The 72089-nt window shown below is 44.1% G+C and overlaps 1 protein-coding gene and 1 pseudogene across 1 annotated transcript; both read right to left on the minus strand.

The window, feature by feature from the left end:
* Positions 1-8488: 8488 nt before the first annotated feature.
* B3GNT2 (UDP-GlcNAc:betaGal beta-1,3-N-acetylglucosaminyltransferase 2) lies at positions 8489-38711 on the minus strand. The gene is made up of 2 exons (XM_029231893.1): positions 38439-38711; positions 8489-10981 (listed from the first exon to the last, which is right to left on the minus strand). Exon 2 carries the CDS (start codon positions 10970-10972, stop codon positions 9779-9781), a length of 1194 nt encoding a protein of 397 aa, XP_029087726.1. The 5' UTR covers positions 10973-10981; positions 38439-38711; the 3' UTR covers positions 8489-9778.
* Positions 38712-60231: 21520 nt separating this feature from the next.
* LOC114901027 lies at positions 60232-60916 on the minus strand (annotated as a pseudogene).
* Between the last annotated feature and the right edge of the window lie 11173 nt (positions 60917-72089).

Consider the following 72089-nt stretch of genomic DNA (forward strand, 5'->3'; position numbering starts at 1 on the left):
AGAACCCCAGGCTCTGCACAGTGGGGAACCAGGGTGGGGCTGGGGTCAGACTCTCGGAAGACAAAACCTGAGTTAGGTGGCCCATGGAGGGAAATATATCTCTGGACAGTGGGGTCAGAGGCCAAAGGGCAAATACAAGCTCAGGGCCGGGGACCTGGGCAGAGATGCCACAGCGCTAGTGGCATTTCCTGGGACAGTGATGGCCTTGCATGTCCTCTTCTGGCAGGCCCAGGGAGACAGTCCCACAGCGAGGTAAAGCCCTTACACTTTGGAGTCAGACGCCCCAAGTATAAGTTCTGGGTCTTGACTTGCTGGTTGTGTGAACTTGAGTTGACATAACTTCTTAAGCCTCGCCTGCCTCATCTGTGAACTGAAGGAGGAAACCGGGACTGGGCTCAATGGATCACATCTCACAGATGCACTGAACTCCCCTCCCAGCAGCCAGAGCACTTTGCACCCAGCGGCAACGCAGTCACACCCTCCAACAGGCCCAGAGGTCTCGCCTCCCCACGCCTGCCAACACCAAGCACACTTTCAGGAATGGTCACATCGATTATGAAAGCAGGGGATGGTTCCAACCTCCGCAGCTGTATGCTGTCCAGCCCCAGCTTGCTCAGGCCCCGGAGAGTCCTGTGCAGCTTGGAGCACAGAACCTTCTAATGAGCACCCACCCACCTTCCCCTCACAGCTGGTACCAGCTGCTCGTTACCCCACTGCAGCTGCCAGGGTCTCCCTCATCTGACTGTGAGGCCCCTTGGGGGTACCCTCACCCCCCACACTGGCTGTAGACGCAGCTAAGCACCTCCCCCTCCCCAATCTTCTCCCAGCCCACCAGCATCTTCTTCTCCCAAGGAACTGGATTTTACACACACACACACACACTCACGTGAGCGCACACACGCCTCTTCCTTTTCTTTTTTTGGCTCTTCACATGTCAACCAGAGCTAACACTTATAAACTGAGCCTATAAACTTGACCCTGAAAGAGAAGCTGTAAACTCTCTCATCCGGGGATCTCCAGACCGGCGCTGAACACATGCTGGGAGAAGGGAGATTACTTCCTACTCCCTGCTGCCTGCTTCCTAGATCTTTCCACCCAGATTCTTTGGCCTAAGACAAGTACATCAACTCCCACCCCCAGCTGCCTCCTGGGAGAAATCGACCTGAAATTGGGTGCCTTGGTGTAGGAATCTGGAGGCATCCACAGCTGGGCTCAACCTAGAACTCAGGGAAGGAACTAGGCTTCTTGGCGTCAGCCAGGACCAAGAAACCCAACCCCGGCGAGCTTGAGAGGAAAGGAACGCATTGACTCACATAGCTGGTAAGGGCAGACGGTGGACGTGGACCCAGGGCTCAAACGCTACCATGTGTCACCATCGCCCTTTTCACCCCCACTTCCTGCTTCCACACGAGTCGCCCTTGTTTGTTTCCTCTGCCGATGGGAAGCTTCATGAAGAGAGTCAGGGAGCTGGCCGGGCAATTCCATCAGCCCCGAAGAAGAGCACCCCTCTCCCAGCGCTGGGAGGACTCCCGTGGGTCCTGATTGGTCACATGCCCAACCCTCCAGTCCCGGGGCTCAGTCTGTTTCCAGAAGGAGGATGGAGAAAAGTGTGCTGCAGGCAAAAACAGTAGCTACAACAGTCCTCTGCATGGCAGCTATTTTCAAACATGCAAAACTTCATCTCTGTGTCAAAATAGAGCCCAAGTGCTCTAAAGTACGGGAAGAGTCTGGGAGGCTGAGAAGGCTGCCAAGAAAAGCCATTCTGCAAACAAAACTGTGTGTGCTAGAAGGACAAGGAACCTCCTGGTAAGCAGTTTGTAGCAGGCTTCCTTGAGAGCACTGGCATCTCCTGACCTTGGCTGAGGAGCCCCTGCTCTCATCTAGGTGGAGCCAGCGTTGCTTTACTTGGGCATTGTGCAGGAAGGGAGGGCTCAGGGCTCCCTCGACCCCTGACCCTCCCCCTTAGAATGACCCCTGAAGGTGGCTCAGAGCAGCAACCCACCACCTCGCTGGAGAAAACTCTACCACCTTCTATAGAAGGAGGTCTGCCTCTGGCTCATTCCTGCTTCAAGGCCTCAGCCAGGTGGGCTCTCCTTCATCCTGTCCCTGCAGGTCCACAAGGAGTGTGACTGTGGGTCCTCGGGTTCTGGTCCAGACTTCCACCGTGAATGATATGGGACAGCCGGCCTCCCCAGCCAAGGCCCCCTCTAAAGTAAGCACATCCCACAGAGACATGAGCACTCCTCCTGTTAGCAGGCTTCCCCCTCACCCTGGAGTAACAATAGGCTCTTGCCCCGCCCCGACCCCCATGTGCCGAGACGCCTCCAGCTCTTCTGTGCCCTTCCTGAGGCCACAGACAGGAATGAATGTCTTTTGAATGAGAAAGCCAACCCCAATGTGAGGAAGTGACCAGTGCAGGTTGGATCAGCAGGGTATGCAGAGGATAATGAAGGGAACAGTAAAGGTAGCCAACACCAGAGGAAAACCAGGGACAGAACTGGGATGGTGGCAGCAATAAAAGTGATGACGAAAAAAACAACAGCTATATTCCTTGAGCACTTACTACACGCCAGGCCTTAAGTGCTTTAGATGCATTAACTCAGTCATTTGTTAGCTTTAAATGTACAAATGCCCTCCAAGATATTTCTTAACTACAAAGAGAAAGTACCTTACAGAGGAGAAACCAGGTTAAACAAAGGTTAAAATTGCCAGGAATGGGACATATTGACACCAGGAGCCCCCAACAGGATGCACTGAGGACAAAACACCACCTCTGTGGTATTCTTGCCAAAAATACAAAACCTCATGCAAATCGTGAGAAAACATCAGACAAGCCCAAGTTGAAGGACATCATACAAATAACGAGTACACTTCAAAAAGATTAAAGTCAGGAAAGGCAAGGAAAGGTTTAGAAACTAATAGATTGCAGAAGGCCAAGGAAAAATAACTACATGTAATGTGGGACCTTGAACAGGAGCCTAATGGACATTAGTGGAAAAAACTAGTAAAATCCCCATAAGGTCTGTAGTGTAGGTAATAGAATTAAAGCAGTACTGATTTCCTGTTGTTGGTTGGTTGATATTCATTTTGATCGTGATGTGGTTATGTAAGACGTTAACGTTAGGGAAAGTTGGGTGGACATATATGGATACTCTCTGCTCTACAACTTTTCTGGAAACAAAAAATTAATTCAAAATTAAAATTTTAAAATTATTTTTGAATTTCAAGTTTTCTAAGTGCAAGATTCCCCAAACAAATCAATCCCATCTCAGAAGAATAACTTACAGGGTTGGTCTACCAGCAATGAAAAGTGCCCAGACTTTGAGTAAAGCAGAAAATATTTTGTTTGCCATATTATTAAAACTCTGCCACAGCCGAGTTTTTAAAATTGTTATAATAGCTCCTATTTGTTGAGCAGGTACTCAGTTGCAGGGACCGTGCCAGCTCATTCCAATAAGCACCTCTGCGATTTCTGGAAGTGTGACCAGCAAGACAGGCCATGAAACGCCCCTCCCCCGCCTCATGGTCCAGCGGGCTCTCCATGGGGTTGTGCTGCGTCTTCTGTTCATCTTGTTCTCCAATCCAGCAGGACGCCATGAGTGAGAAGTTTCTCTAGCTTTTCTGACCATGCATCACAGCCCCTCCCCTCTTCTTCATTCCTTCCACAGTGACTCACTCTGGGAGGCTTTCGAAATCAAATAAATAAAGGCATTTCCCACCAACTCTAAGCCCGACAACTTTAGCCCTCAATACTCATTTCTTACATCCCACAAGAGGAAAAATACATGTGAGATTACTGCTATTTAAGAGGTTCGGGATTGCCCAGGTCTGATCGTTTTCTTGGTTCTTTTCTCCTTGTGCCTCTCTGGGGTTCTCCCATCTCACCAGCCAGGAGGATAAGAGCAGACCAGAGGCCACACAATTTGCAATTCTGGCTCCTGACTGACTGTCGCTCCGGTGTGCTGGGCCTCAAGGTTCTGACGGGCAGAACAGACAGGACTTGAGCCTTGTTGCCATTCTGGACCGTGGTACCTGTTGTCTGACCCTGGGTCTCTGCACAGGGAGGTTTCCTGCTAGGCCCCTCCAAGCCTGCCCCTTGGCTAACTTTGCGACGTGCCAACAAAATTCTGTTTCCATCCTCTTCTCTACCCACAGACTGGAAATAAATCATCAAATGATTGGTTAACATGTCATGACTGTATCCCACTTTGCAATGAGGTGGGGCAAGTGGGAAAAGGCATTCTGAGCCCAGTGCCTTGAACCCTTGAACGAGAGGAGAACAGTCCAGAGGGCCACTGATTCAAAGGAGGCGAGCGCCGGGCCTTTGTCCAGGGAGAGCTTGGGTAGGACCAGACTGAGGCGAGGAAGGCCTGGCCACCTCCCTCCTGCCCACTCAGGAATTTTGGGCAGCTGAAGGGGTGCTGCCTGGGCAGGGCTGGGTGTCTGCGAACAAGCCACAGAGCCCCCTTCCCTGGGCCAGCCCTCACTCCCACCCCACCCGTCAGTAGCTGCTGTACAGGGGACAGCGTGGAGGACAGGGCAGGGGAGACAGCTCTGGCCCAGGCCCTTTCAGGCCAGTTCCCGTTGTCACCACCAGGATAACAAAGACAAACAAGGGGGGGAAGGAGAGGCCTTGTGCCAAGGCAGTCAGAGGAGGGTTGAGGGTGCTTTGAGGGGGAGCACTGGGCAGATATCGACAAGGACAAGGCAAGGTAGCAAGTGCTCTGCCCCGACAACAAAGGAACTGACCTTGAATACTAATCTTCTTCCTTGATCGGAGGGGCATTCAAACATCCACCACACTCCTGGGCAACCCAGAGCCACTTGGAGGGGAACTGAAGGTCTGCACCTGACCCCTACCTGCCCCAGAGGTAAAAGCATTCAAAGAGACCAGGAGCCAAATTGTTTCTGTCATGGACTGTAATGTTACAGCACAACCCTAATCTACTCAAAATCATAGCACACTTGAATGTCTCAATAGAACTATTACAAAAAATAGCCCAGCCCCCCCCCCACCAGGGATGGAGGAGGGGTCCTTCTGACGCAAGTTTTCTGGACTGTTCTTCATAGATGCCCCAGGGGCTGAGCTCCAGTTCCATGGTGCCCGTTGGCTTAACACACACTCTTATTGGCTGTCTGCCTTCCCAACATCACTTCACCATGGACCATGCACCTGCATTTCCCAAAACACTAACTTGACCTAGAATCCTCCTCTTTAAGATCTGTTTCTGGAAGAACCCCAACCAAGGGTAGGATAATATCTTTTTATTTTGATATAATTATTTTAAAAGAAGAGGTGGTTGAAGTTGGTACCAGGATCAGAGTTACTGATGGCCTTTCAATAGAATGGTTAGGAAAGCCAATTTGGGGAAGGGCTTGGATGATGAGCTAGAAGAGAGTGTTAGTTGAAGACAGGCTAGCAATGGGCTGTATACAGGATGGTAGGATTCCAGAGCAATGAGTGAGCCCATGCTGACACTGAGGATGCAAGTTCTTCATGTGGCCGGCTTACTGCTTGCGTAGGATGAAAGAGCATTTCCCTGATACAGGGCAGCTGTCGGGAAGCTGCAAGCACCATTGTTCAACCGCCTGGCCCCTGACTTCGAAATAAGCCCTTGGATTACAATCAAATTAAAAACTCTACTTCTGCTGCTTCAGCGCAATCAATACATTCCCTTTCACAATGCACAACAGACAGGAAGAAAACAACTGCCAAAGCTCAGAAGCCACTACTATGGTTGCTTGGGTGAAAATTCCTAAACACAGATTAAAGTGAGAGAAGCAGGAAATAAACCCAAACAGGGCTCCATCTTTCAAATAAAGCTAAATGAGGCTTCATCTTTCAATTTAAGGGCATACACACACACACACACACATACACATATACACACACTAATGCAGTACTTCAATTATTCTAAGATGTAATATTTCATTTTTTAACACCCCCGCAATTGAGGCATATTGTACAATTGATACAAATCATATTGCGCTTTTTAGTGGTATATAAAAAGTACTGAATCTTACAATTAATAAATATGGAATTTCATATGTGATGTGAACAAACAAGATTTTAGGGCCTCCTTAAAGACAAAAGTGCCTCATTCTTGGCCTCTACCTTTCAAGATATTAAGGGTGGGCTTCCCTGGTGGCGCAGTGGTTAAGAATCCACCTGCCAATGCAGTGGACACGGGTTCGAGCCCTGGTCAGGGAAGATCCCACATGCCATGGAGCAACTAAGCCCGTGCACCACAACTACTGAGCCTGCGCTCTAGATCTCACGAGCCACAACTATGGAGCCTGCGAGCTACAACTACTGAAGCCCGCATGCCTAGAGCTTGTGCTCCGCAACAAGAGAAGCCACCGCAATGAGAAGCCCGTGCACCGCAGTGAAGAGTAGCCCCCACTCACCGCAACCAGAGAAAGCCCGCGCACAGCAATGAAGACCCAACGCAGCCAAAAATAAATAAATAAATACATTTATAAAAAAAGATACTAAGGGCAAAAAAACTTTCAAGTGTATTGAGACCTAAATAAACCATGATAAATATTTTAATTTTTCAGATTGTTAACCCTAATTAGGTAAAGCTCAGTTTCAAAATTACTTGGCAGATGACCCTAGCATTTAAAAAATAAAACTAATATAGAATTAACATAAAGGAAAAATGAATTTATCCTATAATCTAGACAGCCCAGCACATGAAGTATTTACTTTCCTGTTCTAAACAAGAATTTTTACTTCATCTGACATTTTTCTTAAGGCAAATCACAGAAAAGTTAACTTTTGGCCCAAGTAAAGGCTTCTTTCATTTCAGCTTTCCTGGAAGTGAAAATAAGCCATCCTTTACCTTCATAAATGCCTTCTCCCTTCCTGCATCTAAGGGAAACAAGATAACCCAGAACATCAGACTTCCAGACCATACCAATCAGGAGTAGAAAAGTAGGAGGTGGTCACCCTTTGGGTGCCTTTAATTCTGGATTCAACTTCAAGTGAGACTCAAACTTCCTGCCCTTGTTTTCCATTCTCTCTCAACCAACTCAAGAAAGGAAAGCAGGGTCAGGGATGGAAATGAGCCATTCTGGTCTCTTTCATCCTTTTCCTCTTAAGGTGTAGTTGGGTTTATGAAAAGTCCAAACTCTGGCAATGCTCATTTAGCCTTTTTGACCCTCAAACTCAAAAACCCTCAAACTCAAAAACAACATGACTTGGGAGTAACCATGAAAAAAGGTCCAAAAAGCAGTTTCCACTGAGGCCTCAGTTATTGAACAGTTCTCCAAGAATGAATTAGGCTGTGATGCTTACATCCAAGAGATGGAAGCTCAGATGAGAATCCAGCTCATGGGCACCAAAAGCCCTTGCACGGGATCAGTCAGTACCAACACTGAGCCCAAGCATGTGGAAAGCTGTAACATCTAGTATCCCTTTGCTGAAAAGGGTCATCCCATGAGGTCGATGACCAGTGTTGTGGGCTCAGGTAACAACTGCATGAGAGCTTCTGTCAAATAAAGAAGAGCCAGAGAGCATCTCACCCACCAGACATTGTTAGCACCAAGGACTGATGTTCGAATAATGGCACATGTCAAGAAGAGGCTCACCAAAGGCCCTCAGTGGTCCTCCAAACATGTTTCAAAACCTGCTACATCTCTTCTTTCTCTGTAGACTTGAAATCTCAGTGAAGGAGACTCCCTAAAAGAAAAAAATTAAATCTTCCTCAGAGGAGAAATCTATTACTTAAGAACACATGGTCAAGTTACATGGACACAAGCAATTTGTGAACCAAATGCCTATGAATGCTCTGAGAGCTTCATTACTCGTCTCTAAACCTGATGTGGTGATGTGGCCACCACCCTCTACTCACAACCACTGGAGCAGAGAGATCAGATGCAGGCACATGAACCCTTTAGAAGGACCAAGCTTACAAATCTTCAAACCCATATCAAGTATCTGTGCCCTCATACTCGCTCACGTGTATGGCCTCAACATTCCCACTAGGAGAGGACAGTGTGCTACATGTTCTCACAACACTAATCCTTCTGTTTTTGGAGTTTCATCCAATGCCTACTTGTTTTTAATTGAGCTTTAGCAGTTTCTTCTCAACAAAAGTCTAGGAAAGAAACTTGAGTGGTCAAAGCTGCTCCATGTTTCATCACCGTGGATACAAACCCCAAAAATGGACATGGCTTAGGATGATAGAATCTTTAAGATGCTGCTCCATTCCACTCACACCATTTTCAGTGAGTATAAAGAGTTAAATCCTTTATACTCACTGAAAGTGGAAGCGTAAATAAGTATTCATACTCCTCCCTAAAGACTCTACATGGGAAAGCACTTTTAAGAATTTTAAATACAAAGACAGATGAAAAGGTATAGTTCAATATTACTGTAATAGTTTCTGGGGGAAAAAAATGGCCTCTTTGGGGAAAATGTAATTAAATGCTGGAAACAGAGATTACAGGTTACACATTACACGCGACAATTAAAAATATGGTGACTTTATTTCAATCTTCTTACAGTCCCCAGTATCACATCTGGTAAGAATCTTCATATCTATAACACAAAAATGTCTCAAGAAAGCATGTTACAAGACAGTATATATAGCAACAGTTTGGCAGAATTCTAGTTCATATCCCCCCCAAAATTTTTTAATTCAAAAATAACAATTAACTTTATTTAACATATGTTATACTTACTACTTAAAATACCATGCTCTAGTTAAATAATTAATCAACAACACTGTATACAAATAAAATATTACACAAAATATATTTAAGAAAATGTTTTGGTATTTGATCTGAACAATAAATAAAAACACAGGCACTTCTACACTGAAACAGGAAAGCAGTCACTACTCAGGATAATAATTTTGTATAAGCAACACGTAATCATGTGGCAAGAACAGAATTCTGCAGTTTTAAACTGACAAACCACTGATAAAAAGGTCTGCAACTTCAATCTTTTCACTTAAAGTTCAAAAGTTACATACGCTTTCCTGGTCCACAATGAAAAATCATAAACACAATATGGTTACCAGGGTCAATTCAATCTTCAGTTTGAAGATTATGAAATCATACTCATTATTTTCAAATACTAAAAAAGAGAGAACTATCACGATACCACCCAGCAAATGAAATACAAGATAGTTAAGCTTCCTCCTTATTATGACCAAAAGACCATAACAAGATAAAACTGGATGAATGTCACACGGTGATTCCCATTTTGCAAAACTGATTAGATTAACCCAAGGAAATGTTGGGGCAGCAGGAAATTTCAACAGAAGTTAACTTTTCCAGACTATTTAAAAAATTCATCCAAATTTCATGAAAATAAATGTAATTCCATTTCACAAAAAGCACTGAGTCATATATAACAGTGTCTTTGTAGCCAGTAGGTTTATGAATACCTAAATTGCAGATAATTCACTCATTATAATGGGAAATAGGATTACCATCATATGAGGGCAAAACAAAAATAACTTAACACGATCAGATTTCAGAAACATGATTTCAGATGACAAGGGGGACAAGTTAGAAAATAATGACCACTAGCCAGCAGGAAGGGTCAGAACCATTCGTCCTGTCATATCCTACATAAAAATTAGGATCTTCTGCTTTCCCTCTTCAGAAAGTACTACATTGAAAGGTTTAGAGGCCCTCATATGGATACTACTCATAAAGGCAGTTTTGATGGTTTTACATAGAAATTACCTCTAATGTGAGAGAACACAACATGGGAACTATTCGAGATACATCTTTCTATGCAAAATTTAGTTTAGTACATAATTTAGCAACTTAAATGAGCATTTTGCAACCGAGACCAAATATCAATCATCTCTTGAGGTTTTCTACTATGTACCAACATCAAACCTACATAGGAACAAATGTTATTCCTGTTTTTCTCTTCTATATCAAATGTCCTGAAGCCTTTGTGTTTCTCTGGAACGAGGCCAAGTTTCTGAAGGCACATTCCAGTATAAACGTCATCGATGGGGTAGAGAAGGACCTGGTCAGTTACATTGTATAGCCTCAGGGCCAGGTGGCCGGAGTACAGGAATCCACCTCCCCCTGCATAAGGTGGGTAGACGCCAGTGTAAACAACTTCCGGGATGTAGTACTTGAGTTTCTTATCCCGATGAGGTCCAGCATTGTGAATCACATCACCTATAAACAAATCTTTGGCTTTGTTCTTGGATAAGCTATTCAAGTAATTCAGGATGTGATGGGTGTTCACAAAAACATCATCATCACCCTTGAACACGAACTCAGCATTTGGGCAGGAAGTGCTCACCCACCTGAGAAAGAGTACTTCTTTCAGAGATAAGTTGAAGAAGGTGTCTCTGTAGTTCCACATAAGAATGTCTTGGTGTTTCTCACTCTCAAATTTCAGCATATCTGAAAGGTCAGGATGGTTGTCCTCTGGGGAGGTCTGGCCCAGTAAGAAGACTCGCACCACTGTTTGGTTCCCCACATTGGTTTCTTTGCCCCAAGATTCCCGAATTGCTTGCCTTCTGTCGAAATGTGAAGTAAGGGACTTAATCGCCAGCAATAAGAAGGGCTTCTTTGCACACTTATCAGGTTGATCTATAAGCAGTGAATAATTTCGACATCTCAAGTACAACAGAAAGTCTTTAAATCTGTCTGGCAAACTGTCGAAACCTGAAACTACTGACGTGACCCTCAGGTCAGGTTCACAATAATTCAGATGGCTTATGTTGGAAAATCCGTATGCTTCCCCTGTCTGGTTGGCTAACATGTTCAAAATGGGATTGTACTTCCTGTTCAGCTTTTCTTGTTCCCTGTTCCAATATGCCTTGGGAGGGTCAGATATCTTCCAGAACTTGTCTTTGGGTATTATTACTTCCCCTTTTCCATTTTTTTCTTGGCTACTGCTTTTGGAGACTTCCACAATCAAATAAATGAAGACATTTACCATCATCAGGATTCCCAACAACTTTATTCTTCGACGTCCAACACTCATTTCTCATATCTGAAATAAAAGAGAGGAGCATTGTATTGATTAGATTATTATTAATTGCATTTGCTCACATGCCACTTGCCTCTTTTATGTCCCCCGGAATAGTGGTTTAGAGCACAGATTCTAGACTTGCACTGCCTGGGTTCAAATCATGGCCCTATCATCCTAGACTCAAGCTCTGTGACCTTGGGCAAGTTGTATAACCAATGTCTCAGCTTCTCCATCTGTAAAATGGGGATAAATAACCCATTTCATAGGACGGTTTTGAGAGCTATATGCCTTTATATGTAAGCTTTTAAAACAGTGGCTGGCCTATAGCTAGCTGTATATAAATGACCCTTAACACTGTGGCTGTTTTGGACACCGGAGGGCAAAGATACGCATTAACTAGATAATTCACAGGTGCTTCAACTTCCTTGCTTACACAAGGACATATACAAATCAGTGTGCTGCAAACGGATGTGCTCACAATTCATAATAACAAATACAGTTTATATTTGTTATTATGGACATACCTGCACACACACATAACTGTATTTATGTGAGCTGCAACATGTACAGTTCCATGTCATTTATTTTGATCCCCTATTTTACTCTATTTTTTTTTAAATGGTGGCCACAACCTTGAATTGTTTCCTGACCTTCCATTTTACAGATGAGGAAACCAAGGCAGAAAGATTAAGACACTTGCCCAGGGCTGCAGGGTTAGGAGGTGGAGGAGACACTAACCACACTGAATGTTCAGAGAGATGAAACCAGCTTCACACCAGCTTCATCCAAATCGCCCACAACTGAGACCAACCAAAATGTCATCAACAGAAGAATGGATTATAAAACTGTGCTATATTCATACACTGAAACAACCCCTAGCAATAAAGAGGAAAACTACTGCTACAAGCAACAACAGTGTAGTGAGGGAGAGAGAGACCTCAAACTCCATTTATGTTAGGTTCAAGAAGGCAAAATTAATCTAGGCCCTAGAAATCTGAAAGTGATAGGGGTAGGGGTTTTGAATGGAGAGGGTCTATACCCTTCTTGGGTATAGAAATATACTGTGTATGTCTTGATCTGGATGAGGTTTCATGGGTGTATACATTTGTCAAAAGTCAAACTGTATTCTTAAGATCCCTGCTGTTTATAGCAAGAAGGAAAAGAGAAATGAAAATGACATTTTAGTGAAATATCAAAGGCCAAGAATAGATTTCAGGCTGTAGGCAACAGAACAAAGAAAGAGTAATGAGATGGTCTGCTGGGGTTGTAACTGCAGAGTTCTAACACTAGTGAGACAGATGGCCCAAGAACAACCAGTTAGATAAGCTTGACCTTAAAAGACAACCCCAAAAAGTGGAATGGCAATACTCGGTAAAGAATTTTCTTATCAGGCTGGGACCTCCCTGGTGGCACAGTTGTTAAGAATCCGCCTGCCAATGCAGGGGACACGGGTTTGAGCCCTGGTCTGGGAAGATCCCACATGCCACGGAGCAACTATGCCTGGGCACCACAACTACTGAGCCCACGTGCCACAACTACTGAAGCCCGCGAGCTCTAGGGCCCACGTGCCGCGACTACTGAGCCCACGTGCTTCAACTACTGAAGCCCAGGCGCCTAGAGCCCGTGCTCCACAGCAAGAGAAGCCACCGCAATGAGAAGCCCGCGCACTGCAACGAAGAGTAGCCCCTGCTCGCCACAACTAGAGAAAAACCCGTGCACAGCAACGAAGACCCAATGCAGCCAAAAACAAATTAAAAAAAAAAAAAAAAGAATTTTCTTATCAGGTTAATTCTACAGCTGAGAATTCATCCTCAGAAAAGAATCCCAAAGAAGTATTGCTTCTCAGGCACAGTGCATTATCTTGATACAGGGAGCCTCTGAAGAAGGTATTGTTACTTTTATTCCCATTTTATATCTGAGGAAACAGATTTAAAGAAGTAACTGTGTTAAGGGCAGAGCTGGAATCCTAGCCAAGGTGATGGGGGTTCTAAGACCACCATGTCAAATGGTAGCTACTCTTCTCTGACCTCTAGAACAAAATGGGTTTTTTTATTGGGGGGAGGGCTGCAGTTAATAAACATTGATTCTTCTAAAATTTCAATACAAAATGTGAAAGTTCAAAAAGGATGGTGTGAAGGAAACAGTTTGGTATCACTGGAGGAGCATGGGATTTGTTTTTTAAATTTATTTTATTTATTTATTTTTGGCTGCGTTGGGTCTTCGTTGCGTTGCTGCGCGTGGGCTTTCTCTAGTTGCAGTGAGCAGGGGCCACTCTTTGTTGTGGTGCGCAGGCTTCTCATTGCAGTGGCTTCTCCTGCCGCGCAGCACGGGCTCTAGGCACGTGGGCCTCAGTAGTTGCGGCACATGGGCTCAGCAGTTGTGGCTCGCAGGCTCTAGAGCGCAGGCTCAGTAGTTGTGGCGCACGGGCTTAGCTGCTCTGCAGCATGTGGGATCCTCCCAGATCAGGGCTTGAACCCGCGTCCCCCACATTGGCAGGCGGACTCCCAACCACTGCGCCACCAGGGAAGCCCTGTTTTTTTGAAATTGAAGCATAGTTGACTTACAACATTATATTAGTTTCAGGTATACAATATTGTGATTTGCTACTTTTATAGATTATACTCCATACAAAGTTATGATAAAATATTGACTATATTCCCTGTGCTGTCCATTACATCCTTGTAACTTATTGATTATGTATTTTAATCAAGGGTAGTGTTTATTTATTTATTTGTTACTATAAGATTTAAAAATTCACTGGGTTCTAACAAACAGTCTCAAGGCAGAAGTATTTGTCACGCTGAGAATGCTGTGAAGTTATCACTATGTTGAACAGCCCAGATTAGATCAATGGGAATTCACAAACTGTTTTGCGTCTCTTAAAATCTGTCCAGTAGATCCAAATCTAGTTGCTTGTACTTATCACTGCTAAATAGTTTCAGTTAAGGACATATAAGTAAAAGATGTTTTTATAAAACCAGTCCCTACACCATACCTTCCACTCCCCAAAGCCTCTACACAGCTAGAGAACATGGCAGATGATAAAGTTATGTGGGTGCTCTCAGCTCACCCAGGTAAGCAGCCTCCCATCACCACTCCATTCTCCCCACACTTCTCAACCACTACCCACCCTCCAACCCTCAAGAATCCCACTACTGAGGTACCAAGAAAGGGCCTTCTTAAACTTCCTCCAAAGAAGGCGGTAAAAAAAAAAAAACCCACAAGATATTCCCTACTCCTTAATTATAGGTTTAAAGGGCCCCAAGTCACACACAACCTGAATAATTCATAAGTCTATGGTCCATGCCCTCCTTAGGTCAGCTCCTTTCAAGTGAGCCTCTGAGGACACCTTTTATGCAAACTGAAGGCCAGTACATCTTCCGCACCCTAAACCTCTTTGTTATGGGTCTGACTTGCCAGGACAGGAGAGCTCAAGTGGACACTTGGAATGTATTTGTGCGGGTATCTGATACAATTAAAGAATTAGTCATCTTATTAGCAAATAAATCATGGATAGTTTTACGTTGGTTTTTTTTTGGCCTCCAGATTCGAGACAAAACACTTTCCAAAAACAAACCATTCTCTCTAAATTAGGATAACTTTCCTAAAGCTGAAGTAGCACTTGACCCAGTATCACTGGTCTTGCCCTTCATGTGAACAGGCTGAAAAGAGGACAAGGAAAAGTATGAGGGTGAACAGAGAAAGACTACAATGAGCAAGAAGATCTGGAAGGAAAAACAGCACACGCTATGAACAGCTAACTACTTGACAGAAATTTTCAACTCAGAAAAGGAATATGGATCAGTAGACTATTCCTGAAATTTCTACAGTAAAACAGGACAGCTTAAGGGAGAAAAAAAGAGAGGCACAGTACTTTTACATAACGGGTCGTGAAACTGTAAGTTAATTTTCCTAGGAAAAGATTCAGGGTGAATAATATAATTCCAGATAAATGAGCCAGTTATGCATCCAGACCTATGGATACCTGCAATCCAGACAGAACCATCTGAAATGATGGTGTGACGTTTCATATCACGAAAAGCACCAATCCTTCTTTCAGGAATATTTTGAAGAGTGCATTAAGCTTGCTGACCCTGGCCAAGGTTTCCAGCTTTATCACGGCAATTCAGGCTTTTATTTCTGCCATCAAGACCCAGCCAGGACCTCCCATATTCTCGGCCAAGATAGGGCTTTGTGGCTCTCAAAGGGACACCATCCTCACCTTGTTTCAAGGATTCAAGTCCTTGATTCAAGGATTCCAGAACATTTCCTGTCCATTTCTCATTTGTGCCCCCTCAGGGAAGCTGAGAGGATACCACTTTACCAGGGAGAAAAACAAAGGCTCCAAGAGGGTTATAACTGGGCTGCCTAAATGTCACCACAGAGTTAAGGGGTAAGGCCAAGATGACAGAGTCTTCTGGCTCCTAATCCAGGGCTTTTGGGATCTCCTCCTTTTTCTACAAGGCATGGCCACATTCTTGTAACCTGGTCCAGGTCAACAGTGAAGTCTCAAGGGCTGGCTCAAGGCTGAAAAGACCCAAGGCACTGGGTCATGGTACATTTGGTTGTTACAAAGACTTCCCAAAGAAAGGGAAATTGGAGCCTAGAAGCTCCCAGCCCCACTTCTGACAAGGGGCCAGCCTTTCTTTTCTAAATTCCCAAACGTGCAGCTTGGGCTAAACTCTTACCACTATTTCTAAAGGGCATTTCTTCCAAACCAACCTGAGAAGGAAGGGTGAGAAAACCACCCAGATTCTCAATTATACATTTCCATCGAGTATAAATGTCAACTTTCATTTGTGACCGAGGCACAGTCCGTCGCATGAGAACCAGACTCTTACAATAAACCAAAGTTCATGGAAAGGAGAATAAAGCAGTGACCTCCATAAAAATATCTGTGGGAAAAAGCTCTCTGAATATTTGACTAAATATTCCCATTACAGACATAAAACCAATTCCGTGTCCTTTTTTGAGCAGGAAGTTACATTGCTCAAAAAGAATTTTGAGTAAGAAAACCTACCCTGAAACTAGAGAAGATGTTATACAACCCTCACTGTGAAAACACAGAATTTTTACTGTAACAGAAATAGAAAATCCCATATGCAGACAAAGAACAACCTTAGCTTTCACTTTGTACTTGGGAGTAGACTCTCCCCAACAGAGACTGAACAGTCTTAAAATTTCTAAAACACTTCAGTTGATTTTGTTTAACAACTTCCTTCTTTATTTTGCAATTAAAATATTTAGAAAGGTAGAAACACACACAAAAAAATTTGTGTTAGCTGAAAATGGATTATAAAATAGTACAGATGCCATGCTTAAACTATGTGAAAATCCAGATAAGATACCACACAAAAACAAAACCGGGTTAATCAGGGTGGTAGGATTATAGGTTATTTTCATATTCTTTAATGCTGCCACACCATCTTCCCCCTTCAGCAGCCTCTACCACTCACATCTAGACTGCCTGGGACGGGGGCTAGGGCACGTCACACACAAATCCTAAGGCCAGGTCCCCATTTCTAGAACCCACATCACTAGCCTGGGCCATGGCCCCCCAGTCCCAGACACTCCAGCCCTGTACTGGACCCTGCGGTGTTCAGCACAGGCTCTGTCACAACATCCATCCCTAGATCACTGCACACCTTTCACTGGGCCCATGCTCTCTGCCTGAAGCCATCTATTAGAGAGGACTCAAAATAATAGTAAAATATGAACACTTATGCTTTATTTTAATAAATACTTAGGTACCACTGGCTATGTGCCAGGCACCAGTGATGCTATGAGGCAGATACTCAGAGAGGAGATTCAACTTGTCCAAGGTCACACAGCTGGCAGATGGCAGAGCCAGGATTCAAACCTCAGCGGCTCCTCCTAAAACTCCAGCATCTGAGTTTTAAACCATGATACAAGTGAACACTGCAGCACAGGCTTAGGACGTAAGGAACTAAAAGGATGATGGTCTGATTTTCAATGGTTAATCTTCTTAAAAGATTATTTTAAAAACTGTTTTTATTTAAAATTTTTAAAGCTTTATATTTATACATCTGAACCCTCAAAACTACCATCAGTCAAAGTCAGATATGAGAGGTAGGGCGGGGTCATAAGTAACATTTACTGAATGACTATTCTGTAGTCATTTCGTTTCCCAATACGTAGTCTAAACAATCCCAATGTTTCATTCCTGGACACTAGACTGGGAACCACTAAAGAGGATGGTCCTAAAAGGTTCCCTCCAGTTCTGAAAGCGAAGCGCTGGCCAGAAGACATTTGAATGTGGCCACTGACAGCCACAAAGACCCATTCTCACAAAGCTCTGAGTCAGAGCCTGACTCCTCCACCCCAAGGGACTCCGGCATGCTAGGCAGACAGCCAAGAGTAGCTGGTCAGGGACAGAACAGCAACCACACCCGGACCCAGTCCAAAACCTGTGCCCAGGACTGCCTTTGCTGCCCTCACCCCCAGTACCAAAGTGAAAGATAAAAGAAAGGCAGCACCTTTCTGTAATCAGGAAATGAAATGACCAGCCACCCCATCTAGTCACGCTGAGGCTTGGAGGCGAGAAATCCAAGTTCCTGATTCGGTCACGGGAGTCTGAGCAGGCGGCCTCCGTGTCTAGGGGTGTCCTCCTTCCTGCTCACTCTCCTGCGCAAACGGGACCCACAAATCCTTCAGGAGACAAAGAGCCCAAGCCCGCTGCCATACCACGGGAGCAGGGGACGTGCACGTCATTCTGCCTGCCCAACCTCCCCCATCCTCCCTCCAGAAGCCTGGTGAGAGTGGCTAAATCCTTACTTCCCAGGCTTCTAACATCTGTTGCCTGGTCCTTGCCAGACTTTTCCAGATTCTGCTCAGATAAAGAGACAGGGAGAGCTTGCAGCTAAGTGGGGCCACCTCCCAGCACTCAGGGCAGACAGTGGGGTGGTGATTAGGGTGTGAGTGCAGCAGCTCAGTGGGACCAGAAGAGCTGGGCCATACCTAGAGCTCGTTCCTTAATGGGAGCAAGAAGCCTGGCCTCAGTTCTTGCCTGGGCTGGTGCTGGGGAACCCCAGGATTCCCCCTACAATCTCACCTAGAAGCTGGCATGAAGCGAGAACATGTGTCTGACTGCTTTCTGGTCTTTAAGTCCTAGAACAATTATCAGCTAAATTCAAGGAATTTGTTTCATAGTCATTAGCAGTACCTTTCATGTTCAAAATTTAAAGGTAAAAGTACATATGATGAATCTATTTATCTACATTCCCCCACAGGTGACATTATACATCAAAGTGTCTATAGGACGTGTTTTGGTCCCCATTGATTATAGTTCCCCCAAAACCCAATGTGGCTGATTTTCTCAAATGGTATTTATCATTTAAAATAAAATCAATCACTAAGTTCATTCTTTAAATAAACATGCATAGAATTTTCAGAAAAGGAGAAAGGAAAATTTAGTAAACAATGACAGGGAATTAACCCTCCCAGAGGCCGTCCTGCCCCTGCCTTTAGTAAAACTGGTAAGAATTTTAGATCTTCAGTGTATAAGATTATGTCATTATAAAACAAGGCTCGTAGATGTTTTGAGGATGGAAATGTTCCAGATCCATAGTTAGTCTGGTACCTGGAGTCAGAGAGCCCAGAATTAAATTCTGGTTATGCTACCTACTACTAGGTGTGTGACCTTATGCAAGTTGCTTGACTTCTCTGAGCCCCAGTTCCCTCATTTGTAAAATGGGGATGATATAACCTACCACACCAGGGTGCTGTCTACTGTGCACTGGGCTTTCAATAGTTTTCCTTCAAAGGTTCTGATTCCTCCTCCAAACACTAAGCATACTTCTCAAGTTTTGTCATTCATTGCCTCTTTTACAAATATTCTCTCTCTAGAAACCCATCTATCCATTGTCTTAAACATTACCTCCAGAAGAAGTATCACAAGTTGACCCAGCTAACTCCAGATAGTAAATGCCGTGTGGAGTTTCTCTTCCTGGGTCCCCCATCTGCAATGGATCAACTTCCCATGTACACTCTCCAGCAGGACCTTGAATTGCTTCTTCCCCCTGCTTTACACATCCAGCACATCTGTGTTCCCACCTCTGTAACATCACTTGCACCTCCTCCTCACCTGTCCTCTATCCCATTCAGGCTCTGCCACTGGCTACTGCAGGAGCCCAATGCCTTACTTCCCACAGCTCCCAAATATGCCCTGTTCCCCAGCTACTCAGTCTTTAGCCCTTGTACATACATTCCCTTCTCACGCTGTTCGCTGGTTTGGTCACCACCACCAACATGGCACCGCTCCCTCATAGCCTACTGTAACTGTGCTGTCTTCTAAAACTCCTCTCTGCTCCATTCTTGGAGCTTAGGGCCTCATGGCCTCTAACCCTCTTCTGTGAGTTCTCCTGCCCAAGGACATGCCCCAGCCTAAATACCAGCCTCATTCCTCCAATCTTCTCACTCACATACCCTTCTGGTCCCTTTATGATGATTTGTGCTTCCTTTCACACCACCTCCTGCCAACATCCTCCATCTCCATACCATATACACTTGAACCTCCACCAGAGCAAACACATTTCTCTTCCAGCAAAATCCCAGCTTCACTCTGCCACCTGAGGAGTGCCCTCTGTCTGCCATGCCTTCCTGAAGAGCTTCTACTCCTAAATTAGGTCAAGTGTCACTCCTGAAGAGCCCACCTCCCAGGAGTTAGGGCATCCTCTGTGATCAAGGCCTTCACCCTGCACCACCATTACCCCAGCACATGGCATCTGAGAGTCATTCAGCATTTGCTGAATAGAAAGGTATTTGGATCACCTGGTCAAGTTCACTGACTACAGATGTTCAGCAGAAATTAGATTAAATATACATGCCCTTTCTCCAAAGAGATGACACAGGAAAAATCACTTATATGTGTGCTAGTCAACGACACATATGTATTTATAGAAATCTGTCTCACCTGGGCGGGTGCGGGCAGGATTTGAAGAGGTAAACTATGGTGAAAAGCCCAGTCCAGCCCCTCATTTCCCACAGGCAGCCCAGGCCCTCCAGTGTGGGAATGCAGGAACGTGGGATTCAGCAGTGCTTCTAGGTGAGGGCTCCATCCCTCCTCTGGCAGCACACCCAAGCCAACTCTCCTTCATCCCATCCCCACAGAGAGAAGCCTCCACATTCCTTCCTGGTGAGGGGAGGACCTCCAGCAAGTGTTACCCCCACCAAGGCCATGATAGCAGAGGGACAGGGTGAACATGCATAAAGGCAGGCAGGCCCCAGTACAGACTGGAAGCTTGGGGGCATCTATTTACCTAGGTGGGAAACCATTTTAGAAAAGAAATGCTGCAATGCAGGCAGTCATTTCTTGGGGAGCTTCATGTGCTTTGGAAGCCCTTGTTAAGAGCCTGTACATGGCTATGGTTTGGTGTTTCCCCTCCAAGCTCCAGGACCTATGTACAAACCAGTATAGTCTGGCAGGCTCTCAACAAGCCCTCAGAGAAATCCCTAGAAGATTTCTCTTTGATTCATCCTTCGTTTGCTTAGTTGGGTTACATGGAATGTATTTCAGTCTGGGTCCAATCAGGAGGCAGAAACCACACAGTAATTCAAGCAGGGGAAGTTTAAAAATATAATAATTGAGTAACTATAAAGATGGAATAGAACTCTAATGCCCTGCACCAGACAAAAAGTACCCAAGAAAGGACAAGCGTGGAAGAAAAGTTCAGAGCTTGTTGAAGTAGGTATAGGTGGCAGTTCCTGGGTGCCCAGGCCAGAGATGGTCCAGTCACCAGGAGAGCAGGAACAACCCTCTGGGATGCAGGCACAAAGCCTGGAACACGCAAGAGTCCCCATCAGGAGGGTTTCAGGAAACAAACCTTGCAGACTGCTGGGACGGTGTGCAGAGAGAACGAGGGTGCGGAAGGAGTCATGCACACACAGGGAGTCCAGCTGCTGCTGGAACAGGAACTAGAGAGGCCTCCCTCTGCACGAGCTTAGCACGTCAATGCATGGCTCGGATAGGAACAGCTCAGGGCCACTGCTCAGGACAAAGATCAGGTGGCCAGCTCACTAGACGGCCAGGATCACAGGGCTCCCAGTGTGTATACATGTGGGGGCTGAAGAGAAGCAGCGACCTGGGCTGGGCACAGGCTCTCCCTTCTACCACGGCTGCCAGAGCCGGAGAGAGGACACAGCAGCCACATGCTAGAGAGCTGTGGCCTGCAGACCCACAGGAAAAACAGCAGGCTCTACAGGAAGCCTGGTTCTAGACTCTGGGAACCAGGAAGGAAAAGCTCTTTCTCCTGCAACATCCTCTTCAGAGCCCTCAACTTAGAGAAGGCAAAGGAAAAATATTTGAAGGCTCTGATCCATTTTCACAGATCAGGCAACAAAGGGTGAATTTGGAGCTGACAAGCAATAGTTAAAAACTGATACAAGTTAGAGATCTCTATATCACCTACCTGAAGTCATATTCCAACCATGAACACCGTTACTCAAGTCTGGAGTTAGGGGAAAAGTGTATAAAACATGGGTCCTGTACAGTGAATTGATAGACAAGCAATAAATATGAGACAGTCCATTTGTCAACAGCAGAGGACAAGGCAGGGACCTGAGTGGGGCTTGAAATAGGGTAGATTTCAGAGATGTGAGGAGAAGCAAGGCAGGCAAGAGGTGGGGGGGTGGGTAGAGGGTGTCTGCATGCAGAGACCAACACAACCAGTTTGTGGCAGATGGGTGCTGAGACCACTGGAGAGAACAGATAAGCGCTGTTGAGCCCAAGGGCTCTCCACGGGATGGGAGTGTACCATGCCTACAATTAACGTTAACAAATGCTGCTGCCAGAGGGATTGTAGGAATGTGTTTTCTTTCACAGCCCCTCTATTAAAAACAAACAAACAGAAGACTGACTAAATCACACAAGAATATGAAATAGGGAAAAATGAAGAACTTCCAAATTGGATGTCCATGTTGATTACAAATACAGTTGGCTACTGTGTTCAGAGATTTAACTTCTATAAAGCAGATTAGGTTCAAAAGCGGAAGACAGCATGATCTGAGGGGTCCATCTTCTATCATCAGATCTCTAATGCACCTCTGACAGAGTACAGGCATTTGGCCTGGCTTACTAATCACTAACCCACGAGTCGGGGACTTCCCTGGTGGTCCAGTGGGTAAGACTCCACACTCCCAATGCAGCGGGCATGGGTTGATCCCTGGTTGGGGAACTAGATTCCGCGTGCCACAACTAAGAGTTTGCATGCCACAACTAAGAGTTCGTGTGCTGCAACTAAGAGCCCACGTGCCTCAACTAAGACCCAGCGCAGCCTAATACTAAAAAAAAACCAAACACAAGTTGTTTCTGATTTTCCCTATAATCGAAAAAGAAAAACTGATGAACAACCTCATATGTGCATCTTTGTCCATTGTCTTATTATTTCCTTTGGAAAAATTACAAAGAGAACATATATTTTTAAAGTCATTTAGAATATAATCAAATTATTCCCCGTCCCACCCATCCCCCACCAAAAACCATCCCCCACCAAAAACAAAAGCCAGATTGATTTATCCTTTCACTGTACACACCCAAGAGCACAGCACTCTCCATGTTGACTGTGGACACTGTCCTTTTTAATCTTCACAAAAAAAGGACTTCTGCTTGTTTTAACTGACCCATCGTCATTCATGTGCTTCCTTCCTGACTTCCCACTCCTCATGCCCTTTGCCCATTTTCCACACCGGGATATTCTCACCTCATTTAATCTTTTTTTTTTTTTAATTTATTTCTGGCCGCATTGGGTCTTCGTTGCTGTGCATGGGCTTTCTCTAGTTGTGGTGAGGGGGAGCTACTCTTTGTTGCAGTGCACGGGCTTCTCAATGCAGTGGCTTCTGTTGCAAGGCACAGGCTCTAGGCACGCAGGCTTCAGTAGTTGTGGCACACGGGCTCAGTAGTTGTGTCTTGTAAGCTCTAGAGCGCAGGCTCAGTAGTTGTGGTACACGGGCTTAGTTGCTCCGCAGCATGTGGGATCTTCCCAAACCAGGGCTCGAACCCGTGTCCCCTGCATTGGCAGGCGGATTCTTAACCACTGCGCCACCAGGGAAGCCCTCATTTAATCTCTACAAACTCAAATATGTGAAGCAATTACTCTGAGGTCACAAAGCTAATCTGGGTGGAGCCAGCACTTGGACCCTGGACCCTGCCCCCGAGTCTAAACTCTTTCTATCACACAACCTCGTTGCTCAAAGAAGATTTCAAGAATCCTCAAATAAAGTTGCACTTAAAAAAAAAATTACTTAGGAAGTGAAATCATTGCATCTGTGGATACCCAGAAGATGTAGGCAGTTTCAAAGAAAGCCAGGCGGTTGCGTTTTGTTTTTAAGCAGCATGAGAGAGGAATAATTGTAGACAGAATCTCCAGAAGGGAACCAGTTGGTAGTCTTAAGGTGCCCAGAGGTCCTGGTCTGGTAAGGCAGGCCCCGCCCCTGCTTTGGGTGGAGTCCCTGCAGGTCTGTGGTAGGTGTTAATCCACACTGAGGAATGAGAGATCTACAGCAGTTTCAAACAGCCCAATCTAACAAACCTGTTGGGCAAACCCTTTTGGCAAGAGCTTTTACACAGAAAAAGCCCCACCTCTCCTCTCCCCCTCCCTTCCCGGGGGCACCACAGCCTGAGGCTGAAGGGATCCCAGGACGATCCTCCCACCTGCAGGTTAGATCCGAGTGGGCCTGCAGCCCAGCTCTCCAGGCTCTGAGAGGAAGGGACACTGGCCGTGTCAGAAAAGGTGATGGAAGAGCAAGTGTTGGCCACAAACTGTACCCTCTCACCCTTTTACTTGTTTTCTCCAGAACATGCACATGCATTCCACACACAGACCATATCCCGAGTTCATTACCAAAAAGAAGCTACAAGAATTTCTTTTCCAGGGCCTTATAGCTCATCTACTCCAACCACCTCCCGTACGGAAGAAGAAACCAAGATGCAGAGAGGCACAGAGGCTTGCCCAGGGTCAGCGTAGGTAGGAGTCGCACAGTGAGAATCATCATCATGGACAAAGTCGCATTCTCATAGCTTCTTGTGAGCCATCAACATAAAACACAAGGCCAGCAAGGCAGACTGCAGCAGCATCACCGTGAACCCGCCCCGCCCCCAGACAGTGGTTTTATTACTTCCTTTTTGCTGTCTTTAACACTTCATACACATTTATCTGACTTTGCCACACCTCTTCGGTAACAAGTCTTACACAACCCACAGGGCACGTGGCCATCAAGACCAGGGGCTGGGCCATTTCATTTCAGTCTCTCTAGCGTCTTCCACTCTGACAACATATTGACAGTCAATACATTTGAGGACAAGAAGGACATAAATGGGGAGGGGCAGTAAAGGAACGAGGATTAAATAAAGGAAAATTTCTATTCCTTGACCTTCTTCATCTTTTGCTCCACACAAATCATTGTTGAATAATTACACACACAGGCCCTGCATTTCCAGGCCCCCCAGAGACCCTCCCTGGCCCCTGGCTGTCTATGTGTCAGGCCAGGACACTCCTCTTCACAACTGTCATAAGCCTTTTCCGATTCCTGTGCTTTCCCCTCCATGCCTCACCCTCAAGCATCAGGACAGCATCACTGGGTGTCATCTCAATGCAGGACATCACCTAAAAAAATCCCAGGAAACAGTCTCATATGATTAAACAAATCTGTAAACAAACTAAGGCCCAAGGGATGGGAGGAGTGGAGGAAGAAGGCAATTAAAAATTAATAAAAATGCTCAAGCATAAATTACAGTACTGGACTAGAAACTAAGTTATCATTATATAATATAAACTATATTACATAAACTAAGTTATCAAACTGACCTTGCATAAGTGCTTCTGGAAACAAGCAGGCCATCAGCCATGGCTTGGCAATCTTGGTGGACAGAGATGGGGCGGGGAGGAGGTAACTTGGGGCTTGCTATGTGGGCTACTTCTGCCTACAGTCACACATAGAGAAAAGCTGGTGAAACCAATTAAGAAAGAATATTTTCACATAGGTACTGGAAAAGAGATTATTGTCATTTTACACAGTAAATGCATGAAATACTCAATTAAAGACTAATTTAACAGGACGTCCCTGGTGGCACAGTGGTTAAGAATCCACCTGCCAATGCAGGGGACATGGGTTCAAGCCCTGATCTGGGAAGATCCCACGTGCCGTGGAGAAACGAAGCCCGTGCACCACAACTACTGAGCCTGCGCTCTAGAGCCCGCGTGCTGCAACCACTGAAGCCCACACGCTGCAACAAGAGAAGCCACTGCAATGAGAAGCCCGCACACGGCAACAAAGAGCAGCCCCCACTCACCGCAACTAGAGAAAGTCCGTGAGCAGCAACGAAGACGCAATGCAGCCCCAAATAAATAAATAAATAAATAAATCTGTTTAAGAAAAAGACTAATTTAACAAAATCAAAAGTTGACTCTCCTCAAAGTTTCAGGATTGACTTTCAGAATCACATCACTCCTCACCACTTAATTCCATGGGCTATAATACATGACCATAAAGAGAAGTAAAATTTTTTAGATTTTAAAACAATCACTTTAATGTTAAGCACTTGGGCAGCCAAATTCAATCTGCCATTTTCCCCGACAGAGATTCACCTATGTCACTTCCGAAAGGTACTCTACAAACTCTTTCAAATCACCAATGCCCTTCCCAATTCTATTAAATTTGGTAATCCTTGTCCCCATGAAATGTAGGGTTTGAGAGCACCTCCATCAACTCTTGCAAAATAAAAGTTTACGCTTGTTTACATTTATTTCCAAAATAAAAATATATCTCCCAAAATAAACATTGTTTGAACATGCTGCAAGCTGGGATTGCATTAATACCCGTGACATTCACTGTGTTTTTCTTAAATAATTTAATAAATTGCCTTGGGAAGTCTCAATTTCTTGGCTATTTGGATGAAGGTTTCCAGTGACAAATTTCCTTAAAGAGCATTTGCCCTTGGGTACAACAAAGGGGACACAAGGGGACACCAAGGAGCATAAAGTGCCATGCCTCGGGCTCCAGGACTCCCTGCTTAGCCATTTGGAGTCTCTTAGAGAAGCAGCTTTGAGATAACTGCCTGACTCAACCTTTCAAAAACAGGCATGAAAATCACAGAGTTGTACAGAATTGGCATGTGCAGAGATGTAAATAATGCTGTATTAAAATAAAAGGAATCAACAGGTGTGACATATTGAGAGAGGAGGAAAAAAGAAATGAAATGAAAAAATGGGATGGAGGTACCAAGGACACTCCTCACAACAAGAAAAATTAACAACTGCACACCAGCCTCTACCCACTCACCAGCGGCTTTTGTAATAGGGAAGAAGAAACCTGACTCCATATTGAATCTGTTTCTTTTACTTTAAACTTTGCGTTCTATTGCTTTTGCTACAAGTTAAGAACGTTGCCTATAAGCCTCCAATATACAGGACAGTCCATTCTCAAGGCTCTGACCTTTAAAGGTACAACACTTTCCCATTCATATAAAAAGCTGCAGAACAGAGAATAACATTTGTCTTGTTGGAGGTTTACAGGAGCATCATGACCTTTAGACACCTACATGGACAGTTCCAAGAACAAAGGATTCTGACACAAAGAAGTCTGCAACAACCAGCCACATCCCCTCCCCTTCTAGCATAAAAGCAGCCTGAATCCTAACCCAGGTAAGATGGTTCTTTTGGACTCCAGTCCACCATCTTCTCAGTCTGCTGGCTTTCTGAATATAGCCCCTACTCCTTGCCAACAATTCATCTCTCGATTTACTGGCCTGTAATGCAGTGAGCTGTCCAAGCTTGAACTCGGTACCATTTGTCCATGTGCCAGGAATTGTGCCAAAGGCCCAAGGGAATACACAGTGGTTACTGAGGTATCCTCATTTTACAGATAAGTGAACTGCTTCCAGAAACTTGTCTGAGGTTCCCAACATGGAGAGTGGAGGGAGGGGGCAGGAACTGGGAACCCAAATGGGCAGCTCCCGGCCTGCAAGTCCATCTCAGCTGCTGCCAAACTTGAAGACAGGCAGAGGGCTGCATGGATGGCACAGCTGGGATGGAGGAGCACTTGGCACCCTGTCCTCGTTAAGTGCTCTCACAAAGACCCCATCCTAGATCCAAGTATGCCACCCTCAAAACCCCCTCCTGGGACCTAACAGCCCTTAAGAACAACTGCTGTCCTCACTCACACCATCGCTCGTGCTGGCTCTCCCAGCCTGAGACATCCATTCTCTTGCTTCTCAATCCTGCCCGCACGCTTAAAGGTACAGGTTCAAATCCCACTGCCTTCTCCATAAGGACACCCTTGGTTCCCCTAGTGCACTGTATCTAATCCTCTCCTCCTAGCACCTGGGACTCCCCAAACTGAAGCCCCTCAAAAGGACTGCCAAGAGCTAGTTACCCAGAACCCCCCTACCCCCAGCAATGCTTCCCAGCCTGAACAGTTCCAGGTGAGCTGAGATCTACTCTCCTCACCCTGGAGGGAGGCAGGACCAAGAGGCTCCCCAGCCCACAGGCTGTAACTGTGAGGTGAAAGCACCCCAACTGCTGAGCGCCAGGCTCTGCTCTTCACACACAGAGTATCCAATGAAAATACGTGCCCCTGGGAGACCACCTCTTCTTCAGAGTCAGAGGCCATCCTCCTCCCAGAAGACAACCTCTCTAGTGACAAGTGACCCTGGGGTGGCAACTTCAGGACAGGGTACCAAACAAGCAGAGTGGCTCCCCTCTCTCCCAGCCTCCATCTCCCAGATTCCTTTCCTGCCCCTTCTCCCTTTCTCAAATGTTGTTAAATTTCACCAAGTTACCGATGGGTGCTTGAGGACTATTCTTAGATTTTTTTTAAATATCAAAATTAATCACATGGATTTAAAATATACATCCTCAAAACAGTGACATTTTGGCTTTTTGTCCAAATGTTCTATTAAAGGGGAAGCTGTTCAACCAAGATTTACGTCTACATATTTAAAGAAGGGATGAAATAGTAACATCGCTTTCTCTGGCCACCTGCCAAGAAAAATTTATGTTGTCAAAATAAAAGAGAACATATTGTTTGCTCAATATATGAGCACACTGCTGAGTAGCTTAGAAATTGGGCCTCTTTTACCAAGCAGTTTAAATCACCTAATTTTATTTACTCTTAAAATTTTTTATCGTAGTTGATTTACAATGTTGTGTTACATTTCAGGTGTACAGCAAAGAGAATCAGTTATACATATACATATATCCGCTCTTTTTTTAGATTCTTTTCCCATATAGGCCATTACAGAGTACTGAGTTCCCTGTGCTATACGGTAGGTCCTTATTTGTTATCTATTTTATATATAGTAGTGTGCATATGTCAATCCCAATCTCCCAATTTATCCCTTCTCCCCCTTACCCCCTGGTAACCCTAAATTTGTTTTCTTAAATCACCTAATTTTAAGTGTCTCTGTGAATGTCACCTTCATATATCATAGATTATCACCTCCTTGGAAATATCGGGGACCACAGCAATCTGTGTCTCTCAGTGTCATTTGCACGCTGTGCCCACTCCTTCCTCCCTCGGGGGGGTCCAATCACTCCCAGAACTTCTGCCACCTCTACACTGATGACTCCCACACCCACACCTGGAGGTCCAGCATGAGCTTGCCCTCCCACTCTGGGTGGTGCTCACATAGCATCTTAGTCACGTGTGGGGCAGGGACAAAAAAAAAAAAGAGAGGCCATCATGCTGAAACCAGAGATGGCTGCCTGAGGCTTCATTATATCACTCTCTGTTATCTGCACTTGTTTAAAAATTTCCATTATAAAGAGGCTTTTTTTTCTAAAGAGGATCCATCAGAACCTTGAGGAAAAAAAATTCAAAAGAGAGAAACAGTCAGTTAAAAATAAAGAGTATTCATGAGAGATATTTTAAGTTCATCTGAAGGAAATAATTCCTTTTGTGGTGAAGGGAGAAGAAAAATAAAAGGGTTGCATCTCATTTACTTGAATAAAAGCTACATAAGTTCCTTATAAACAAGCATTAGATTTAGCCATAAAATAATAAATGTAAAATACATGTCATGAGTCCCAAAGGTTAAATGTTTATAGAGGATGGTATTTGTAACAAACCCACTTTGACCCTTTCACTGTTAAGACAAATAGATTTGATTCTGAAAACATCACCAGGCTCTTCACTGAACAATCTATACCCAGACTTGAAGTTGGTTTTTGTTTTTTTTAAACAACTGTGTTACTCCCTGATCAGGACTCAAAAAAACAAGAAGCACTTCAAGAAGCACTTGGACGTTAAGTGCTTTTCAAAGAAAATAAACAACAACAGAATTCTAAAGCACAAATTATAAGCCTTAGCAAGTTAATGGTCCATGGACCGTAAATATGGTCCATATTCATGACTGCAGTGGATTCAAACAATCAACATATGAGCCTGGCTGTGCAGGTTTTTTCCTATTATGCAGGGGGTGGGGATGAGGAGGGAACAAGCTAAGTGGGTTGCCATGGTTACAAAGATATTTAATGTCAGCTCAGGGACCAAAATCTACTTCAAGTTCTCCACATGGACCAGGCTCCCTTTTCAGTAAGTCAATCCCCAGCCCCCACAAGATTACTGTCCCCTGGGACAGTCCTTGCTGCTGCTCCCCTGGGGTCCTGTATCGATGTCATCGTCCACCTCAAAGCTCTCCCTCTCCAGTAGCTCCAGGCACAGGCTGCTCTTTCCCTATCCGACAACTTCCTGAAAAGGTTCCATGTCTTGTCACAGCCCTTTGTTGTGCCTTGACCTTCCCAATCCCCTTCACCCCTCTAGAATCTTCACAGTCCGCTGCCTCTCCTGACTTCCCAGAGCACCCAACACTGCTGGCCACCATCCCTACCCTCACCCCAAGTTCAAGACCATCCATCCCCTAACCCCAATTCTCTACTGGTTCTCTTGCATCTTGGCAGCCTTTGCTCCTGGCCCCATCCCCCAAAATGGGCACTCTCCACAGTTCTGGGTTCAAGCCTATGGTGGGTCTTCCTTCACCCTACACTCCTGTCCTCTGGACCCTCCTTCCACACCACTACAGCCTCCGAGTCCCGAGGTTAAGAAATGTCCCAACGTACCCCTATCTGTAGCTCATTTACTTCACACCTCCCTGAATTGGTTTCCAAATCTCATCCCATCCACTATCTTTTTCTCTCTCATTCCCTTTCAAATAAATCACACACACAGGCACACATACACTTTATTTTTTTTATGTACCACATCCTCTTTATTTTATTTTTTTTAACATCTTTATTGGAGTATAATTGCTTTACAATGGTGTGTTAGTTTCTGCTGTATAACAAAGTGAATCAGCTATACATATACATATATCCCCAATCTCCTCCCTCTTGCGTCTCCCTCCCTCCCACCCTCCCTATCCCACCCCTCTAGGTGGTCACAAAGCACCCAGCTGATCTCCCTCTGCTATGTGGTTGCTTCCCACTACCTATCTATTTTACGTTTGGTAGTGTATATATATCCATGCCACTCTCTTTGTCCCAGCTTACCCTTCCCACTCCCCGTGTCCTCAAGTCCATTCTCTACGTCTGCATCTTTATTCCTGTACTGCCCCTAGCTTCTTCAGAACCTTTTTTTTTTTTTTTTTAAGATTCCATTTTAATCCTGTACCGTCCTTGACCTGGTTTGGGCCCTCAGTTTTCCCCCAGCAAGACTGATGAAGTGACCTAATTCAACAAATATCAAGCACCTACTTAAACCAAGCAATGTTTCAAACAGACCACAAATAATGAAGTTATATGGTCAATTATCATAAGGTTGATAAGGACTTAGACGAAATATAAAGCACAGTACAGGGGATAAGGATGGGGACAGTCAGAGAAAGCCTCTCTTCTCAGAGGGAAGGTGGAGGGAAGGGGGCGAGACAATTCCAGGAAGAGGGAACAGCCAGTGTAAAGGCCAAAGGCTGGATAGGTCAAAGGCCAGTGTGGCTGCAGAGACTTGAGCTAGGGGCGAGGTAGGAGAGGCAGTGAACTGAGCCAAGGGCCTGACAGGTGACAGAGAACTTTGGTTTTACCATGAGGGAGACTAGGGGCCAGTGGAGGATTCTGAGCAGAAAAGTATGTAAAGCAATTTCAGTTTTTAAATATCCCCCCAGCTTCCTTCTGAGAATAGACTGCTGTGGGGCAAACAGGAAGCAGAGAGCCCCGTTAGGAGGCTGTAAAACGACCTGGAGCCATGATTACACCCACCTCACGTCCACCTCTCTGGCTCAAGTCATCCTCCTAAACACAAGCCTGACCATGATATGTCACCACATCCTCTCCACAAGAACTTTCCATGGCTCCCCATCACCTCCGTAACTATCAAGTGTCACTTCTTCACATGGTCATCAAGGCTGCTCTGTGTCCTATTACCCCTCCCTAAGCACCATGCCCTCCAAACCCACAGGATCACCTGCTGTTCCCCTGACACATCGCTACAAGCCTGCAATCCGCAACTGCCTCTGCCTTCCTTTCTCTACCCCTAAAAGTTATTTATTCATCCATCAGGGCTAAGCCCAAACTCAACTTCCTCAGGAGCCTTTCCTAGCTGACCCCAACACTGCACTCTTCTTGCACCTCTACCAGACCGCTCTTTCATCAGTTCCTGGTTAGAGTTCCCACCAGATTGCTAACTCCTTGACAGCAAGAACTGTGCCTAACTCATCTAGGAATACACAAGGGGCCAAGCACAGTGCAAGGCTTCCACTAAGCGCTCAATCAACGCATGCTGGCTAAATGAACAAATTGGCCCTTTTGTTACATATCTTCTTGAGGTCTTGGTGGGTGGAGGGGTGGGCGGAGTTGTCCAAGGACAGGTTTTCTTGCTTGGCTACTGTAATCTGGAGGACAGGGGTCCCTCTGATGGAGCCCCTGGGGACTCCATGGTACAGTCACAAGTAGGGATGTGGGGATGGATCTGAACCCAGACCTTCAAAGTCTTCTGTCCTCTCAGCCAGGTATCTCTAGGAAGGCCCGTACAATTTGCTTTACATTTGCCCAAAGCGTTGGCAACATGTTTTTCCTAGTCTCATTCTAGAAGTATACAGATGTGCACAAAAGCACCTAGAAGGATCTCAACCCAGTTAACAGTAATTACAGTATTAAGAGATGGAATTAACTTTATTTTCTTTTACTTTATCTTGATTTTTCCCTAAATAAACATAAGAAAAAAATCTCTTAGAAAGAATGCCATAGTAACATCAAGTTACATTTAAAAAATGGTTCCAAAGGGCTTCCCTGGTGGTGCAGTGGTTGAGAGTCCTCCTGCCAATGCAGGGGACACGGGTTCGTGCCCCAGTCCGGGAAGATCCCACATGCCGCAGAGCGGCTGGGCCCGTGAGCCATGGCCGCTGAGCCTGCACGTCCGGAGCCTGTGCTCCGCAACGGGAGAAGCCACAACAGTGAGAGGCCCGTGTACCGAAAAAAAAAAACAAACAGGGGATCAACTATCAACAAATAATATCTTATTTAAGCTGATGCTACATCAACAAAGTGTTGACTCAACAAAGATTTGGCTTCTAACTTTCAATAAAAGACCTACACAACTTTTATAGTGAAATAGCATATTAAAACACAGAAGATACAGTTGCTTTAGTTACCATCTTTTTAAAGAAATAAAAGGGGGACAAAGGCACTGTGTGTATGTCAGGCACAGTGCTAGGTATTTTAGGTGCATGATCAAATTAATTTTCTTAGCAAATCTGAGCTAGATTATCTCCCCTATTTCACTAATGAGGAAACTGGGGCTTACAGTAATTTATCATACAGTAGCCACCGTCATACAGTAAGTGGCCAAAATGGAACTCAAATCCAGGTCTGTTTCACAAAAGATTACACATTCTATGATTCTGGAAATGCCACTTACATGAAGTTCAAGAACAGGCAAAACCAATCTATGACGATATGCAGCACATCTAAGATGATATACCAAGTCAGAATAATGATTCCCTTCAGGGGCTGGAGACTGACTGGAAAGGGGCACAGGGACCTTCTGGGGTACTGAAAACGTTTTCTTCTTGATCTGGTGCTGGACACACATTCATGAGCTGCACGCTTAATATTAGTGCACTTTACACACTTTACTGTATGCTATGCCTCAAGTTTAAAAAAAAATCCTCATTTGACTGACTCCAAGTTCATGCTCTTTAACCACTAAACCATCATATCACTATTTGACAGAACCTGACCACACTCTAGAATTGATTCTCTTGGATAATCAGTTTTTTTAAAACATTCTGGTTAAGTGAAGTACATCCTAATCACATCAGAGTGAAGGCATCTGAACAATAAGCTTATTTTTAAATGCCACAGAATGAAAAGTAGAAAGTATCAATTTCCTTGCTACTGGGAATTTCCTGTCTGTAGCCACATCAGAATAAAAATAATTTTAAACCTTGCTCCAAAGGAATGTTCATAGATGTACAGAAAATAATTTGTAACAAAATTATTAATGGGCTTCCCTGGTGGCGCAGTGGTTGAGAGTCCGCCTGCCGATGAAGGGGATACGGGTCCATGCCCTGGTCCGGGAAGATCCCACATGCCGCGGAGCGGCTGGGCCCGTGAGCCATGGCCCCTGAGCCTGCGTGTCCAGAGCCTGTACTCCACAATGGGAGAGACCACAACAGTGAGAGGCCCGCGTAGCGAAAAAAAAAAAAAAAAAAAAAAAATTCTTAAGAGTTATCTATGGAAGTACCTAAATAAAACTACACAAAATATTTCAAGACATACATTATAATTTTATCAACAATGTTGACCCTCAAAGGAAGTTTGAATTTTGTTACAAAAACTAAGACAAGGCAAGACAAAGCTGGTGGGCAAAGTGCATAAATCTCACAGTAGAGGCAACACAGTGAGTGTAAAAATCTCAAAGCAGAGTTATAACAAACCGAAAACTCAAATAACTTTTCCCAGCAGTAAGGTGATTGTGCCACATATGCCCTAATAACAAATTCTCCATCGAGCAGAAAGTTCTTCCCACCAAAGCTTTGTTCAGACTAGCAAAGCCTCATCATCAGCTGGTGATGATGAAATCATTACATCAATTCACTCAGAGCCTCACCCCACACATACATATACCTCTTAGTCAAGTGGTAACTGCCTCTCCTGAGAGAGGAATTTATTCATCCACAATTTGGAGACATATTTGGCAAGCACCTAGTTACAGTTTTACCACTTTTGGAGAAGTGGGGAGGGACAGCTGGATCCACACCTGTTGGGTGTATGGTCTTTACTGGGTGCTTTTGAGTATGCAAGCCAAGAAATCCAACCTTCAAACTCAGAGCCCAGTTTAATTCATGTTTTAACATTCTGTACACACCAAAAGTGCCAGGCAGGGCTTCCCTGGTGGCGCAGTGGTTGAGAGTCTGCCTGCTAATGCAGGGGACACAGGTTCGAGCCCTGGTCTGGGAGGATCCCACGTGCCGCGGAGCAACTAGGCCCGTGAGCCACAACTACTGAGCCTGCGCGTCTGGAGCCTGTGCTCCGCAACAAGAGAGGCGATAGTGAAAGGCCCGCACACCGCTATGAAGAGTGGCCCCCGCTTGCCACAACTGGAGATAGCCCTCGCACAGAAACGAACACCCAACACAGCAAAAATTAATTAATTAATTAATAAACTCCTACTCCCAAGAACAACAACAAAAAAACGTGCCAGGCAATTGACTGAAATGATTTTAGTTTCTCCTGAGCATTTGCATATAAGACCAAAAGGCCTTTATGAGAATTTTTCAGTATCGATAACTTATGCACCACTATGGGGCATGCGCAAGATTACATAACCAAATATCATCCCAGATGCAAGAATTTCAATGTTTATAAAAGTAACCATTTATATTTATTAATTTTTAAAGTCCTTAACAAACTGCTCAATAAAACTGTCAAAAAAAAAAACCTGAGTCAAATATTGTAGCTATTAAGCAAGCTAGAATGAATGAAAAGCACTGACCCGGTATGTTAAGAACAGAGTGTGCTTTAAGTACATTCACAGCCCTGGTTCAGCATTCCTAAATTATGGTTGGAGGGGAAAACAAAACAAAACAAAAGCAAACAAAAACAAAAAAACCCAGCATTGTCAGAAAACATTAAAACGTAAAAGTTTTGAAGGGGAGCAGAATACGCCACCCCAAGATATGTCACTTTGACACAATGATTATTTTGAATTAAAGTTACTTGAGAAAACAGCCAGTGTAAGGACATTCTGATTCCCCTTTGTCCCCCTGAAAACAGGAGATAAATCTTTCGTAGGAAGGTACCCTCCCCTGCACCAGGAGGGTAGAAGGCATTCTTATCACCAGAGATAGGGAATTCAGGGCTGAGAAGCCTGCACAAACCTTGTTACTTCTTCACTCATCAGTCACCCTAAACCCAAACCCCTTTGTTTTGTCAATTCTTCACAAATGTATTTGTTTCCTTGTCTCTTTAAAAGGTATGAAAGCTGCCTGCTTTGGTCACTTCTTTGAGTCGCATATTTTTATCCTTGTACATATGAAATTTGTTTTTCTCCAATTAATCTGTCTTATGTCAACTTAATTATTAGATCAGCCAAAGAACTTGGAGGGGAAAAAGAGAAAAGTTTTCCTCTCCTACAGTTTCAAAGTTTGAGAAGCAAAGGATTCACTTATCCCTGAATCAGCTGAAAAAGCCCCACACATTTGTATCCAGAACATCTTAGCTTTATACCAACAATGCACTGGGTAAAGCAAAATGATTAACTTTTTTGGGTTCTCATTCATTTCCTAATGTAACTCTTTTTTTTTTTTTTTTAAGCCATGCATCTGGGCAAACTGTACAGTGAAAAATCCACCACGAATTATCAGTTCCACTTTCCTATTTTTAGCAAACCTTTAGTATCTTAGAATTAGAGAAATCTAAATTGTGGGGTTTTTTTTAAAACAAGGAAATTTTCAAAATTATAAGCCACCTATATATACTCAACTCTCCATCCAGGAAACCCAGGAAAAAAAACCAATTCATAATTTTTACAAGCATATTATGTTTATTTTCCTCAAAAGATTACCTCATTCCCTGGATTTTAAAAACCATCTGCCATCTGCCAAATTTGGCTGATTTCAGTCTCCAACAAATCTAAATGGTTACTGTTGTTGGTAAGGGGAAGTTGGTGCCTGGAGGAACTTCTATATTGATTACACAATGACCATCACTTATTAAGCGCTTCTTAAACCCCCCCCACCATGATGCAGAGCTAGGAGTTTGGCAAACATTATCCTATTTGTCCTCAAAAACAATCCTGTAGACCAGACACTACCATCCCAAAACCAGACATGGAAAATGAGGCAGGGATGATAAACAACTTGTCCAAGGTCACGGAACAGTATGTGGCGGAATCAAGACCAGTGAACAGTGAAGGTGGGAACTCAGAACTCTTACGGAGAATTAGGCCTGCATCATACACATGCCATCTGCACAAAAACTAAATGAAAAGCAGTGAGCCCCTATTGCAGGAAGATTCCTAAGGGAAAAAGCAGTATCCCAAACTGAAAAAGTACTTCCTAATGGCAGATCTAAAGATAAAGACATTTGTAAAGGCTTGGCAGTAGGAAAAGGTTTACTCAAGTATAGGGCTCCCGAACTTCCCTGGTCTTAAAATCCAATCTGGTTTAAGAGCACAGGGACTCTCTGTAACATTCTCCCAAATTCCACCAGTCTTAATAACCTCTATTTAAAAGAAACAGAAAGGACTTCCCTGGTGGCGCAGTGGTTGGGAATCCGCCTGCCAGTGCGGGGAACCTGGGTTCGAACCCTGGTCCGGAAGGATCCCACATGCTGCGGAGCAACTAAGCCCCTGCGCCACAACTACTGAGCCTGCGCTCTAGAGCCTGCAAGCCACAGCTACGGAGCGCACGTGCCACAACTACTGAGCCCACGATCCTAGAGGTCGTGCTCCGAAAGAAGAGAAGTCACCTCAATGTGAAGCCGGCGCACCCCAACAAAAACCCAACGCAGCCAAAAGTATAAATAAAATTTTTAAATAAAGAAACAGAAGAGGGAACTAGGGCAGTGGGAAGAAGGGACCGCCCAGCCCTATCCTCCCTCTGGGGCAGCTGTCAGATAACACCTGGGGGAGACCACGCAATGGCTTGGGTTGAGAGCCCTAGGACTGGGCTGGGTCCCCGCCTTCCTAGTCCCATTCTTGGCCCTGTCGGCCACCTCTTTAACCAACCCATTACCTCCCCGGAGCAAAATTACACTGGAAGGATCTGTTTTAACAAGTAGAAGCCCATATTCACCAACTGGCTTTGCAATCTGAAATCTACAGCAAGGCTCCAACAGGGGAGCGGCAAGAGAATATGGTATAATTGTTCCAAACTACCGTTCTACGAAGTTGGGGAAGTTCAGGAGGCCATGGGGGGCAGGGGAGAAAAGACAAACATACCACCCCTACGTTTTAAGGAGAGGGAGCCTCCTCAACAACCCAGGTTTAAAACGTATATATTATTTTCAGAGATGAGCTTTCACGCTCTGACACTTGCGGGGAGTATCTCGGCTGCTCCTCCCCACTTGATGGGGAGCCAGTAGGTTCTGGGGCTCCCCAGCCCTCAGTGGAAAGCACTGTGGCCTAGAAATTAAGATGACTTAGTTTTATTGCCTCCAGAAGGGTCCGCCTGCCGTCCCGGGGCAGCCGTCAGGACCCGCGCCCGCAGCCCTAGAGGAGTCCGCCCCGAGCAGCCCCACGTCCACCCTCCACTCCAGGTGTTTCGCAGAGGCCGGCTAGGCACGCTCCCGCAGCACCCACCCTTCCCCCTCCCCAGGTTTCGGTCAAGTAGCCGGGTTAATCATTCAACGCGGGCGGTGTGGAATATTTTTGTAGAGGTCAAAGCAAAAGGTTCTTCCTAAGTTTCACAGAAACCAGCCTTTAGGGACCCTGAGGTGGCATTGGCAGGCGGATGGCGCTGGGGAGCGACTGCTGGCGGCCCTGTAGCTCACAGAACACCTGATCTCCCCATGCGACACGGCAGGCAGCGCAGTGCGAGGGTGGGGTGCGGGGGTGTAACGCGAAATCCAGCAGGGCCCCCTCCCCAAAACGTCTGTGCAACCCAGATGAGGACGCCAGGCCTCAGACGCCCCTTCCCAACGCCTGCATCACCCCGGCGCGCGCTCCCCCGGAAGTTGGGGTGCAGCGGGGAGGCGGAGATGTTCCCGGGTCCCGGGGGGGGCGGAGTGTGGAGTGGGGCAGGAAGCTCAAAAGACAGGCTGCCGCGGGTTGCATTATCCTCTTCCTCTAGGGTAAGGAAGGTGGCGGGGGGGCCGAGGGGGAGGACCGGGACGCCTAAACGCCGCAAGAGCCACCTAGAGACTGTTTCCTGCTCTGGGCCGCCAGTACGAAGCCGGAACCGGCGAGGAACGGGGCTGTGGAGGGAAAGAGGATGGGCCAGTGGAGGGGGAGCCGGGGACCAGAGAACTAAGAGGGCGCAGAGCCTGCCTGGGGAGGAGGGAGGCGGCGGGAATGCACACCCGCCCGGCCCTACCTTGTCCGGGAGCAGCTCCTGCTCAGCGGGGCGGGGGCGGGAGATCGCGGCTGCATCCACGTCCCGGCCGCTCCGCGCGGCTCAGCCCGGCGACCGCCGCCGCTCTCGCTCCATGCGTTGCGCCCGCGATGGGCGGCCGGGTGGTGTCCGCAGCAGGACGGCTCCGCCTCGGCTTGGCCCCGGCTCGGCTCAGCTCCGGCACTTGTTGCCGCCTCAGCCGCTGCGCCTCACTCCCGGCTCCGGCTCCCGGCGCCGCCGTCGCCGCCGCCTCAGGGCTCCCCGGCCCGGTCCCGGTCCCGCCCCCGCCCCACGGGCCAATCAGGCCCGGCACCGCCCCTTACGTCACCGCCCCGCCCGGCCCACCGCCCCGCGCCCCAAGTTCGGGGCAAGCACAGCTCCAGTTTGTCGGGCGGTGGACGCGCGGGACCGGCGCAGGCTGGTGCTCCTCTTGGCATCCGGGGACCCTCCGGGCCCTCACCTGGAAAGCAAAGGCTTAAACTGGGGGAAGGGAACCCCAAGAACTAGACCGTCGGGGGAAAAGGGCGGATCGAAGTTCAAAAGAACTATTTTCCAACTCCAGTCTAAACTTAATCCCTCTTGTCGCCCCTCTTGCAGTACATCTGATGTTGGGAAACTAAGCACATGGCCTGGTGAGGACTCCAGTGGCGTCTTCTGGCCGGAGTCAGTTTGTGACGGGTCCTAGACCGAACCCCGGCCACCAAGTGCTTGGGCAGATGTGTCCCCGCAAAACCCAGGGTTTCACCAGGGAAGATGGGGGTAGCTAGGGGGAACCAGAGCCAAAATGGGACTTGACCATTGCTCTCTGCCCATCCAGTAGCTGCCGCCACCTCTTAGGTGCCCAAATGACACCTACTTGACACTGCCACGCCATCTTCGGTTTTATGAAGCCTCCCAGAACATGGGGAGAGAAGAATTTTAGTTCCCTTTGTGGTGTCCTGTAGAGGGTTTCCTCGAGGTTCCAGGCGAGTCTCGGGAAGCCAGAAACGCAAGATGCCCAGACGCTCGGCCTCGAACCCGCGTCGCGGCCCAAGGGACAGGGCGGATACCTAGGTGCAGCCTTAATGGCTGAACTGTGACATACATTCCCACCGCAGGATGGGGACTTGGCGCTAACCACACCCAGCCGCGGGAATTCCGGGGACCACGACGCACCCTCCTATCCCAGCGCCCCCGCCGGCTCGCCAGAGCACTGCATCCTTAGGTGAGTCCAAGTTGCTGTTGACACAGCTTTGAGGGCCCCAGGTAAGCCTCGCACGACCGGATGGAGAGGTTGCCCTGGCCTGAAAGGCCCAGTGCAGTGCAGTCAGCTCGTTTCCCTTGCGCTCCGCCAGGATTGCCAGAGGCGCACTTGAAAGCTCCCCCGTCTCTTGGTATTTACCTCTACACGAAGAAAGCAAGCCCATTTAGATAATCAGACTAAGGAATTAAGAACACCACACCCTCAATTATTTGCATTTTTCAGAAGGCTTTCTGAGGCGGAATTAGTTGAAAGAGAAAGAATTGCTAAAGTAGTAATTTCAGGCACCTTTGAGCTCAGCCTACTCAACTATGGGCACTTAATCCAAACTCAGAGCGAAAAAGAAGAGCAGGTGGATGCACTGCTAGATGCACTGAGCCACGTGGGTGCGGTCCTCTAGAAACGAATTCTGAGTCAGATCTGGGAAAGTTTTGATTTGCAGCCTTCAGTCCTTTTTGCTTTTATGTTGATCACATGATTCTCCTAAGACTGGGATGTAAAGTCCAAACAGTCAGATTTTTGTGTACTCATAGAAAAACATCTGGAAGGATACAGACAGGCTGTTAACCACCATTACCCCAGATGTGGGATTGGGGTTTCAGAAGGAGGGGAGATGAGTTTTATACCCTTATTGACTTTGAGGTTTTTTTCCAGTTATATTAACTCTCATAATTTAGAAAACTAATGAAACAGATTTAAAGAAATAAAGATATTAGAAATTCTTTTAAGAACTCTTCAGAGTGTATAAATTAATAAACAAATGAAACCTGAGTCTTTCATTCTGTGTCAAAATAATTAATCCTGAGTCCGTGTTCCTTGGTTTAAATAAAAATATCTCTGGCAGCTCTTCTGATCTTTAAACGCTGTGAGGGGACAAGACTGACATCTGAAGATTTTTTTCTGCCATCAGATCAGTATATTGTTTCTACACATATGCCTTCCCTTTAAATGCACTCGCACTAGCCACAGACATACTTTCAGGGACTGCCAGCCAAGGGGTTTTAGTAAAGGAACTGCTACAATGTCAGCTGGCAACCAACAAGGAAATTAGGCTGTATCCTCTGCAGCTGCCAAAAGCTGCCCAGGCCCTGAAATTAAAAAATAAGGGCATTCTCTTCATAGTGCCATTAATTAATGCAGCTGGGAGTGTATCTGTAAATGTTACACTGTGTCTTTGGGGGAATTACTCAATGCTGAATTCCACTATTCCGCTAAATTACTCCATGCTAAATGCACATTTGGCTGCAGTCTCCGCTCTTGGTCCATCATGAGTAGGTAAAGATGTATTGTTCATTTATTTAACAAATATGTGTTGACCACCTACTAGGTGCATGGCACAGGGCTAGGCACTGAAGTGGTGAAGAGTGTGTAGCAGACACACTCTTCCCTCTTGGAGCTCACAGTTTAGCTGGAGAGAAAGGAGCTTAGCAATTAAATGCATTATCAATTGTATAATTACATTTGTGATATTGGCCAAAGGGAGTGCAAGGTAGAGGGACCATTTGTCTGGGGAGTCCAAGGGGAGGTGACATTGAGCTCTGAAGGGTGAGCAGGATTTACTCAAGCAAAAAGGAGAGGCGAATGGAAAAGAGTTCCTGGCAGGTTCACACTACGAAGGGGGGTGTGGTTGAGGAGGATGTTGGAGAGGTAGGCAGAGACTAGATCATCCAGGGTGTACTGTACCATTTTCAGTAAGATCACCCTGATTGCAATGTGAAGAATGAATAGGGAAGGGGGAGGAGGGGGTGGAGGGACAGTTAGGAAGCTGCTGCTGTAATATAAGGGAAAGGGCTGTTTGTCTAAGGAGTTGAGCAAATGGAGAGAAGTAGATACCAACAAGACCTGGTGATTGTTTGGCTAGGGAGGAATCAAGGAGAAGTCCCAGGTCTCTGCTCCTTCAACCAGATGGATGGTGGTGCCGTTTTCTGAGTTGGGGGACCCTCAGGGAAAGAGGATTGAGAAAACCTTGCCAAGGTTCACATTCGGTCAAGGTGGGTTTGAGGTGCCTGTAAGATGTCCAAGTGGAGATGTTGAGTAGATGTTTGGCTGTAGGGTCTGGTTCTCTGTGAGAGAGTAGCTGGTGTAAAGGCAGCAATAAAGTCTCGAGAGTGAGATGGTGTCCTAAGAGAGTATAGAGTTCTATCAGAACAGGGCCTAGGACTGAGCCTGATGAACGCTTATCTAAAGGCTGGCCAGAGGCAAACTATCTGGCAGAGGTGAAGGAGCAGCCAGAGAGGCAGGAAAACCCCAAAAACTAGGAGTTTGGGAAGTGGGGTCATGGAGCCAGGGAAAGGATATGTTGTAAAGAGGCAGTAGCCAACAACACTCAAAATGGCTGAGAGACCCAAGGGTGGAGTGAAGGGATGAAAGATAAACTGGAGTGGATTGAAAAGTGCATGAGAAGTGGAGAAATGAAGAAAGGTAAATCTTTGAAATCTTGCAAAACAGGCAAATCTTGAAAGGGTTGACTGTGAAGGGTCAGAGATAGAAGTAGCTGGAAAAGAATGTTTTGTCACCAGTGGGTTTATCTTAGTTTATATTTATTAATTTTAGGGTGGAATAAATTGAATGTGTTTAAATGCCGATGGGGAAGACCTTATAGAGAAGAGGAAGAGAAAGGTACAGCAGGGGAAGGATAATGGACAATAAAGGTGGTTCCTGTGACCATGGGAGAGGATGGAACCAGAATCTGGGTGGAAAGGCTGACCTCATGCAGGAGGCCACCTCCTCTATTATAACAGCCAGGGCGCGCGGTTGGAGGTCAACTGAACCAGGCAGGTTTGGTATGGGACGTTGAATCCCTCCACCTGATGCCTTCCTCTTACTCTGGGGAGGAGACTGGGAGTAGGGCAAGAGAGATGAGGGATTTGAAGAGAATGGAGAACGTTTGACACAGTCATTGCAGAAGGTGAGACGGCTGAGATGACCAGAGGTACGGCAGAATGGCAAGGCAGCATGGCAACCCTCCTAAGGTTGGTGGCTTGCACTTGTAAGGTGCCCTTTGGTCCTCCTCTGTGATTTCCTCCAGCAGAGCTCAGCTGTCTCTGCTCTGGTGCAGGCTCAGATGAAGGAATTGCTAGGGCAGAGGAGCAAATTCCTTTTGCCAAGGAATTGAGAACCTCGGCAAAAGTGGGGTTGACATGATGCATGATCAGAGAGAAAGGACAGAAGTCGGTGGGCTGGAAGGGTCAAAGGGGTCAAAGCTCAGTCATGCTGGAAGGAGAGGGGGTTGAGTCAGAGATTTTTGGATGCTTAAGTTTGTGATTCAGGAGGTGGAGAAATTTAGGACAATGACAAAGCCAGGTTGTGATGGGGGAGAGGAGAGGAGAAAGTCACTGGAGAATATAAGGTCAAGAGACTGAGAGGCAGGGTACTGGGTGGGTCATCTGTGTGGTTAGTGAAGCCATCCAGGAGCATGTGGGCAAGAATTGGGGTCAGGGTCATGGTGTGAAGGCCACGGTGCCAGGAGCTAAAGTCTTAAGAGAGTGAGGAAGAGGGAGTGACCAGGAGTTCAGAAGATAGGAACTCCCAGGAAGGGGAGGGCACTGTGGGCTGATGGCAGGATAGAGGATGCGTGAGGGAATGACACTGAAAGCAGAAACGAGTGGCCCAGTCGGTTTTGCCCCAGTTGTCTCTATGAAGCCTGACCCAGGAGCTCTGCAAGCCAGGGCCACATCCCCCTGACTAACTTCTCCTCCCCAAGATTCCCATGAGGGAGAAAGGCATCTGGAGGCCTCCCTTCCTCCTCTCCCTCTTTTCCACCGGGGGCTTTTTTGTCCACCAAATGAACCCCTACGGGGCACTGGCTGATTGGCTGTCAATCAGGAATCTCAGGCTTGTCTCACCTCTGCTACACACCTTCTGTCTTCCTCAGGTGGGTTGTTGACCCCTTCTGTCTCGGCTTCATTGTCTGTAAAATGAGGACGCTAAAATACACACCCCTCTCAGGGCAATTGTAAGGAATAGAGGAGATAACTTAAGTAAAAACACTTTCTAATCTGCAAAGCACTGTAGGAATGTGAGTGATTTACCTTGTTCAGAAGGCCCTCACATACACCCACATCTCTCCCAGGAGCCCTTCCCAAAAGATTGTGAGTCCCTGCTCCAGAGGAAGCTGTAATCTTGCCCCGGAGACAGGACAAACACACACAAAACAATTAGAGAGGAATGCACAGCTGTGTCTGATTAAGTGCTAAATTTTAAGGTGCATACAATAAGAGCTCTGAGCTCAGACAAGGGAACAATTAGCCAGAGTTGGAAAAGTCTGGGAGGCTTCCTGGAGAAGGTGGGGTGGAAGGGGCCCAGACTGATCACTTATCCCTGAGGAGAATATTTGCAAATATGCCCATTCCTTTGTGGCTGCAAAGATATCAGTCTGACACGGGTCTACGAAAAGTTTCCAGGTCAAGCGTTTTGTCTTGGTGCCCCTGCTTCTGTTGTCACTCCTATAGCCCTGCTCCCCTCTCAGTCACAGACCTGTGCTCCACCTAGCTGGTTGGGCAGCCTGGGCTACACAAATGGATCCTATGTGCTTTGCCCTGGCCTTTCATGTTTGGGTCTCTCATGTCACCACCCATTTCCTGGTGAAACAGAGGTTGATCTTCAGCAAGTTTCCTGTGCCCTGTTTGGTTCCAGCACACACCTGGTATTTTTGCCCAGCCAGACTGTGGGCTTTTGAGCAAGGAGTCCTGGATGCCCCTCCTTCTGCCATCTGCCTCATGGCACCTGGTCAGCCTAGGGCACTTGCATATCCATAGAACAAAAGCCCTGAGCCAGTTCCCACACCTGCCTCCTTTGCTTTTTACTGCCTTTGCCTCATTGTCCAGAAGCACCCAGCAACCTGCCATTCAGATACAGGCCCCACAAAGCTGCCCCCCCCCCCCCCCCGAGAGCCCAAGACCTGCAACGCCAGAGCTGGCTTCCACCTCCTTTGTTATATTGAAGCCAACTCCTGCAGCCCTCTGGACACTGTTCAGAATGAGGGCCTTCCTCCTCAGTGGCTAGCCCCCATGGCCTGGTTGGTGCCTCTGCCCTGGACCTCCCTCCTCCCTTTACCACAGGCCTGGAAAAGATCCCAGCATGCCACAGAGCCAAGTGCACATGGGTAGCATCAGAAGCAAAAATCCCCAAATCTTATATATGCTGTGGACGAAGGTTTCTTCAAAAGGATAGCAGTGATTGGCTAGTCTGTTAATCAGTTCCAGTTGGGGCCATGAAAACAATAGCCACCTTCTGTCGATAGCTAAAATATTAATTTATGATGGAAAGGGTGAAATTCTTAGAATTCTAGTCCAGATCCCTTGGAACTTACAACTGAGAAAAAGAAGGCCCCAAAAGTAGTTTTCTGGAGGCCAAACACCTGAAACTAGAGATAATATCTTAAATGTTGACAATTAAGTCACATGTTGAAAATCACCTGACTCCTAAAGCAGACCCTTTCTCCCAAGGTTACTTTGACTTTGCAACAGCAGAAAAACATAAAACGTCATTATCAGATGCAGATGCTAGAAACCAATGTCATGATCCCCAGGGGATTTGTTCCATAGCCCACAGAGTCCTGATGCAGGAAAAACTCAGAATTCCCAGGTGAGTAAAGTCTAGCTTGTTCATGCCATTGTGGTGATGTATAAGGTCAGCAATTTGAAGGGGCACAAAGAGTCATCTCTATTAAAGGCATCATGTTGTTTAGGGAATGGAACTCTAGTTAAAGAGAAATGCAAAATCATATTCTCAATTATTATCAAACTCCAAAATTACATTCAAGAGGAGAGGCCCATAATTGCAGCATCAAGCATGAGACAGTGCCATTAATACGATTATCAGGGCATAAGCCTATTAGAGAACTTAATGCCTCTTTGCTGGCATCATCCTTTGTAAAGCTTCCCCGGGTCTGGAAACTCTCTCAGTTGTAAACACAATTGTTACACAACAGTGATTTCCAAGGGTCATAACAAAGATCTGCTGGCCTTTACCAAAAGTCAAAGTTGCCTGGCTAAGAAGAACACAGAACATTTCTGAAAATGAAAACTCACCTGCCAACTCTAGTGGGAGTTATTGAGAAAGGAAATACATCTAGCCCTGAGTCCTCTCCAGCCCTGCAGCAATTCAGTCATGCGTGTACCTGTCACCTGGAGATATGCATGTGCCACCTTAAATGGACATAGGAGCTTAAGTTTTGGCTGCTGCTGGTAAAAAATCATGGTATGGAAGCCAACAAACCCAGGTTCAAATCCTACTTTCAGATCAAGCCCTGTGTGTCCTCATGGGTATAGTAACACCTATCTCAAAGAGTTTCCAGGAAGGGAAATTAAGTCACTTATGACCAAGTGCCTGCAGACACTTTGTGCTTAATAACTGTTTGTTTCTCCCTTGGCCTTGGCAGTGAGACCAAGTCCTCACCAGAATGAAGTTCAGGTAATATCTTGGCATAGAATCCTGGGGATTATCAATCTTTGTCCTGGGAGCCCATAGGAGAAATTACTGTCTGTCTTCACTCCAGAAAGTTCAGACATCATCAATCATTATCACCATGTAGAATGGAAAGATCAATTGGCTGTCCCTGAAAGGAGCCACCTGATTTGTCTTTAGGAATCAGTGACTTATGAAGCTCATGTGGCAAATTGTCTCACAGTAAAACCACCACCAGGAGGGGCAGGGCCTCCTCCTTAAACATGACAGAGAAATCTGAGAGCAATGGACCCCATGGATAGTCTTAAAAGGGAAGCAGGCTACATGTAACAATGTGGGTGAATCTCAAAACCACATCTTTCATGTTGAATGAAAGAATTCATACACCAAAGAATATATATGACGTTCAAGAAGACATGAAAACTAATCTATGGTGGTAGAAATCAGAACACTAGTTGCCTTGGGGATGAGGAGAGAATTAACTGGAAAGAGGCTTGAAGGAACTTTCTGAGATGAGAGAAATGTTCCATCTGTTGACTGGAATGATGATTTCATGGGAGCATACCACTGTCAAAACTCATCACACTGAACACTGCATTTGTGAATTTTATTGGTTATAAATTAGACCTCAACTAGCAAAACAAAACAAAAAGGGAAGCAGCAGTGTTTAGGCAGAGGGAAGTACAGGCAAGTGGGAGAAAGAAGAGGGCTCCCCACCATCAGTCCCACTACTGTGCTGGGCAATTTCTCCAGCACCAAACTCTGGGGAAGCTATGAACTGACTTGTCAAAATAAACTACGAGGGCTTCCCTGGTGGCGCAGTGGCTGAGAGTCCGCCTGCCGATTCAGGGGACGCGGGTTCGTGCCCCAGTCTGGGAGGATCCCACATGCCGCGGAGCGGCTGGGCCTGTGAGCCATGGCCGCTGAGCCTGCGCGTCCGGAGCCTGTGCTCTGCAGCGGAAGAGGCCACAGCAGTGAGAGGCCCGCATACCGCAAAAAAAAAAAAAAAAAAAAAAAACTACAGAGAGGATGCACTTTTCTAAAAATGAATACCCTATTCTGGGCCAAACATTAGGTTCAAGCCCTTATTCCTCTACAATTTGAAAACCTTTCCGTCACCATTTCCTTCTTTTCTCATCTAAAGCCATCCCAGAACGTGGTTTTCTAGAATCAGCCTCCTTTAGAAGTCACCCTCCCTCCACCCCCAGCTGCACATGCACATTATTACATAACATTAACTCTATAAACTCCATGCCCATAATGCCATAGAAGAAGGAAACAGAGTTTAATTGATCAACAAAAGTCAAATTAATGATCATCAGAAGTCAGAAAAAAGAGACTTTGGGTCATCAAGAAACTGCCAAGAGAAAGAATCCTGACAAACAAACATTTCAAAAAGCAGAGGCCCCCAAAAGGTGGGAAAATGGAATGGGCAGTTGGAACCGGAACAAAACTCACAGATTGTAGAGCCAACTCCATCATCAAGTCCTTGTGTGACAAATCCCTAGTGTGATGTCAAAGGGGATTTATCGCAGATGACAAAAAGATCATAAGCAGGGTGGCTTCTGCTTCAGTTTGATTTCTCTGCTGTTCTCTTGGCTCTACCTTCTTCCCAGCTCTGTTCCTTTCTACAAGCATCTCATTCAGATAGAAAAGGGTCTCTTCTTCCCCTTGTCTCTTTTTATGATTCAGGAAAATTTTCCTATGAGATTCCCCTTTGCAACACATTTGCTGGGATGGAGTCACATGACCCTTCCTAAGCCAATCACTGGCTAAGTCAATGGAACCACCTTGACTAGTTTAGACTAATTAAGGTTTACTCCTGAAACTTCACATGAAGAAGGTATGGACCCCAAAACACAGTGCTACCAGCCATGACAAAGGGGGTGTTACAGGTAGGGTTTCCCTGGCCCTGCGTGTAGGAAGTTTATTGGGGAGTACTCTCAGCATCAACACCTGAAAGAAGTGAAGTAAGCAGGAGTGGACAAAGGGAGAAGTTGAGCTGCAATGAAATCACAGTAAAAACCTTAGCTGATCTTTCAGGGAGCTCTGGTGCTGGGCTGGCTCAGAGTTGTCCCAAATTGAGGTGAGAGAGCTAGGTCTTTTTACTCCTGTATCGATCAGACATTAGATGTGGGCTGCCCCGGGAAGGGAGCATTACCTGGGGCAAGGCAGCTCTTTTCGGCTGAGGAAAAATCTCAGAGAGGGACTCAGCTGATGACTGCGGCTGTCAACCTTCCCAGGAGATGGGGAAATGAGTGCTTCAGTCTTGGAGGGGGGATCTGGGTGGCTCAACATGTCATCCACTGTAGGAGTGATGGATGCTGCACGGGCAATCCCTCAGATCTCCTAGAAACCAACTAGGAGTCCACGCTCATGTCTAGAGAAAGCATTATATGTCAGCCTTTACCGGAACCATCTCTGGAACCCAATTACCTCATTACCCTTCCACTTCCTTAGGAAGAGATGATAGGAGAGCCTCCAAGTGTCAGCTACCATCCTGGCTTTTAAAAGTGGGACAGCTAGGAGATGGCTATGTGGACTGAGTTTGGGTGGGACCCAAACCCTCAGACTTAAGAAACGTGATGCCCACAAGAATGAAAATCCACAGGAACAGTCTTGAACAAGCCAGGAGCCTGCTAAGCTCTGGCATCTGCTGAACTTCCCAAATTACACACATTAAGCTGTTCAGTTCCACATTTCTATAGTGTGCTTCCTGCCAAGCTTCCTAGCACAGTCTACACAATGGGAAAATCAAAACGAGCAGTTAGACCAATTACGGATAGGACAGGTCAAACAAATAAGCCTTTATCTAGGACTTAAGCAGACACAGTCAACAAGGGTCTAATCCAAAAATTGAGATTTGGACAAAGAAAGGCTTTATAAAACAAAAAGGGGGGTGGGGTGGGAGTAGAGATATTTGCGTGAATTTTTTCTCTGTCTCACTGAAAATACTAAAATAACATTTTATCCAGCCTCTCCATGCTGCCCTGTCCCTCCATCCCTAGCCTCTTGAACATTCTCTAGGTCTGTTACTAATCAGGCTGTAGAGCCAACTCACAGAGAAGTGTTAAGCTAGGGTATGAAAACAGTTGTCATTGAAAGACCTGGATAATTTACTTTGTTAATTGTTATGTATCTAGTTGAATGCCCAAGAATTAAAGCTATACACAGGAGTGTTTGTGTGTATATTCAGGAAGTACAGAGACTATGTGTTACAGAAACCCCAAGCATTTCAGCTAAGTGAGAAATTCTAGTTAGAGTAAGGGACTTGAATCTAATAATACCATTATTGTAGTCAGGAGCTAGATACGATAGGACTTTATTATCTTATTATTACTTTTAACAAGAAAAACTGTTTACAAGTTTCTGGTCACTCTCATTCCAGCAGGAGAGACCTCAAGTCTTGTGGATACTCATTGTTCTGTGGAAAGGAAAATGCAGAGAAGTTTTTGTTATCCTTTTTCCCCCTCTGGACTAACAAAGGCCACCCCTCTTCATACAGGTCCATAATCTCTGCAATTCTGAAGTCCATAAGTCTCTGGAAAATGAAAACTTTTTTTCATAGTGGCACTATAACTAACTTGGTTATTTTGGCAGTAAAACCTGATTGGAATTTACGGGGGGGTAGTTATAGTTTTCATTTATCCCATATTTCACTACAAATATGTTAATGTGTTTGATCACAGGTGCTGCTCCAGGCATATTAATATATCTGAATGAAGATATATATTTCAGGGAATTATCAGCATATAGATGGTATCTGAAGTCATGGGAACGGTTGACATGGTCCAGGGAATGAAAAGAGACTGAGAAGAGAAGAGGGCCGAGGACCAAATTTAGTGAATGGGCCTGAGGGAGGATCAGAAAGCCAGGAAGAAGTGAGAGAGGAAATGGAATCAGCTCTTTTGCCCTTTTTTTATCCATTTCTGTTTCCCTCAAACTTTAAAAACTTAATTACAGATGTGAGATTACTAGGCAATATTTAACCTAACCCCTGTAGCTTGTGCCCCATGCTTCACTAATTGGATAGCTTTTGCAAGTCCCTGATCACACAATGCCTGGCTTAACATGTAGATTCTTTTCTTAAATTAAAGAAGTAGAAATGAAGAATAAGTAATTAATGGATGACTAGATCTTTTCCCCAGCTTCCCCTTCGGTAATCCTGTGAGCCAAGTGTGTGAACAAGATAGCATCTAAAGAAAGATCACAAGGAGTCAGCAAGTCTGCACCCGGTGAAAGATGACGAAGACAGTGACCCCCTCCCCAAATGATTAAGTGAGACTAGCTTCCCTTTTTTCCCTTTAAAAACTTTCATGGCCAAGCAGAATCTTGAGAGTTGGTTCTGGGTCATGAGTCCGCCTTCTCCGTAGGTTGCCAGCCTCCTGAATAAACCACCTTTCCTTTTCCAACCAACACTCTTCTCTTGAGTATTGGCTTTTGAGCAGCCAGCAGCCGGACCTGAGTTCAGTAACAGAAGGTGGAAAACAGGGTGTGGAAATGCAGCAGCCCAGGGAAGAGGTTTCAGCATGACAGATGGTTATCAGTGTCGGCTGCATGGAAGTCAGTGGAGGACCAGAAGGTAGCAAGGGGGTTTGCAGCCTTAGAGGTCTTGTCTCCTAGGAGGCTAAGAACACATCCTAAACGTATTTTATGTTTTTAAGAGTGCTGAACTCTGCTTTGTTTATTGTAGGTGCACATTAAAGACTTGTTAATTAATTCAATGTGTCAATTAAAGCCCTTGATCAGAGGGGCAAACCTGCTTTTGTGAGGTCTCATTTGGGATAAAAGGCTGGGAACACAACAGAAAGAGCATAGAGAAAGAGCATGGAAATGACTAAGAAGTGAGTGCTAAGTGCTCACTGACATGAAGAGCTGGAAAGGAGAACATTTCGCTCCTTACTACATGGAAGAGCGGTGGGGCTGGGTAACAGGAAACAGTAAAATTGGTAGGTCTTTGAAATGAAAGGAGTAAGAACCATGGTGGAAAGAGAAAGTAGATTAACCAAATAAACGTTTATTCTTAAACTATGGGTCAGGGCAATTTATAGAACCTTAGCGATAACCAAATCAACTATTATTTTACAAATGATAAACACTCAGAGAAGGCTGAGAGACTCTCTTAAGGAAATAGCTAGTTACCCGCAAAGCCTGGACTCAAACTGAGGGCTCAGCCCCAGTCCAGTGCTAATTCCACTATAAACATAAAATCTCACCTCTGGGCCCCTCTTTCCATTTCCTGCCTGTCTTCCCACACTTTTACTAGTAAAAATCTGGGTAAAATGAACATCTGGGCAGCTACGATCATCCGCATAAAATCACAGGCACTGGGGCTAAAGCACTCTCAATGGGCAACAGGTACCACGATGGATTCAAAGGCCAGAGATGGAGGGATTTACTCATCTGCCTCTTCCAGAAAACTCTGGGAGGGAAGAGCCAAGCATGGCTTCAGAAATTCACCCTGGAAAATCATTTTTTAAATGTATTGGGTGTGTAGAAGAGTTTATTCTCTTTTCCAAATGGTATTTATTACTTTCATAATCAGAAAACATTCATTAAAAAAAAAAACAACTTTTTTTTTAAACGAGAGAGTAGGCAGTGGGGAGAAAGAGTTAGGGTGAAACAGGCTTTTTGCCAGTGTGACCAGCAACCTCTTAGAATCAGGTTGTGCCAGATGAAAACCAGGCAGGGCTCAAGGGAAACCAATTTTACTTTCCTTTCCCTCTTTTTCTCTTCTGGTTTGGTTTGTAAGGTGAACTGTTGTGCAAGTCAGCAAATTGCATAGGGAAGACTATGAATATATTTTCTTGACTTGGTGAGATAGGAGATCAGTTAAAGGGGGGAAAGGGAAAGAAAATGGACACTGGAGAATGGGAGAAGCTGTGACTTTGGGGGAACCATTTCAGTGAAATACTATGTGAATGTCTGTTATAAGCAAGACCGAGGAGGATGAAACATGGTCCTTGCCCTTAAAATGTGTGACTGTTTACTGATCTGTCCTTCAACCACCAGCACTGACAGTACCTGATGGGCAAAAGGGGTTCAATCAACACCCCCTGAATGAAAGAATCAGATGTCCACTCATGAAAAGATGCAGCACATCATTTTAGGTAGAAAAAAAAAAAATCCCATACCATTTTCCTTGACTTTTTTGGATCCACCAGTCCCAACAGGTACCCTCTCCTTCAAGATGTCAGGAAAACCAGGCCTCAGGGTACTGATGGGCCAACATTTCTCTTCTCTTGGAATTCAACACTGCCTGGCTGGCCATTAATTTTGCCAGCTGCCCCTCAGAGTCACAGATATTGGGAGAAGACCCAGACCTTAGCAGAGTCTGCTCCAAGACTGCCAAGTCCTCATGTCTAAGGTCAAACATGCCATTCTGTCCCTAAGGAAACCCCAGAGACAGTTTCTCCCCATTTAGTGGCAAGATCCAGGCTTGGCTGATGTGCTATGATATTGGGGTCTAAAAAGTATTCTTATTTTGCTTCCAAAAGTCACTTTTGGATGCCAGAAAGGGAAGTTTTAACCTCTAAAGCCTGGAACACAACATTCCAAAACAGCTGGAAAGGCCTTGGAAACTTCTCAGATGAAGTTAATTAAAACCTTCCTCTGCCCCAAGGGTCAAATCCTGCTGTTCATGGATAACTCTCAAGTTGTTGTCTAGCTTAGTCTCCGGATAAGCAGGTCTCCCAAGGACTTGAGAGTTTGGTCTGGAAAGCTGTGTCCTGCAGAACAGGCCAGCTGTTCCTGCAAGGAGAACAGTTGTTTTCTGCCTCAGAGATTCTAGGCCAGAAATGTAAGGAGAGCCCACAGACGTTTCTGCTAGCAGCTTTTACTATGGTTCATACCCCCATTTTTCAGCCAAAGGAATTCTACTCCTCGAATCCACCCAGGAAGAAAACACCTCCATGATACATAGCTTTGAGTCCTATGCTTATCATCAGAAAGGCCAACTTCGCTCTGGGAAGAATCGATGGTGTCAGTCTCTCTGCACAATGTCAATAACCTGTATCACTGAAACGAAATAAGAGGGTTACCATAGCAGGAAGGCAGTGCCTCACTTGCTCTCCTGCTAATGTGAGACACTGCTTAGTGCAAGGATCTGCGCCTAGCCCTGGCTTGGCCACACACAGCTGGGAGGCATTTCAGGAGAAAGGGAGCCATTGTTCCCAACAGGATGCATGCTTTGCCAGCATGTCTCTTCATCAGCCTAACACAGGTCATCTTCTCTGCCTGTGGATCAGCAAAGTCCTTCTCAACAAATGTCAAATGTCTTTGTGTGTTAAAAGATCCCCGAGAACAGATGTGGTTGAGGTATCCAATTGTAACTTAAGGGTTATTTGCCCAGTCTGATTCACTAAATATTGACTAAGTGGCTGACTTAAACGAAACAATGCCTTTGCTACTGGAAAACCAATGTAAGACCAGGTCCCTGACCTCTGACCTCCAGGAGCTTATCGTGTGGTAGTAAGGGGCCCTGAGCATGTCAGCTGTGGGCTCTGCCACACCCAATGTCTCCTACAAAGGGGGATCCTCCCTTATCCAGAGCCCCCTGCTCAGAGAAATAGCACCAAGCTGTTCTATGTCCAGGAATGGCCACTGATTGTCCAGGACCAGGGGCCTACCCCACATGCCACCCCCAATAGGCAATGTAGTGGCCTTGAGTGGACTGGCATGGAAAAATGGCAAAACCTATGGCAGCTGGGTATATGTGGAGGAAGCAGAGCGCATATGCTTAGGTAGAAGCTGGGTCCTTAAAGGCCACGCCCTGGAGTGAAGAGCCTTTGACTTGGCTTTACCACTGTTCCTGCCTTTCCTAATGTCCAACTGTTTTCTTTTTTCTGGGCTCCTCTGTGTATGTAGCTTTCAAAACCCATGCCTTAGCACACACACCTACACATACACACCCCCATTGCCACCACTACTTATAGTAACAAGACAAATTCTATTCCTGACCAAGAGGGAAGAGGAGTAAGAGAAGTCATGCGATCACCATGCTAGGAGGTGGAGGGCTTGTGTGATCTTAAACCTTCAGTCGAGCTGTAGTTTGAGCCTCACCCAGCTGACACAGCCACAGGGATTGTAAATTCCAGGAGGGCTGCCTTGTTTGCTGCTGTATCTCCTGGCACAGTGCCTACACAGTTGGTGATCAGTAATGCTGGCTGAATGAATGACTGAATAGACTGGGAACCAGAGAGATTAACGGAGGTTTAGCATTGGCTGTCTTTCGTGTGTCACAATCTCTCTCCCCGATGCTCCATGCCTGGGAGGCTCAACTACACTGACTACATTCAAAGGCTTCCTTATCCCCTGACTTCCAGTGGGGTTCAGCCAAATAGGGAACCCTAGCCAGAGATCAGAGACAAGGAGGCAAGTGACACCAGGGTATACATGCCCCCATGAAGGCTACATTCTTACAAGGAGGCCCCCTCCATACTACCCCTCTGCCTCCCAATTCTCTCACTTCTTCAGGCCTTAGACATATAATGACTCCCAATCCAATGTTACCTGCCCAAGAAAACATCAATCCTTTATGGTTCCCCCACCAACCCTTGTAAATAATGCCTTTATCAAATGCTCCTCAAAGCACACAGTTTGAATGTAGCATCTGTTTCCTGCTGAGACCGCAAATGACAGAGGTTCCAAAAATCAAGTGTATATGCTTTTTGCTATCTGGTTTTCTCCATGTTCTAGTACATTCTGCTCAGCTCTATCAGCAAACACTCATTGCTTCACAGAGGCAAGCTGGTTGGGAGGGTATTTGCCCAAACTGGACCAGTTTGAGGTGAGGGGGTGGGTGGCAGAAGGGAAGCAACAGAGTGTCCTGCCTCAACGCTAATAATAAATATACTGCATAAACAGTGAGGAAGACACCTAATTTGGTTCCTACCTTCCCAGCATGAAGTTAGGGTCAGACCTCCCATTCAGGAAGAAAGTTTTCCTTCTCTGATAAAATTAGTTTCTTTAGCTAAAAATTCTTTTTTTGAGTTATGTTTTATTGTACAACCACAAAATAATAATCAAAAAGTTTCTTTTGTAAGAAGGCCATTGCTCTGCTCTAACCACACATTTAATTTACCCAAATTAATGCAGCAGAAGTTGAGTGGGGGTGGAATCTTCTTTTCTATGTCATTTGTCTTTTTAATATTGATAAGCTCTCAAAAAGCAAGAGTTACTAAGCGTATCAAGCTGTGCTCTTCTTCAGCCTTTAGTGTGGAGTTAGGGAGAGTGGGTGGAAGCAGTAGGGATATTTTATTTTTATGGTAATTTATCCTCTCTGAACATACTAATAGGGAAAAGTACATTTTAAATTTTCTGAAAAGGAGATTAAAAGGGTCTCAAGTGATCTGAAGCTTTCTCTCGCCTCTAAAAAATCTTTCCACAGCTCTCTGGTGCATATTATCTTGTCAACTTGGGATCTACTATTAATGCAGGTTTCCCACCAGGCAGATTCAACAGCAGTCTCAGATAGAAATGCCTGATTTCCTACCTAAGACTCAAATGGAAAAACACAGCATCTGAATTTACTTGTTCTGTTTTTTTTTCCCTCCCTCTCACCCCTTTTAAAAAAGGACTGGTTTCTTCAGTTCTCAGCCTTTTGGCAGCAGCCATTTAAAAGAAAGAATCACACGGTAATTATTAATTTTGCATGGGATCAACTCTGGCCTCAGCTTTCATCTGAGATGCAGTTACATGAAAAACAGACTGCGTTAATTTCATCCCCTCTGGGGTTGCTTGGCAACAAGGCCTTGTTCCATATCATCTTTTATTCTTGGCCCAGAGTGATCTCTTTGGGGCATTGCTCATGCTAAGGCAATCATCATCCTGTTGCTGTCCCTTCTGAATGTGTCCCTATGGTCCTGATGGCACAGGGGGTTGGTGGCTTTGCTCCAGTCATACTGGCTGGGGTCTGTAAAAGCTCTGAGCTTGTCAGCACAGAGAATGAACTATGCTTGGGGAATTGGGGATTTAAACAATAGAGGTTAGACAGGAGAGAGAGTGAGGAAGCATGAGCTATGTCTAAAGCGATAATGGAGGACGGTGGGGCAGAGATGGGGTAAATACTAATGGGATAAATACCGAAGTCTTTTTTGTTTTTAATATTTATTTATTTACTTTTGGCTGCGTTGGGTCTTTGTTGCTGCGCGCGGGCTTTCTCTAGTTGTGGCGAGTGGGGGCTACTCTTGGCTGCGGTGAGAGGGCTTCTCATTGTGGTGGCTTCTCTTGTTGCAGAGCACCAGCTCTAGATGACCGGGCTTCAGTAGTTGTGGCATGTGGACTCAGTAGTTGTGGCACATGGGCTTGGTTGCTCCACGGCATGTGGGATCTTCCTGGACCAGGGCTTGAACCCATGTCCCCTGCATTGGCAGGTGGATTCTTAACCACTGCACCACGAGGGAAGTCCCTCAAGTCTTTTTTAAATTAAAAAAAAAAAAAAAGCATTACTATTTTCTGGTTTGGAAATCTTTCTAAGCTCTATTGTCAAATGATAAATGTGAGGTCCAGAACAGTTTTTTGGGTGGGAAAGAGAAGAAGGGGAGGTATAAAAATATTTTGTTTATTTTTGCATAAAGAAAAATATATGGATGGGCATTCCCTGGTGGCCGAGTGGTTGGAACTCCACGCTTTCACTGCTGAGGGCTTGGGTTCAATCCCTGATAGGGGAACTAAGATCCAACAAGCTGCATGGTGCAGCCAAAAAAAAAAAAAAAAAAAAACCAGATGATTACGAGTGTTTGTGAGGGGAGAGAATGATGAGGTAGAAGGGCGGAGGCGAAAACAAGAGTTTTCACCTGTGTACCTCTTTATATTGTTTTGCTTTATAAACTAAAATAATGCTACTTAGTCCAAAAAAATTTTTTTTAATAAATATTAAAAAGTGTTAGCAATTCAGTGCAAGCTGTTAACGTTTGGGAGAGTTGGGAAAGTTGGGTGAAGAGTATTCGTAGTTCTTTGTACTATTTTTGCAACTTTCTGGTAAGTCTGGAATTATTTCAAAATTAAACTTAAAAGAAATTTTAAAAAATATTAGCAACTCCAACGAATTTTCTAGCCTTTCCTTCCTGTTCAAACATCATTCTTGCTATCCTTCAGAGGCAGTCAATCTGCATATATTGAACATTCTGAGTGACTTGGTAGGAGATGGGGATATCTTTGAGCATTTGAGCTGCAGAGAAGAGACCTCAGCTAGGAACATTAGCCTTAATCAGAGTGTGGTTCCATCCCTGTCCCAAATGGCTTTAGCTGTGGTCCCTAAAAATCTCAGAAATCTCAACCTCCTTAGGGACTGGTCTCTCTGAGTATGGAACTCCCATGATGAAAGCATCACTCTTCAATTCATGTAAGCCCTCAATTGTGCCTTCATGGCTTCCCTGGACATCCTTCAGTGTTTTTTCCTCTCTGCAGCCATCTCCTCATCTTTCAAATCACTCTGTATCTATCTTTCTCCACTAGACTAAGCTCCTTGAGGGTATGTGCAATGACTGAGCCATCACTACACACAGCTCCCCTGGCATAGCATAAGTACATACTTTTTTAAAATGTTTTTATTTAAAATAAAAACTTGAAATAATTATAGATTCACATGAAGTTGCAAAAGAATATAAAGAGAAGCTATAAATGCCTATATTTAAAAAGAAAGAAAAATCTTAAATCAATAACCTAACTTTTCACCTGAAGTAACTAGAAAAAGAAGAGCAAACTAGAACCAAAGCAAGTAAAGGAAGGGAGGAAAAAAAGATTAGAAAGGAAATAAATGAAGTAGAGACTAGAAAAACAATAGAGAAAATCAATAAAACCAAAAGTTGGTTCTTTGTAAAGATCAACAAAATTGACAAACTTTTAGCTAGACTGAAAAAGATAAAAGGAGAAAAGACTCAAATGAGTAAAATCAGCAACGAAAGAGAGAACATGACCATCAACCTTACAAAAATAAAAAGGGCTATAGGGAAAGCTATGAATAATTATATGCCAACAAATTAGATAACAGAGATGAAACAGACAAATTCCTAGAAAGACAAAAGCTACTAAAACTGAGTCCGTAAGAAATAGAAAATCGAAACCACGATAAGATATCACTTCACACCCACTTCTATGGCAATAATCAAAAGACAGACAGGGCTTCCCTGGTGGCGCAGTGGTTGAGAATCTACCTGCCAATGCAGGTGACACGGGTTCGGACCCTAGTCTGGGAAGATCCCACGTGCCGCAGAGTGCTGTGCCCGTGCGCCACAGCTACTGGGGCTGCGCTCAGGAGCCCACGAGCCATGACTGCCGAGCCCGTGTGCCACAACTGCTGAGGCCCATGTGCCTGGAGCCTGTGCTCCACAACAGGAGAGGCCACCGCAGTGAGAGGCCTGTGCACTTCGGTGAGGGGTGGCCCCTACTGGCCACAACCAGATAAGAGCCCGTGCGCAGAAGCAAAGACCCAACGCAGCCAAAAATAAAATAAAATAAATAAATTAAAAAAAAAATAAAAAAGACAGGGACTTCCCTGGAAGTCCAGTGGTTGAGACTTAGACTTCCAATGCAGGGGTTGTGGGTTCGATCTCTTGGTCGGGGGGCTGGGATCCCACATGCCTCCCGGCTAAAACCCAAAAAACCAGAAGGTAGGACAGAAGAAATATTGTAACATTCAACAAAGACTTTAAAAATGATCCACATCAAAAAAATTTCAAAAAAAAAAAAAGACAGACAATAACATGTGTTAGTGAGGATGTGGAGAAATTGGAACTTTCATACACTGATGGTGGCAACGTAAAATGGCACAGCATCTTGGAAAACTGTTTCAGTCCTTCAAAAAATTAAACATAGAGTTACCACATGGCCCCCAAATTGCGCTTGTAGGTATGTCCCCAAGAAAATTGAAAACCTACTTTCAAACCCTTGCACATAAATATTCTTAGCAACATTATTCATAAGTCAAAAAGTAGAAACAATCTAGATGTCTATCAATTACGAATGAATAAACAAAATGTGGCATATCTATATCATGGAATATTATTCAACCACAGAAAGGCATAAAGTACTGATACATGCTACAAGTTGCATGAATCTTGAAAACATGCTAGATGAAAGAAGCCAGACACAAAAGAACACATATTGTATGATTCCACATATATGAAATATCAAGAATAGGCAAATCCACAGATACAGAAAGTAGGTTAACAGTTTCTAGAGGAAGGGGGAGGGGAGAATGGGGAGCGACTACTAATGCATACAGGGTTTCTTCTGGAGGGATGAAAATGTTCTGGAATTAATGGTGATAGCTGCATAACTGTGAATATACTAAAAATGACAGAATTATAAGCTTTAAAGTGTGAATTTTATGGCATAAAAATTATATGTCAATTTTTTAAAAAGAATGAGTAAAAGCAATAGCTAATGCCTTTAAAAATGTAATGAGAGATTCCATTTACCCTTTACTCATTTACTCTTTACTCATTTACCCCAATGGTAACATCTTGCATAACCATAGTACCATATTACAACCAGGCAGATGACTTTAGTACAATCCACAAAGCTTATTCCAATTTCACCAGCTTTACATGCCCTTGTGTGTATGTGTGTGCATGTGTGTGCATGTAGTTCTATGCAATTTTATCACATGTATGTTCATGTAACCGCCACCACAGTCAAGACACAGAATTGTTTCATTATCACAAGGATTCTTCCTGCTCTGTTTGTACTCATGCCCTCCTTCTCTCTCTGTCTCTAACCCCTAGCAAACACTAATCTATTCTTCATCTCTGTAATTTTGTTATTTAAAATTTTTAATATAAATTGCTATACATCAAAGTGTTATACAAATGTAATATTTTGTGTTTGACTTTTTTCACTCAACATAATTTGAGATCCATCCAAGTTGTTGTGCGTATCAATAGTTCATTCCTTTTATTTATTTTTAAATTTTTTGGTAATGCAGTATTTTACTTATTCTATTCATAATAACTAATATTTAAGAACATTTACATTATTAATAGAACTTAATCTAAAAGAAGTTCAACTTACTTTTTTTTTAACATCTGAATACTGGGTATTAATAAGAGAAAAGGTAAGATAATTGTGGTCAAAATTACTATTTCAAAAACATAAATGCTTTGTGTTACTAAGTCTACATATAACTCAGTTTGGGGTATAAAGTTCTTTGGCTGCAAGAAAGAACACTTGATTTACTTCACCAAGAGGAATATCTGGGATGACTTCTCTTGGTATTTCTTCTGTTGATTTTTAGCATACTTATCTGTGACTGTATGAACTCCAAATAAGAGTACATAGCTGGTTATTGTAGCCACTTACTATAGAAATAGGAGATGGACAGAAAAAAAAAGAAATAGGAGGTGGACAGATAATGTAACTGTCCAATATTTTTGAGGCCAAAAGCTTAAGCCTGAGGAGTTAAGCCAAGATTCAGGAATAAAGACCCACAGGAGATGGAGTGTGAAGCCAAACTGGGAGCTTAAGAACAAAGGCATAAATCGCTTTTTCTGGCAATGATGATGGTGAATTTTCCACCATTTTCCCAGTGGCTTTAGACAGTCTCAGAACTGAGCCCTCTGCACAAACAAGCACAGCAGAGGGAGATGGGTAGAGAGGAAAAACTGAAGGAAAGACCAAGGGGCGATGGTGCCCCTAGCCTGGGCACAGGTGCAGTGGGACCCCCTTCAGGAGGCACAGGACCACGCCCATTCCTTTTATTTCAAAATAATTTTTTTTAGAACAGTTTTATTTTTCTTTTTTATCTTATTTTTTTAAACATCTTTATTGGAGTATAATTGCTTTACAATGTTGTGTTAGTTTCTGCTGTATAACAAAGTGAATCAGCTATATGTATACATATATCCCTATATCCCCTCCCTCTTGCATCTCCCTCCCACCCTCCCTATCCCACCCCTCTAGGTGGTCACAAAGCACCGAACTGATCTCCCTGTGCTATGTGGCTGCTTCCCACTAGCTATTTTACATTTGGTAGTATATATAAGTCCATGCCACTCTCTCACTTCGTCCCAGCTTACCCTTCCCCCTCCCCGTGTCCTCAAGTCCATTCTCTATGTTTGCATCTTTATTCCTGTCCTGCCCCTAGGTTCTTAGAACAGTTTTAGATTTACAGAATTATTGTAAAGATAGTACAGAGAGTTCTCATATACTCCACATCCTGTTTCCCCTATCATTAGCATTTCACAATTAATGGGTCAATCTTGATACATTCTTGTTAACTAAAGCTCATACTTGAGATTTCCTCAGTTTTTCCTTAATGTCTTTTTTCTGCATCAAGATCCCATCCAGGATACAATACTACATTCGCAGTTATATCTCCTTAGCTCCTCTTGGCTGTGGCTGTTTCTTGGACTTTTCTTGGTGTTTTTTTTTGTTTTTTTGTTTTTATGACCCTTAAGGGTTTTGAGGGGTCCTGGTCTAATATTTTGTGGAATATCTGTCAGTTGTGATTTGTCTGACGTTTTTCTCATGGTTAGACTGGGGTAATGTGTTTTGGGGAGGACGACCACAGAGGTAAAGTGCCATCCTCATCACATCATATCAAGGGAACATATTAACAATATGACATCACTGCTGATGTTACCCTTGATCACCTGGCTGATAGTGTTTGTCAGGCTTCTCTACTGTAAACTACCTCTGTTTTTCCTCTCTCTTTCCATACTGTACTCTTTGGAAGAAAGTCACCACATACAACCCACATTTAAGGAGTGGAAAATAATGTTCCATCCTTTTAAGGGCAGAATATCTACATCAATTACTTGCATGAGAGATATATCTAGTCTCCCCAATTTACTTATTTATTCAGTCATTTATTTATACCAGTATGGAATCATGAATTTTATACTTAGAGTTATAATACAATACTACTTTATTAATTTTGTTGCTCAAATTGTTTCAGCTTTGGCCATTAAGAGCTCTATTCCATTGGTTCTGATATCCCTTTGACATATGACCATCACAGTAGGGGTTTTTGATTTTTGTTTTTGTGAGCTTTTTTTTTTTCTTAACTTCCTGGCACTACAAAATGTTCTAGGCTCAAATTGTAGCTAGCCTGCCCCATTCCTAGAATCAGCTTTTTCTCCAAGGAGCCTTGGTTCCTTTTGTTGGAGAATGGTATTAGAAACCAAGATCTGGGCTCTACGTGTGTTCATTGTTACTGGGGTGTCATATCTTTTAGGTGCTCTCAGTTGACAGAACAAATAAACATAGATGTGTATACTAACCCATATATATATATATATATATATATATATATATATATATATACACACATCTTAAATATTTCTATTTGTAACCACTTGTACCTATATTAAGCTAAACATGAGTTCATACTGATATTTCCAACTCTAATCCATTAGGACATGTATTATTCTAGCTTCTTCCGCTTGCTTATCTACAACCTCCCACTCTAACAACCTTGCTCCCATCACCCATCATTCATTTATTTAATTCTTCAATTCCAATATACATGTATAGTAGTTTCAGAATTCCTAACCCACACTCCCATGGAAAATGGTACTTATATACAATTCTTTTTGCTTTTAGTCATATAGACTCCTCTCATTTCCAAAGTACTTAGGTCAGCATGTTATTTCCCTTCCTATTTCAGTGAGGTTGTTTCACACATTTGAAGTATATTTACATTCTTTAGTCACATCTTGTATTCCATCATGGGATCTCTGACTCTTTAAATTACTTCTTTTAATTTGTGTACATCAAGATTTTTTCTTTGTAATGTAAAGCTCAATGACTTTGAAAAATGCTTAATGCTGTATTCACCATTACAGTATCATACAGAATAGTTTCATTGCCCTAAAAAAATCCCCTGGGTTTCACCTTTTTAAGCCTCTCCAACCCTGAACCCCTGGCAGCCACTGATCTGCTCACCATCTCTATAGTTTTGTCTTTTCCAGAATGTCTTGTAATTGGACTCATACATCTGTTGTTTTTTTCAGACTGGCTTCCTTCACTTAGTGGTATGCATTTAAGATTCATCCATGTCTTGAACAGCTTCTTTTTACTGCTGTATAACATTCTACTGTATGGATGTATACTTTGTTTAGTCGTTCACCTATTGATGGAGATTATGAATCAAGTTGTTATACACATTCACATGCAGGTTTTTGTGTTGCCAGTTGGGACATCAGTTTTCAAATCAGGAGCATGATTGCTGGATTATATGGTAAGATTACGTTTAGTTTTGTAAGAAACTACTAAACTGTTTCCAAAGTGGCTCTACCACTTTGGATTTCCAACAGCAATGAATGAGAGTTCTTGTTGCTTCTTGTCCTCTCCAGCGGTTTTTTTTTTTAAGCCATTCTCATAGGTATATAGTGGTATCACATTGTTGTAATCTGCGATTCCCTAATGACAAATGATACTGAGCATCTCTTCATATGCTTGTTAACCATTTACAGATCTTCTTTGGTGAGGTATCTGTTCAGCTCTAACATCATACTTAGTTGTGAGAAACTGGATGCTTTCCCCTATTATTAGGAGCAAGGCAACGATGTCCTCTCACACCACTCTCATTCAACATTGTACTGGAATTCCTAGCTAGTGCTTTAAGGCAAAAAAAGGAAATAAACGCTATATAGATTAGAAAGGAAGAAACACAACTCTATTCACAGATGACATGAAAATCCCAAAGAATTGACAAGAAACCCTCCTGGAACTAAAAAGTGAGTATAGCAAAGTCTCAGGATACAATGTTAATACACAAAAGTCAATTACTTTCCTATATAATAACAATGAACTATTAGAATCTAAAATTTCAAAAAGCAATTCCACTTAAAATAGTACTCAATAGGGACTTCCCTGGTGGCACAGTGGTTAAGAATCTGCCTGCCAATGCAGGGGACACAAGTTTGATCCCTGGTCCAGGAAGATCCCACATGCTGCGGAGCAACTAAGCCCGTGCACCACAGCTACTGAGCCCACATGCCGCAACTACTGAAGCCCGCGTGCCTAGAGCCCATGCTCTGCAACAAGAGAAACCACCGCAATGAGAAGCCCCCGCTCGCTGCAACTAGAGAAAGTCCGCGTGCAGCAACGAGGACCCAACACAGCCAAAAATAAAAAAATTTAATTTAATTTAAAAAATAGCACTCAATAAATGAAAAATTTAGGAATAAGGCTAATAAAATATGTGCAGGACTCTATGGGGAAAATTAGAAAACACTGATGCAAAGAAGGTTTAAATAAATAAAACTATTTCATCTTCATGGATTGGAAGACTCAATATTGTTGTCAATTCTTCCCAACTTAATCTGTAGATTCAATATAATCAAAATCAAAATCTCAGCAAGCTGTTTTGTAGATAATAACAAGCTGATTCTAAAGTTTATATGTAGAGGCAAAGGACCTAGAATAGCCAACACAATACTGAAGAAAAAGAACAAAGTTTCCAGACTCACACTACCTAATTTCAAGACTTACTACAGTATGTCTTCAATAATCAAGACAACATGGTACTTGTGAAGAATCAGACATGTAGATCAATGAAACAGAAGAGAGAGTTCAAAAATAGACCCACACAAGTATAACCAACTGATCTTTGGCAAAGGGGCAGAAGTGACTCAATGGAGAAAGGGTAGTCTTGTCAATAAATGGTGATTGAACAAACGGTGATGGATGTCCACATGCAAAAAAATGAACCTAGACACAGACCTTACACCTTATATATTGATAAAAAGTAACTCAAAATGGACCATAGACCTAAATGTAAAACGCAAAACTACAAAACTTCTTGAAGAAAACAAAGGAGAAAATCTGCAAGACCTTGGGTCTGGTAACGAGTTTTTAAATATAACACCAATAGCATGATCCAGGAAAGAAACATTAATAAGTTTGACCTTATTAAAATTAAATTTCTTTGCAAGAGACGCCATTAAAATAATGAAAAGACAAGTGAAAGACTTGGAGAAAATATCTGCAAAACATATATCTGATACAGGACTTGTATATAAATTATACAAACTCTTAGAACTCAACGATAAGATAATAAACAACCCAATTAAAAAATGAACAAAAGATCTGAACAGATACCTCACTAAAGAAGATCCACAAATGATTATTAAGCATATGAAAAGATGCTCTGTATTATTTGTCATTCGGGCATTGCAAATTACAACAACATGATACCACTATATACCTATAAGAATGGCTTAAAAAAAAAAAAGCCTGCTGCTGGGGAGGACAAGGATTTTTGTGGGTGCTCTTTGTCATACTGAGGAAGTTCCCCTCTATTTCCAGTTTGCTAAGTTTTTTTTTTTTTAATCATGAACGGCTGTTGAAATTTTATTGTGTGGATTCACATGCAGTTGTAAGAAAGAATACAGAGAGATCTATATACTGTTTACCCAGTTTACCCCCAATGCTAATAGCTCTCAAAACACTATTACAACCAGAATACTGGCATTAGTATAATCCACCAATCTTATTTAGATTTCTTTAATTTAACTTGTACTCATGCATGTGTTCATACAATTTAATCACATGAATAGGTTTGTATATCCACTACCCCAGTCAAAATACAGGACAATTACATAACCACAGGAGCTCTCTTGTTGCCTTTCATAACCACACCCACCTTCATCCTGCTCCTTCTCCTTACAACCCCAATCCCAGGCAACCACTAATCCGTTCTCCACTTCTAAAATTTTATTATTTTATGCATGTTCTATAAATGGAATCATATAGTATCTTTTTCGATGGGCTTTTTAATCAATAGTTCATTCCTTTTTATTGCTGTACAGTATTCTATGGTATAAAAGTACCAAAGTTTGGGGGATTCCCTAGTGGTCCAGTGGTAGGACTCTGGGCTTCCACTGCAGGGGGCATGGGTTCGATCCCTGGTCGAGGAACTGAGATCCCGAATGCCGTGAGGCGTGGGCAATAAATAAATAATTAAATAAATAGAAGTACCAAAGTTTGTTTAACCATTCACCTGCTGTTGCAGGACATCTGGTTATTTCTGCTTTTTGGCTATTATGAATAAAACTGCTATAAACATTTGTGAATAGGTTTTTGTGTGAGCACAGGATTTTATTACTCTAGGACAAATATCCAAGGAATGAAATTGCTGGGTCATATGGTAAGTGTGTGTTAGGTTTGTAAGAAACTACCAAACTGTTTTCCAGACTGGCCATACCATTTTACATTATTATCAGCAATGTATGAGTGATTCAGTTTTTCTGCATCCTTGCTAGCATTTGGTGTTATTTCTAATTTTGCTTCAGCCATTCTAATAGATGTGTACATACTTTCTTTTAGAGAGCCATAAACATCTTGAAACAATTGAGCCAATACTAACTAGCCATGTCTGTATGCCTGGCTCCAAGTTAGGCTCTTTGAGGGTGGAGGAGACTCAGCTCCTGCATATGAGGGACTGTAGAGGCAAGATCAGAGCACGAGAGGAAGCCAGTTCCTCCGAAGTCATCTCTATGAGCCATCAGTAATGGGCTCACTAGTAATTACGTGTGAACACAGGAAACTGTGTCAGGGAAATGTCTGTGGTGCTCAGAGGCAAAAAAAAACCCCCAAACTCCACAACTCTGTGGAAGGGTTAAAGAAGGAAATCACTGCCTGGATCCAGCAGAGCCTCAAATTTGGCTGTTTGAAACTCCAGGTAAAAGAAATGGCATTTACTCTCTGGATCTCCAAAAAGGGGTTCAGATTCTGCCTGTGCTTTGCAAAGATATAGGACAAAGCTAACAAAGTTCACCTGTGACAAAATGGGACTGATTTTCAACCTGAAAGAGCACCCTATCCTTTTCTAGTGGATTCTGTTAAGGAAGATTCCCAGATTATCATCCAAGTTCAAGTCTCTCATTTTCTTCAACTTCTGTTCATTGTATCAAGCTTGCAAACACGGATAAAAACATATTACTGTACAGTTACTGGATCTCAGTTATCTAAGGAGTAGAGGACCTTGATGTACCAAAAATATTTGGCTTTAAAAAAATAACTCTTTAGACAAAGGTCAGTTTTGTCTGGAATGACACAGAACTGTGCTCAGGACCTCATAGAGGCATAATGCTATCAGGGGACTTTCCATCCTTCGTAGTATACCTGTTTCCACCCCTGGCTTTCCTGACCTTCAACTCAGGGGACATCTATTGTCCACATTCTGGTCTGATTTTTCAAAAAAGCTTTGAAGAAATTTTAAAATTAAAATATTTTATGTAAAACAATAACAAAAAGGAAAACAGAACTAAGATTAGTTAAAAGGAAAAATAGATGTGGCCAAATTAGTATTTATCATCCACAATGATTATATTTCGCTTTAAAGAATGCTCTTAACTTTTAATACTCAAATGCAGTAACTTTTTTTTTTTTTTTTTTTTGCGGTATGTGGGCCTCTCACTGTTGTGGCCTCTCCCGTTGCGGAGCACAGGCTCCGGACGCGTAGGCTCAGCAGCCATGGCTCACGGGCCTAGCCGCTCCGCGGCATGTGGGATCCTCCCGGACCGGGGCACGAACCCGTGTCCCCTGCATCGGCAGGCGGACTCTCAACCACTGCGCCACCAGGGAAGCCCCAGTAACATTTTTTTAAAAAGCCATCATTCAGCTTTTCCCATATGATGTCTTCAAAGTTTTGGGTTCACTTTATATGCCTGTATTTTCCATTTCACTATAAATATCTTAAGAAGGATTTTCAAGTAGTCTCATACTCCAGCTGATGGTTATTAACCCTTCTAGAAAACTCAGCAGATGGCCCCTATGTTGCTCTCATGGACAAGCATTATTCATCTTGAAAACTTTCTGATGATAACTAGCAAAGATGTGATAAAGCCAGTTTCTCAACAGAGAAAAATCAACTGATGAATAAATATATATTACTTTTAATATATGCTGTCTGAGGTTAGGGGTCTAGTCTGTCTTGTCCACTAGTGTGCCTCATACAGTGCCTGAGACACAGGAGAGACTCAAATATTTACTGAAAATTTTTGAGTGCCCTCTCTGAGCAGGATACTCTCTTCAGACATTCTGGGAATATGCAGAAATAAAGGATTCAGGGGTTCATGACCAGCACCCTCCCACATACCCACTCTAGGCCCATCATGGCGTATATATGTAATGGTGGATGAAAGCTTCAACTTCCTATACAATGGCCTTTCAGAAGACCCCAAGATTCCCTTTGTGGTTCCCATCTTCTCTAGAGGCCATGAAAAACCCCACAGAGGCCCATCATATGGCACTGGGAGGGGCATATCCACTGAAAAGACTTGGGTAGCTGAATGTAGAGATATCCTAGCATATAGTCACCCCCACGGCAATCAACCTCTGGGAATGGCCACAGTGACACCATTTCATGAGGGAAACACAGTAGCTCAAAGTCATGTGTGAAATGACCTCTTGGAACCTTGAAGTTCTATAGCTGTGGTTTATCCCAGTGCCATGACAAGGCTGCCTCAAACTAGGACCAGACCTCCCAATCCACAGGATTTACTGTCCCCCTGGGCCCTGTTAATGCTGCCACCTGACTTCCCAGTTGCTGCCCTATCATCTTTTCCAAATACTTAAGTGGCTATTAGTTTATAGTGTTGCTCAGATGCTGTAGCACTTTCTGTCTGGCTCCTACCCTCCTAGGCAACAGGCAAATGTTTAGGGTGAGAGAACCAACTGAAAGACCAACTGATAAATCATATGAGATACACACATTCCACACTCCAAAGCTCTCATCTGAGAATAAAATCCCCACTCTGTTTAACCAGACCATAATATTTCTCTTTTTGATAAATACACTGAGTACAACAGGTTTCTCAATCTTGGCACTATTAGCATTTTGGTCCAGATAGGTTTTTGTTGGGAGAGCTGCCCTGCGCTGTCGGATGTTTAGCAGCCTCCCTGGCCTCTGTGCACTAGATGCCGGTAGCAGCTGCCTCCAAAATGTCTCCAAACATCGCCAAATGGCCCTACTGAAAACCACTGGAGTAGAGTAAGCAACACAATCTGAAACCCAGGCCTACAGAAAAAACTAATGAATAGATCAGCCTGAAGCCAATGAAATTTGACCTTAAAAATAGGCAAAATGTCAGTGATTGGTAAATCTTGCAACTTTTTGTGACTTTAAATTTTTTCCAAATAAAAATTTTTAAAAAGAGTGTGAAAGAGACAGCTTGAGGGACTTCCCTGGTGGCGCAGTGGTTAAGAATTCGCCTGCCAATGCAGGGGACACGGGTTTGATCCCTGGTCCGGGATGATCTCACATGACATGGAGCAACTAAGCCCGTGTGCCACAACTACTGAGCCTGTGCTCTACAACCCTCGAGCCACAACTACTGAGCCCAAGCGCCACAGCTACTGAAGCCCATGCGCCTAGAGCCCATGCTCCACAACAAGAGAAGCCACCGCAATGAGAAGCCCGCACACCGCAACGAAGAGTAGCCCCCGCTCGCCGCAACTAGAGAAAGCCCACGCATAGCACCGAAGACCCAACACAGCCAAAATAAATAAATAAATAAATTTATTTATTTATTTATTGAAAAAAAAAAAAAAGATAGCTTGAATTCAAGCTTTTTTTTTTTTTTTTAAGCTTTATTGAGATATAATTCACATACCATACTACTGGGTTGGCCAAAAATTTCATTCCGGTTTTTCTGTAAGCACCTATGGAAATCCCGAATGAACTTTTTGGCCAACCCAGTATTTGCCCATTTAGAGGGTAAAAGGCAATGTTCTTACCTGTAAGTTCACAGGTTTGAGCAACCATCACCACAATCTAATTTTAGACATTTTCATTCTCCCCCAAGGAAATCCTATACCCATTAGCAGTCACACAGGTTGCCCCCAGGCAACCATTAACCTACTTTGTCTCTATAGATTTGCCTATTCTGGACATTTGATATAAATATAATTGTAAATATAATAAGTGTAAATGTAAATGTAATATGTGGTCTTTGTGATTGACTTCTTTCACTTAAAATGTTTTCAAGGATCATCCATGTGGTACAAAAGTGTTTTCAAAAGTGACTGCACGATTTTACATTCCCACTAGCAATGTATAAGGGTTTTAATTTCTCTACATCTTCCCCAACACTTGTTATTGTCTGGCTTTTGGTTATAGCTATACTATCTCATTGGTTATAGCTATACTATCTCATTGTGATTTGCATTTCTGTAATGACTCATAATGTTGAGCATCTTTGCATGTACTTATTAGCCATCTGTACATCTTTGGACAAATGTCTATTCAAATCCTTTCCATTTTTTTTGAAAATTAAGCTTTTTATTTTGATTTAATTGTAGATTTACATATACCTGTAAGAAATAATATAGAGATATACAAAAATCCTTTACTCGGTTTTTCCCATGTAACATCTTGCGAAACTATAGTACAACACCACAGTCAGGATATTGACACTGATACCATCAAGATACAGAACATTTCTATCACCACTAAGATCCCTTATGTTATCCTTTTATAGCCACACCCAATTTCCTCCTGCCCCCACCCCTCCTTATCCCTGGCAACCACTAATCTCTTCCTCATTTCTATAATTTTTCCATTTAGAGAATGTTATGTAAATAAAATAATATGGTATATAACCTTTTGGGATTTTTTTTCCACTCAGCATAATTCTCTGGAGATTCATGCAGGTTATTTCATGATCAATAGTTTCTTTTTATTGCTGAGGAGTATTCCATTGTATGGATGTATCAGTTTGTTTAACCATTCACCTGTTGAAGGACTATTTGGGTTGTTTCCAGTTCTGAGCTATTATAAATAAAGCTGCTATAAACATATGTGTACAGGTTTTGGTTTGAACATATGTCTTCATTTCTCTGGGATAAATGCCCAGGATTGCAATTGCTATGTTGTATGGTAGTTGTATGTTTAGGTTTTTAAGAAACTGCCAAACTGATTTCCAGAGTGGCTGTACCATTTGACATTCCTTCCAGCAATGTATGAGTGATCCAGTTTCTATGAGTGAAGCCTGGATGGGGGAAAGGAGACCCGGTCCTCTCTGCTGTGCTTGCCTGCTATAGAGCTTTTGCAACAAGGGGCTATGGTAGAGGCATGAGAAAACTAGCAGCCTGTCCCTCCTGGGGTTAAACTGTAATCCCAGATTGGGGGATTCTGGGGAGGAGCCCCTGTCTTCTTGGCTGTACTTGTATAATATGCCTGGGGTAGAACTTCCAGAACATGAAGCAGGGAGCAGGGGTAAAGGAGCTTGTCCATGTCTCAAATGCCAGAGCCCCTCCCTGTTCTTACTGAATGAATGTTTCTTCATTTGCAGTATGCTCTTAGGACAATTCTCAGAGACTAATTTTTCACCAAATTGTTGTTTGCCAGAGAGAAGGTGTGCCAAGCTCTAAGAATCTGACAGAGGGAAAAATCCCCCATCCTGTCCTCAAATTCTGAATTACCAGAACAGTGGATCATCCCAAATCCTCCCCTGGCTGATGACACTGGAAGTGCTGTTACCTCCCTGCAGTCTCAGACACTTAATAGGCTGGCTGAGATGCACTGCCCAGATAACAGGTCAGGCCTGCCTTGACAAGGAAAATAGAGCTTTCTTTTTTTTCCTAAATGAGATTGGGTATGTCTCCACACATTACATTAATGTAATGTAAAATGTATTCATGCTGGAAAACTGAAGCTATACACGAATTTTACACCAAAAATACTGCCAGTTCCAGGAGCATGATGCCTTAATGCATTCAGCTGAGTGGTTTTTAAGCTGGTCACCGACAGAGGAATCAGCAGATCAGGCCAAAGAAGTAAGGCAGGGACAAGCTTTTTTTTTTTTTTTTTTTTTAAATGGATAATACGGTAACATGGTTCACAGAATGGTACACATAGTGGGAAACGTTTCTGCCATTCCTGTCCCTCTGCCACCCAGTTCTCTTTTTCCAATAGGTCATCCATGAAAATAGTTTCTTATATATATTTCCAAGGATATTTTATAAAAGCAACTACAGACATATATTTTATTTTTCTCAGAAGACCTGGGTTTGAATCCCAGTTTTGTCCCTCT

The sequence above is a fragment of the Monodon monoceros genome, unplaced genomic scaffold, assembly GCF_005190385.1.
Source record: "Monodon monoceros isolate NGI ecotype Baffin Bay Population unplaced genomic scaffold, NGI_Narwhal_1 Super_Scaffold_19, whole genome shotgun sequence".
In the NCBI taxonomy this organism is placed as follows: domain Eukaryota; kingdom Metazoa; phylum Chordata; class Mammalia; order Artiodactyla; family Monodontidae; genus Monodon; species Monodon monoceros.

Bases quoted from the DNA above. Each gene is read 5' to 3' on its own strand.
- B3GNT2 (XM_029231893.1), bottom strand. From the start codon at position 10,972: ATGAGTGTTGGACGTCGAAGAATAAAGTTGTTGGGAATCCTGATGATG.